This window comes from Amblyomma mixtum, chromosome 8 (assembly GCF_055824585.1).
Source record: "Amblyomma mixtum isolate Tamu chromosome 8, ASM5582458v1, whole genome shotgun sequence".
NCBI classification, from domain to species: Eukaryota; Metazoa; Arthropoda; class Arachnida; order Ixodida; family Ixodidae; genus Amblyomma; species Amblyomma mixtum.
Window position 1 is genome coordinate 82,633,401 of NC_143019.1, and position 72,089 is coordinate 82,705,489.

The following is a 72,089-nucleotide window of genomic DNA, read 5'->3' on the forward strand; positions in this document are numbered from 1 at the left end:
TTATTGTGGCAAAGATTTCGGCAGTTCCACTGCACAATTTCGAGGTCCTCGCCAAACGCCATTATGATAGTGGAGAGGAACGCGATGGTACGCGTTCCTTCTTTTTTGCCGGGGGCAGTCCATATAGCATGCCCTGCTTGCCAATGTGCATCTCTTGCTAGTGATTTCAGCTATGATATCATTAACCCGCGTTTCTTTTATTAGCCGATTCTGCTCTCATACTGCCTGTTAACATTACCCCTACTATTTTTCTCTCATGATCTCACTGGGTTACCTATAACTTAATTTGAAGCTTTTTCTTTACCCTCTAAGTTTATCCCCCATTTGTCAGTATTGAAAATTTCTATTACAGGATTTTCTCTTGAGGGATATATTTAAGCTGCTATTTTGGACGAGAGGACCTGCCAATCGCACACTCCCTTATTCATATTCTCCTACATATTTCACTCTCATGGTACGTACCTGCGGTCACTATTTACCCAGTACGTAGTTAGTGCGCCAAAAGTTTCCAGGCCAAACATTGTTCTTTTAATCAGTATATTTTGGCACATTAGACACCTATGAAGCTATCAAGGTCTTCAGAGGTGTGGTTGATCCTCCCCGTTGAGACGTTGAGGTTCGGCGGTGTCATAAATAGTGCAAAACATGCCTCAAAACCAGACCCTCCGGTCTGAGAAATTTCACACACTCTTTACACGCCTTTGCTTGCCTTTCCCTGTACCTCGCCGCCTGTGATAAACTGTTCGTCCCTTTCCACAAATTTGAACAATGATCTTTTTCGTATCATGTTACTTATTCTGTTCTACTTTGCATTTGTAACTGCTAAGTCATGAGCTTGAATTACTGCCCTTAGTTTCTTAACAGGGCAAAACAATCAACAAATGTAGATATTAGGTGGTTGATCATACGGTCACTCTTATTTGCAGCATTTCCCAAACTTTACCCTTAGAGTGCCTCGGTAAACACACGTTGTGCTTTTCTGTGCTTGTATATTCTTTTCTGCACTCAGAACCTTCTGCACCTGTGCAGCACTTTTTATGTTGACCTGCATTATACTCGAATTAACGTCCCTTGTAAGCGTGCGTGACTCCGACACGTCTTGCGATTGTCCAATTTGAGTCCCTATTCTTGCCTAAACAATGCCACGTGGGTGTCCCAGCTGCCACAACAAAGACGGAGAAACTTACTACCAATACTCTACTTCGAGCGATTTCGCTTCAGGAGAAACGGTAAAAGGCACCAATGGCGCGCTGCAAAACATACCCATTGATGCCATGTTAACTACATTAGTGTATGCCCCGTTTTTATAGGGAAAGCAATACTACTACCAAGAACAGCCTTTCGCGTAGCGGCGGCCACTCACCACGTTTGACCTTTAGAATGACCCCTGACGTCATACCAGGAGCGAGAGACGGGCTACCAACTCGGCTCGTCAGTTAACGGTGGCCGCTTGTCACGGCGCGCCGCGCTCTTTCCACTAGAGGCGCTGCATATGCAGTGTAAAACACCTGCTTTCGCAACCTACCAGGCTTAACCAAAGCTAAGCCACCGCCAATTTTTTACAGCGAAAGTTCCTAAGCGCACGTTCCTGTCTGTCGCTTCGTAGTAGTGATAGTAGTCGTCGTAGTAATCGGCGTAACCGTTGGGTGCGTCGCCATGACAACCACTCGGATGGTGGCAAGTGTGAAAGGAGAAGGGTCAGCCGTGACCACCCTGGTAGATGTAAGAGGAGTAGGAATACCCACGAAGGGTGGTTACCATGGAAGGAGGAAGACGGCATGATGAGAGCGTAGGGAGGCGTAACCGGCAGATGGTTGCCACGGGAACCGTGCAGAACGTTGGCACTGAGGAAGGAGGCTGAGGGTGTGGCGAAAGCGGAGGAATCGGCAGCCGGAGGATGGTTAACCTGAAAAGAGGAGGGTATGGCGAAGGCATAGGAAACCTGAGCCGGAGCGAGAAACGCCCAGAGGTTGGTTGCTGTGGAAGGAGGCCGGTATACAGAGAGCATAAGGCCCAAGCGGAGGTGGGTTGCCAGGGTAACTATTCAGAGGGTGATGACCTAGGAGGATGAGAAGGAGGGTTGTGGTGGAAGGATAGGGTATGGGGAGAGCGTAGCAATGCGTAACCGCTGAGTGTTTACTGTGGAAGGAAGGAGGGACAGTACGGCTAGAGAGAGAAGGAATGTGGCACGGTCTATCTGCTGCCTCTGCGGCGAAATGCTCTGCCGGAGGAGATAGTCATACGTATTCTCGCGGGCTCAGAGCGGGGGACTGGACAGGAGAGCTAGTCGAAAACGAGTATGACTGATAAACTAAAAGCATTCTAGTGCTGCACAGATATGAAGTAGTTCTCACGTTATAAGCCTCACAATAACTTAAAATATAAATACCGTTGTTACTTACTGTCGCTGTGCGAATGGCACGTACTATATAATTGCAGTGCAAAGACACATTAGGCTCATTTCCTTTGCAAGCCGTTAATTTCATTTAAACTTGAAAGGCTATCTCCTCGGCCGTCTTTTGAAGCCGGTGAAATACGAAAGCGCTCATGGGAATAGAGTGAGTAGCAAGTAAAATAAATATAGATGGCCGAATTTAACCAGAAGCTCTCGTAGCCGAGATGAATCCTTGCCATGGAGACAAACTTGATAAGTTGGTTCTACTTCCTGTGATTATCAGCGACTAAGCAACCTATAAAGCTCCCCGCTTCAATTCCCGTGTTTCGAAAACAAGCGTTATGCGCTCTCAACCTCAGTGTAATTACAACATTGAGGACATCAGAACCTTGGCATCCCCCTTCGCTAATCCAGGTGTAAAGCGCATCTGAGTCGGCCGCAACGAGTAAAGAAGAACGACATTGTTGTGCTTTGGTACAGAGACAGTAGCCTCTTTTTAAGAAACATAGCGGAATAGTACATGGCCAGAGGAAACACATAAAGCCACCGGGAAGAGCCTGGCGCATGCGGCCCACAGTGGTCTTCCACCATTTCAGCATTTCTTCCCTTTCATGGCGAGGAAGCCACTTCTAAGTAGTTTGGGGTCGAGAATTGGGTAGGTGAGACGCTGTTGGCGTGATGATAGGTTTTGTGGGCAACCACGTCATACATGGTGTTTCACATAAGACTTTACATCATTTTTAAAAACAGGCTTTTTGAGTTAGAAGAGCGCTTATTTCGGTATGGCATTGCCAGCAGTGTAGTGCATCAGAATACCGCTAAGACGTGCTAACTTGTAGGCTGGTTAACTAATATTCGATAGTGAACTTTTTAACTATTCCTGTTAGGTTAATTAAATACGGAGGGGCGTGTAGCTCACCGTAAGAAAGATCCATAGCAGTTTTTACAAATTCGAAAACGCGGTTACGCTCAGCACTGCGGAACAACAAATTTTCGCTACATCGCGCCAAAATAATCGGCTTTCGAGAAGCTTGCAGGCAAAGCAACCTCTCCAATGCACGAACCTTGTCGAAATATGCAAAATTTGTTGGTCCACAGCGCCTAGGCTAATCGCGTTTCCGACATTCTAAAACCTGATATGGATATTATTTAAAGTGGGGTACACGGCTGTCAATAGTTAAGGAGCTAACTGCAATAGTTAAAAAGTTATCTATTCAATAGTAGTTACCAGCTTGCTAGTTACCTCGTCGTTGCTGTGTTCTGATGTACTACACCTCTGACAATGCTATGCCGGAAAAAGCGCTCTTCTAACTCAAAAAAGCCTATTATCAAAGGTTGTGCAAAGTCTAAGGTGAAACACCCTGTATGTGTGGTCTGTCATGGTATCCCGAGCAGTGAATGCATGGGGGGTAAGAGTGGCGTCCGGTCATGTAGCGGAAGAATGGAGAAATAGGGAGGTTTTGTGTGTGTGCTTATCATGCAGGTGGGTGTCTTGGAGGAGCATGAATTTCGGTGAGTGATAGTGGAAAGGTGGAGAAAATGAGGACCGCCTGTCTTACTGTCTCGTTATTGACGGGTTATGGCCTTGGATGGTTGTGGGCGGCCCAGGGAGCGCTGGAGTTTCCCGAGAGCAGGTGCGGCACATACGAGCTAATCAGACGACTCTTCCCAGTACTCCAGCACTGTCTGGAGCCCCGTCGAGTGCGCATGTGTTGTCGGGTGCAGGCATATGCGGTGTGAGATCTCTTGGAGAATGGGAGAGGGAAGTTCATGTTCATAGAAGGCATGAAGCACGTCCGGAGAGAGTGTCATATGTGAGTCAGAAAAGGTGTGGCAGGGGATTATGGAGGCTGGAGCTTCCAGAGAGTAGATGGTCGGAGCATAGACGACGACCACCGTTTCCTTTTTGGGTTTCAGCATGATAAGGAGCGCCTTCAATCTGTGTCGGACTGAGCTGATTATGCAGAATCCAGGTTTCATGCTGCGAATGTGTGTCGCTGTGCCCGCGTTTTATCTGGGTTACTCTAATATTTCCAACGATTGGATTAAGGTATTTGTACAAAGGTAAATGACTGGACAGCACTGCCACGAGTTCATGTTTACATTCAGATGCTTACATCATCTGTGTAAATCTCATAGGAAAGATGCGGCACCCTGTTGAAGCGAAAGCGAAGAGCCCGTACGTACAAGTAAAGGATGCAAAGAGAAATGTTGCCCTGTGTTCTTTTTTTAATGATATGAATGACGCAATTAAAAGAAACAGAACTTAAAATTTGCCTTCGTCAGGTACATAGGTAAAAGTTGAATTGCTACTATGACATTATTTCAAAACAGATTTCAACCACCAATCGGTAGAAATTACGTCAAAGTTGTCTTCCGATTCCGCGATACATTCAAAAACACCAGTTTCATAGGTGTCTGTTTGTCATTGCAATTCTGATTCCTCAAGCAGGCATGTATGCTATTTCTAGCGAATTAAAACGTTGAAGTCGTGAATATATCGGGTTGTTGTATTCATTATGCGACCAGAAATATGGTTTGGGTTAAAGGGTTTAACGTCCCAAAGCGACTCAGGCTATGAGGGATGCTGTAGTGAAAACGTCCGGAGATTTCGACCACTTGGGGTTCTTTAACTTGCGCTGACATCGCAGAGTACACGGGCCTCTAGCATTTCGCCTCCATCAAAATGCGACCGCCGCGGCCGGTATCACACCCGCGTCCTTCGGGTCAGCAGCCGAGCACCATAACCACTGTGCTACCGCGGCGGTACGAGCAGAAATATGTTTCAACATCAGATGATACCATTGGCATGGTTAAGCCGCAACTGAAGCAATGCGATCAAGAGATGTTCAATAAGAAAATATTTTCAGCGCTAGGCGAATTCAACCTTGTGATTTTTGCACACTGTATTGCTCACTGTTTCAAATAAAAGAGGACACAACTTTAAACAGGGTGCTCGTACTGCATTAAAACGTAGGAAACAAAGTAACTTTGGGGGTCTCCGCGACAAGATGTCCAGAAGGGTTGATTACCGTTGGTTAGTTGGATTACTGAGAACCAGAGATTGCGCTCCTTTGGGATACACTTTAAGAATGCGCCCATATTGGTGTAAAAAGGGAGTCGTGTGACCTCTAGCGCAATTATTTTTATAAAGGAAGAGCACTAGAGGGTAGTTTAATTCCTTTTTATTTCTTTCTGTTTAGACTGTAGGGAGTGGCACTGACATCGGCAGATTGTGTGTTTACCTCGAAGTTGTTAAAGGTTAATGGTTTCAGCCGCCATGGGAGCTTCGGTTCATTAGACAAATATGAAATGAAGTGCTTTGTGTGCACCTTAGTGGTCAAGACGAGGGATCATCAGTAGCGTTAACAGTCGCAGCTTCTGGGAGCCCAAAAATATAAAGCGCCACAATGTCCGGGCAAAACGAACTATTATTTTTTGTCTGAAACTATCTCCCGCTCTAAGCGCGCATTTCTGAGCCGATTTAGTTTTTAACAGTGTTTAGCGAGACATAGCAGAGTTTAAGGCAACCCTGCGGATTAACACGCCATCATCGTACTTCTTGAACGTTTCTTGTTTTAGCCATGCGGTCGTCCATTATGTAACCTTCGATGCTAATAAACTCAAAATCTAAACTAATATAAAAAATTCGCTGTTCTAACTGCGGCCGAGTGAATAAATTATAATAAAAAATTAGCTATGCAGGACATATTAATCATACCTTGCCAGGTTCTTTTTATAAATTTCTGTTTATTCATTACGAACATAATAATAAATTATAAATTTCTGTTTCTTTTTATAAATGTTATAAATGTTGAGTCCTGAGGAGTCATCCGTTACAGTTTCACGCTAAAGGTCCAACATCCTCGCGTAACTCTGCATGCCAATCATTCCAGGCTGGGTTCGATCAAACAGAAAACATATAGTAGTCACTTCTCACGTCGTCACAATTTTTATCACGGGGATTTTTTTCCCCCCAACACATATGCATGAAGAATAGTTTTCTCTCTCAAGTCCATTCAGAATTCTTTAAGTGAGCCTGAAGATTCAAAGAAGGGCCAGTTTGCGGGCTCTCCTGGACATTATTTATGTCGGGGAGCACGTCCAGGTGGGAGTTTTCGGCGATGACATTCGAAAGTTGCACCGCTCATCATTGTGAAATCAACTCGTACAGTTATCACTGTGAACAAAAAGAAATTTTCGGGTGGTGTAGCGTTGCTAAGCATGAATTATTGTGCGAAAGCACACTAGTAGTAGTAGTAGTAGTAGTAGTAGTAGTAGTAGTAGTAGTAGTAGTAGTAGCAGCAGCACTAGCCGCAGCAGTAGTAGGGTGGTGTCCGCCGGAGCGTTGAGGATTGGTCCATTTAATTGTAATTGTCCGGGGCTCGAGTACAGCAATCGACGTATCTGCATAAAGGGTATACGCGGGAAGAGCATGAGTTCTGCCACGTCATTTAGCGGAGGCAAATCGGGAGGCATCGGCGGGTACTTGTAGCCGTTGTTCACGTTACAGAGCGCCATCTTCTGCTTACGTAGAGAAACTTTACATGTTTTGTACGCCACATGTTGGCTACGTGTATCTCGAGGAAAGTAAGCCGCAATATCGGATGCTGGCTGCGTCCAGATCTATGAGACGCGACAATCGATCGCATACGTGGCACGGATAGCCGAACGGATTTTGAACAATACTCGCTAAAACTTGGTGGCACAGCAGACGCGGCAATGGCCAACCGCAATTCAGGAATTACCTGACGTTTTTCAGTTCTGCGATGAGACATTGGTGGTACTATTGACGCAGTAACCCTTGTCTTGCCCGCTTTCGATTTTGCTGTTCCTGAAGGCGAATGGTTTGCTGTTCCGGTGTTTTGGCCGCTAACGTGGCCTGTTGCTTCAGTCGCTTATTCGCAAGTTCTTCATTGCGTTTATCCACGTTCTCGGGATTTGTAGACTCAGGTTCACACCGTCTTCTTTCTCGTCGTACATCAATGCTTCGTTGTCGCCGCAGCTCTTCCTCCGATGTGACAGACGGATCCGGCTCGCTTTCCATCATGGTGTGCTTTGCTTGACCTTGTTTGTTCGCGCCAAAGATAGAAAACTGATGAAGGCGTTATTGTGCAATGCGAAGCGCGAGGGGGGTCAAGCTTGGCACAAACTCGATTAGCCGGTTGGACCTCGTCAAGTACAAGGAAGACGTGAATGCTTCAGTTTTTTACTTTTACCTTAAGTGCCAGTGCTTCTAGCTGCTAGCCCTTCCTAAAGTGCCCTACACAGTTATTACTACAAAAAAAAAAAACGTGGAAACAATGAATTCTCAAATTCCTCAGTCTTTTCCCCTTACCTCTAAGTTCCAGTCTTTCGGTCCTTCGATGCAAGCACCACAGGTTATGCGCTGAATCAGGTTTGTGAGTATCTTCAAGATTTGGTCCCGGCAACCGGCTGTTTCCCTTGCTAACTGAACTCATTAATTGTGGAAACTATGTGAACGTCAATTATTTAAAATTTGTGTTGCGGTTCTCTATAAGTTCTCTATTCATCTCGTTCACATATGTTTGCAGCCTCCATTTAGCCTCAAATATCTGTAATAGTTTATTGGGCGTACGTAATCAAACACTGGCCGATCCTTCCATGTGGGCGCGTGTAATTCTAGAAGAGGACAGCAACAAAAATTACAACCTCTTACTTGTTTTCGCATTTCCTGCCAGAGCCTCGTCCCTCCTTTCAGTTGCTGCTAAAATACCAATCTCGCAAGTGATATGAAAATCAACCGGTTCTCTTAAGGTTTCTTGATGAAGAAGGAAACAGTTTATTTTACCTCACTGGATTTGCGACCCTTACCATTATCTTGTTTCGTTGGCTTGCAAGATAGGCAACCATAGGTGAGGGCTGATAGTATAAACCGCTTATATACTTTCCTTTTTAGGGAGGCTGTTAAGCTGCTGTTTATAACTTCGCAGTGCTTGCTAAAGCACTCCAATCCACCTTTATGCATTCAGTAATTTCTTTCTTGTGGGCTTGATAAACATTCTTTGTTACTGGCTTAATTTATTGCCTTGTTAATTTCTGTGTCATACAGGCCTGCCACGACTTTTTGACCAACATGCAATTTCCCATTACTTCTAGTTCCTTCCTAGCTACTGTAAATTTTTGCAGCCTGGGGAAATCGCTACGTTTTGCTTTGCATTCTTCATATTAGGTTTAAAGCCCATAAAGCACATTTACGGATCCATCTTGATGCCATTCTTACGCAATGAATTCTTGGCTGGTAATGTTTCCACTGAATCAATCCATCTGCTATGCAAAGGCTTCCTAAACATCTTCTTATTTTTCACACATCTCTACAATGTGGCACATGACCTAATGTCCAAGTACACTTTCCCAGAGCAAGCCCACTCTTCGGTCTAATTGCGTACCTAATATTTCTCTTATTTGGTTAGAAACATTTGTGGCAGCATTACACTGAAAGAACAGGGAGCTTAGCGTTCTATATTTCTTAGTTTTTAGCCACCACATATCTATAGAATAAGTGTGATGTTAGCGCCTCTGGTACCCTAAAGGTTACAAGCTTTTATTTACATTTTGCATAAGAAATGTATTCACGGGTCCATCTTGTTGCCATGCTTACGCAATGAATTCTAGGCTGGTGGTATTTCCACTGAATCAACCCGTCTAATATACAACGGCTTCACCAACATCTTTTTATTTCTCGCACATCTCTACAACGTGGCGCATGGCACAATGTCAGAGTACACTTTCCCCAGAGCAAGACCCATCTTTGGTCTAATGGCTATCTAATATCCCTCTTATTTGTTTAGGAACAACATTCATAACGACCTCACACTGAATGGACAGGAAGCTACACGTTCCATATTTTTCAGTTTTTTGCGACCACTCGTTTGTAGATACGATAGGAAAACTTTTAATGTCCAACAGAAAGAGGATAATTAGTATGATGTTAGCGCCTCTGGTACCCTACAAGTTGCGAAACACAACATAAAGTAAGTTTGCAAACATCCACAGCCTGCAATTCCCGCCACCTTCATTCGCCATATTGGCAGTCATTCGACCGAACGCGGCCACTTTCCTTTCGAAATTATCTCTGTTACTTCACCGCCTTCCAGAGATAATCGCAAGTGCCATTTCATCGGAGCCCATTTCGCAGCCAGTTAACTCCTTCAATAAACGCTCTGGCACTAGCTGCACGGCTCGCGCACTCAGCGTGTCTTTTTCTGCGGCACTATAGTAGCGGATGGCTCAAGTGGAAGCATTTCGACCAGTGAGTACTGTCGAGATCAGGGGCTGTATTCTATAAGCTGCTCACTTTACGTTGTTTTTTTCGGATCCATTGGGTCTTTTTCTCAGTGGTCACTCAGATAAACCCGCCGCTTTCGAGCGTCTGTACCCTGACCTGCTCTTAGCGACCGGATTTGACCACTGGCGGCTATTGGCTGCGACATGCAGCCAATGGTAAAGTCCGGTCGCCAATCGCCCATTGGCTGGGTCACTTGCCAGAGACACTTGAAATCCACGTGTATATCAGAGTGACAACTGACAGAGGACCGAATGACCCGAAGTGGACAACGGAAAATGGGCTGCTTATAGAATGGGCCCCAGCTCTATTGGGACGCAGGAACATCGAGGACATCAGTGCTCACGCACACTTAGTGAACACCAGCAGAAATTGTGTGAAACGAAACGTTTTCCTACACATTCATCTTTGCGACGCTGATGATCGGCGGTACAAAATGACCCAGTCTTCTTTATTCTTCGTAGACACATATGACGACGCACACTCTACTTCCTATGAGCGTGCTATGTGCGTCAAGCTGCAACTCTGAAACGCAGCGCATATGCGCGTCCCATCGTCCTTCCGTTCAAGGCTTCCGCAACGACGTCTGCAGTGCGCCAGTGTCGGTATGGCGAAGCCATACGTCTAAGATGAAATAGGTCGACCTATCCAGGCAGGTCCATGACTGTTTGCCTCTGAACGTGGCCGCTAGTTCTCTGTCTTAAAGAGCTTCGAGATTCGAGTGCGCGGAAAAAGATTTTGTTCTTCTCGATCATGCTGGGCCTTCCTCTGAGAGCCCTGGAAGCACCTGACGGCATGAATTTTCTATCTGCTGGAAAGAATACCAGCGTAGTGCGTAACAAGGTAATGGAGGAATATTTTGTTTCCCTGCCACCAAACATTTTGTTCATGACTGTAAAATCTTCTCCAGAAGTAACCAGAATGCATAATCTGCTTCTCAGTTTCAATAGCGGAGCAGTTACGCCACCCCTCAAGTTTTAAATCTCTTTAGTGCAAGACAAGAAAAATTGAACCCACCTTTCAAATTGTTTTGACTTTTAGGGAAGCAGTATTGGCTCTACTATAAGAGTGAGCGAAGCACTGTTACGTTCGGCAAAGCCGGTACATTCATTCCATTTTCAATCGCTTTAAAACCCTCCCTGCCTCCCTTCCGGCCTGTTGAGGTATTCTTTGCGCACGAGACAACCAGCCTTTCTTCTCAAGACCTTCTTTATAACCTCTCACGGGGCATGCACGAAGCAACCATGAAAGGTTGCCGGGGCAGCGCAGTCGGTGAAGAACTCGACGAAAGCTAGCTGGCGGAACGTGGTCGCATCGACAACCACCAGAGCTCGCCGGCATTCGTCGCTGGCGTGGACGAGCGGACTGAGGAGGACACCGTCGTCTTCAACCTCGGAGCCGGGTCTTGGCACCATTACGGGTTCCGAAGGCACCCAGTCTGTGCATTGCCAGCGTAGCCACCGGCCAGAGTCCAGGTCCAGTTTGCTAAGGAATATATCGTCCTCCCGGTGGTCGTCGGCTTGGCTCACCAGGTACGCGTACCGGTAGGGGCGACCATTGAAGAGCTCATTGATTCGCGGCATATCTCCGCGCAGGCCGCCTTCGCAGAAGCAGTGCGTTGGCCGGATGAGCTGCGGTGACTCCGAAGAGGGCCCTTGCTGCAGATGGAGCACGAAACGCCGCACCTGGAAAAACAAGATGCATTTCACTGGAAGTGTTGAAGACGACCAGAATAATTAGTGCCCACATGGGGAAGTAAGTTGCGCGTACTGAACGGCATTGCGATTAATGACACAAAGTGCTGCTCATTGCCCAGGAATGTAATGCGATCAGTGAACTGCATCGTCGCGCTTTCGTGCGCATTCCTTAGAACTTTGTGTCACCTCCAGGGATGTTTGGTGATCCCTGTTTCCGGCATCATAAAAGCTGCAAGAATCGTCATCATTTTCAGCCAGCGATCATCTATTTTAGTCAAACATTTCTTTTCCTGATAAACACTCTTTGGGGGCCTAAAAAGGTTACTAACTTCTGTTGCAACATAGAAAGTCTAGTTTCCTGTTTTCACAGGCCTTTCAGCAGCTCTGTACGGAGCGTCAAGTAGTAGTATGCTTCTTACTAGAGAAGAACGTAGAAACCTCTGTTTCATCTTACTGATCAGCTAATTTCATGGAATAACTTGCTTTAAGTTTCGCAGCACGCAATGGTTGCTTAGATTTACTATGATCACTTCTTGAAGTTTGTAGTGAATAGGCTGCGTTGTAGAGGACACATCAGCGCCTAGCTGGTGCAGGCACTGGTTCTTTCCGCGAAAAGGCGTGCTCAATCTAGCAGAGGCTCCTAAACATGCAGCAGTACCGTGCTTCTAAGACACCTCCGTAAAGCGTTATCGATAGTGAAATCTCTGCAGGCAGCTCGGGTGTGAGTCGGGCGTCGCGACTCACGGTTGTGGTGCGACAAATTGCTCATGTTCTTTTGTATATCCACACTGTTTCACGGTGCTCATTGTTACCTATAATACACATAATGCCTGCTATCCACTCAGTGTATCGAGTAGCCGGCCATAGAATCATTACTCAGGCCTACCTCTCTGCCTTCCCATGTGAATAAACCGCTTCATTTCTTTCCTTTTTCATTCTATCCATTTCTTCTTCAATGCCAACCGGAAAATTGACAGAAGTACCGTAGCGCCAGGAAACACATCCTTGACACTTCGTTTGATGTTCGCATGGTCAGTTGTAGGGCTAGCTGGAATTTTTACCTTGCCTTTTTAATAAAGTCTTTGGCAGTATTCCTGTTATCCTCCTCATCTGTAACCATTGCCCCAGGCTTTAGCCACTCTCTCTCTAGCTAACCGAGCCGCTTACGGTACCTTTTGTCCCCCTGGGCTGCCAACGTACTCAGCATCATATCTTTAGGCATTTTTGTGACGCTCTAATTGTTCAGGTGTAGTTGTAACTGGATGCATTTAAACAGTTGTATATATTTAAACAGCATATATTTAAACTGCTGTATATTTAAACAGTCGACAGCATTCTTTTCATAGCCTTCCTTCTTAGGCCTTACAAAACTTTCTGTGTGTGTTTCAGAAATGCTTTCTTAGTGCTGAATATCAGTTGCAATTTTTCTTGACCTCTAATCAGCGCATCTTATATATCAACACTGATATCATTTCTCGAAACCTTATACAAACATGAAATATATACTGTTGTATTGTCGTGCCAGTTTTAGGTAGGCTAGCAGAGTTGTACATTACGTGCCGGTTCTTTGCACTGTAAACTTCGGTTCTGTGCCAGCTAAATCTTGCTATAATTTTGCAAAATATTCGAAAAAAACAAGTTTTGATTGCGTATTTCAAGCCATGTTTTGACTAGTTTTAATGTTTTAATACTCAATGATGCAGAATGCGTACTACAGACCCAGAATGGGCCCGTACGCGTACACACCTTACAGAGCGACACAGGAATGCACCAATACTGCCGACACATCATATGACCACTACAAGAGTACACCTCATACAGGAATAGAATGGCAGAAGCTGCATCGTTGTACAAGTCTATCTCTTCACAAGAAAATATAGAAAAATCCATACTAATATCCGTGTTTTTGTTCACCTGTCGAAATTTAAGCTGGGGCACTTTAGTTGTTATAAGTTTTCCACACACTCATTGTATTTAAAAAAATTGCACGAATTAGATTTAGAACCGGTTCCTCACCCTCTAGTCTATCCCAAAGCGACATCTTCTCTTTATTTGACTACCCCTGATATGCTGTGGTTCGAAAATTGAAAATCAGTTTCGGTTGGAAGAAATCCTCTTCCCACGAAAGGGGAATTTTTCTCCTGCATTCGCCCGCTTTTGATAACGTCCACTTGCCTGACGGGATAACAAAACGAAACTGTTGGACAAGCTGTGCCGCCTTGAGTGGAGATCATGCATCCACTTAACAAAGCGAGGCAGAAATAAGTTCCACAGTTCCACATGCCACGAGCGGTAAAACCACCACAAGAATCGAAGCACGCGTTATGTTGAGAGGATATAGCGACGGAACGCTGCTGCCATCTAGTGATATTTCGCAAAACGTGACATTGTCGTTCCATCCTATGTCGTGAGGTGCCGCTGTAATACGTAACAGTGTCGCCGTCTATTACAGGGGACAAGATAAGAAAGAAAAAACAGATAAGAATAAATTTTTTTGTTGCACTTTTGAAGTCAGATACAGTAGATTCTTTTCTACGCATTTTATACAAAGGGACTTAATAGCGCTCAGTGCATTTCCCTTAAGTATTAGTTTTTAAATGGAGGAAGCGAGCAGCCAGGGCTCCTTTCTAGTTGAAAAAGTGTTTTACCTTTTCACCACAGTTCCGCAATGTGAATTGAAAGTTTCTAAGTTCAGTAGGTGTAAAAACTTATCTGGCAGCAATGTTAGCGCTCTTAACCTCCATTTTTTTAAACTTTATTTGTTTCTTAGAACGTGTCTTAGCCTCTTGATCCTTCAGTCACATCATCTGGGAGCAAGCTCCAAAAACTCCTTCTCATACGTGAGGCAAAAAGGACGCCATAGATGCTCTTAACACTCAACTACTGCAACACAGCAAGAGGCATGGTTTAGAGGCCTTTGGGCTAACCTGAAGCAGTAACACAGTTCTCTGGCTAAAAGAAGTTGACCGGCGTCGAGTTTGCTTTGGGGGCCGACCAATACAACAGGTGAAAACAATCACAGGGTGTAAACGTATGGTAAAGAGACACAAAGGCTAGTTGAATGATGAGTACACAGTTTCTGGCTATGAAATAAATCGGTGGACAGGTTTTAAGAGACAGTGAAGCTTCGCAGTAAAACCTGAAATCTTGAAAGCAATTCTCTAAAACGGTTTGTTTCTTAAACGGTGCCATTATTCGCAAAACGAGACGAACGACAAGGCCGATTTTTGGCCTGAACTTTAAATAATCGTGTGGAAATGCCTCTACTGTACCGGATGCATGCCAGTGCAAGGAACTTTTTTCTAGTCGTAATGAAAAACATTATCATACACAATTACTGTTCTAATTGTGCTACGTAGTTTTGGCTCAGTAGAAAATCACAATTCACTGATGAAAACGATATATGTAGATAGTCAGTGTCGCTATTCGCTTTTGAGATATGTGTACCGGTACATTATATAAAATACATGGGAAGAATAGGACTTAGCTCGATCGCCTTAATCGAGTGGCAGATTTCACTGCGGATGTGAAGGGCTGGAGGGGAGTAAAGTGTAGTGAGGGAGTTGTGCTAACCCTATGCTCCGAGACAGTGGTGATGAGGGATGCCATCCTCAGCCAGGCATCTCTCCAGGATCGAACGATCTAGGGGTCATACATGTTGCTATAGGGGCTAGCCTCTGTAATATTGCCGCCGCCCGCTTTCAGGCTGGATCAGGGTGGGGAAATCTCATTCCATGGTTGCCTCACGAGCCTCGGACGGCCGTCAAGCATGGCGGGTCGCGATATATGCGCCTAGCTTAAGAGATGCTAGCTGTTTATATATGCAGATCCAAGATTAGGTAACAGGAGAATTTGGTGTTATTACCTAATTAAGAAGGTGAAATTTCTTCCAACAAGGCGGCAAGTATGCTGTGAAACAAAAAGAGCATTTTACTTACGGGAACGTCTTTGGGTAGCGCATTTTCTTTGTTACGTGGGGTGGAAAGGTCTTGCATGCTACTCGCAATGTATGAAGTAAACATAGGAGCCGCAGACAGTACGGCGCCTAAAATTCGTCAGGGGACTTCCTCCGCAAACATAAAATAGAGTAGCACAGTGAAGCTCATTTATAACGAACCTGACAGTCACGAAATGCGTTCGTCATATCCGAAGTTCGTAGTAAGTGGGCTTCCCATACTGAATTCGACAATTCAAAGTCTGTGACAAGTGGAGTTTATTAATTGGTTGCCTTTGCGAAGAGCGCAATGTCTCACAGTGCGATAATGTGGCGCTTATTGTTACGAGAACAACAATAGAAATAATACGCTGAGGCACGTTTCACACGAAGAGCGAAGAGCTCGACAATTTCGCCTCTGAGCGCCAGGGGAGCTACAGGGTGCTGCTCTTGCACCGTCAAGCTTTAGTTGCAACGCGATAGCGTTGAGGAGCTCGTGTAGCAGAAAATCCGCCGCGTCGGCGTCGTCGACGTTGTTGGGCGTGATCGAAAAATTTGCGAAAAATCCACTGAAAGCAACCTAGGAGGCAGGTGGGGCACCTAGGTCACGTGACCTTGTGGCGCCATCACAACCTGCCCACCTGACAGTGAGCAAACTGCCCCCCGTAGCAGGTAGCAGATAAATTAATGACTTGTCACTCGCAAAGAGCAACCTGGGTCGCACAAGGCCCACAACTGGGAGCACATGCCATCGCAGGGCAGTGGCGCATCGCTTTACTGCTGCACATACCCAAAAATGTTGGTCAAAAGCATTTGACAAGGTGTTTATGGGCGCAATGTTTGTATATATAGTAAGATTTGGCTATAACAATGAATCTTTCATAAAAATGCCAAGTTATAATTTTGTTTGTTTCTGTATATATCTGTACATTTTGTTCTGTACATTTGTTTCTGGATTGTGTTGCTTCGTTGCTGTCAATGCCAGGGGGGACCAAGATTTTTTTTCAAGCCGTAAAGGAACGGCTTTTCTTCTTGGCCCCTTTCACAATGTGTACGTCATGTTGTGAAAAACAAATAAAATGAATGAATGAATATATCCGGAGATCTGCCGCAGGCCGGCTTGAGTTTTTTGCTTTGAACGTTTTTGCTATCTTCAAAAGCACTTCGCTGTCGTAAAAATGGCCATAACAAGAGTAGCGCAAAACCAGGAGGACGGACACAAGGGGAGAGAACACACACCAACAACACATAGCGCCTGTTTTGTTGGTGTGTGTTCTCTCCCCTTGTGTCCGTCGTCCTGGTTTTGCGCTACTCTTGTTATGGATCAATACCGACTTGCCCAAATTTCCACCCTAGTAAAAATGGCAGTCCTGATTGCTCGATGCGAGCGATGGAAACACTATAAAAGAAGTATTTTTTTACATACCGGAAGAATAGGTCGTTACTTTCGATATTTCTGTATCAGCACTTTACGTTTTCGAGATTTTCAAAATTTTGTCCAAGAATCCTGTACCTGGTAACGCCAGAAGGGGTATAAGCAGTCCTAGGGATGTATGATTGTAATGTAGAGTATGACCATCAGCATATATGGGAATTGAATAAAACCATTACTCTATCGCGTCGTTCCCTTAAGAGCAGCTTATGTGTGCCCTTCAATTCTTAATCTCCTAATCTGTAAATTGTTTCTAAAATTTCTTTAGCGGCAGCATGGGGCAGGTGCCATTTGGGCAACACTTTTTTTTATTGTTTTCAGTCTAAAGAAAAGCAGGTCAGTGCTTTTTTGTGCATAAAATTAAATTCTCGGTCCTGTGATACGGGCTGCCCTCGTTTTTAATCCGCCCCTCAATATGAATCCTTGAAATCATGCATTCAGACAACCGTTTATATTCTAGGACGGCGGAGGGCTGTTTCGAAGGGTTGCATTGTAGCCGGAATCTACAGAGGAAGCACTGCTAACGAAATGCATAAGAAGTCGTTTAGTAGCAGGAATCACAACGAATATTGTAACGTTTATGCGATAACGAGTTTAGTTAAACAGCATAGAGTTTATTTCGTTAGAAAAGCGTGCACGAGCTGGAAATCGAGGTTCGATAACTACTCGTTGAAGAATGCTGAGTGGTATAGACAGCGAGGCTACGGAGAATTTTAAATCATAGAAAACGACGATAAATGTACGTGATTTGTAATGTGTTGCAATGTCCTGATAAGTTAAAGAGACAGTTAAAGGGCAACTGAAGCGGTTTTAGAATTCCATGAGTTTAAGGTTGCCGAATGTGCGAAATGTTCTGGTAAAGACTGCGAAATCGTTTTGCTCTAGCATTTGAAATGGTGGCGTAATCGCCGAATAAAGTCGTCGTCGGCGTTCAGGCTTCTCTGGAGTGCACAGCGACGGGCGGAGGCCCCGATAATGACGTCACGCATGACGGCACTACGTTTACAGCGAAGAAAGGTTTATTTCATGGAAGAAAACCGACGTCATCGAAGGTGAAGCTCACGATTCATTGTTTGCCGCCACCTGACGACGCACAGCAGCATGCAGGCGTAAGCAGCGGACATCCGAAGTTTCGGCGATAATGACGTCACTGCCGAGTTTCCTCACACTTCTCCAACGTATTTAGGAGAAGCCTCAACATCTTCGCGGTTTTAATCGACGATTATGTCACCATTTTAAATGCTAGTTCAAAAATACTTTGCAGGGTTTGTCTAGAAGCTTGATAGATTCGAATTCTTGAATAACCTCGAATTCTCAAAAAACCGTTTCAGCTTCCCTTTAAACAGCTTTACTCCGAAAGCAGGGCTGCACCCCCCCCCCCCTTTCCACCCCTATTTCTCCGGAAATCTTATGTCGACTGAAGTGGAGCCTCGAGACCGAACGAGGATCCTCATCTCCCCTCCACAGGCATCAACCCAAGTAGTTTCTTACTATTACCTAGAGGGAAAGCTGGCGGCCCGTCTATGGGAGTTTGCTTGGAGGCCCCTCGAGACCACTTCAGCCACCATGGGCGCTCAAAGCATCATGGGGCGGCGAGCTACCGTCTGCAGAACTACAACTTTTGGCCAAAGAATAATAGAAAAATAAAGCTGTTCGATAACTACCAATGTCCTAACATTCAATATCTTGTCTAATGATTGCAACAAAGGAGCAGAAAAGCATTTAAGTGCAAAGTTTGCCCAAAATATGAGATGACTAGCTTTCCTATTGGCCAAGTGATGAACACTACAAAAACTAATATTTCATAATTAACAGGCGCACTTTTAAAAGTAAATATGTTTTAAAAAAAATGTTGTTGCTTAGATACTTTGAGAGGTTTTTTAATGGCATTTCGGAAAAGTAAAACCTTTTATTGGCGTCGTTTGTCGTCGCGTTTTCACTACTATAGCTTTTGCACACTGCGTTCGCGCGAAAGTCGTCTGCGCATACCCGAACAGCGTTTTTGGAATGAAGCATCTTAGTAATGACACTCCGTGTTCCTGAAAAACTACGACTATCTCGCAACAAGTAGCTCACCGCCCCATGATGCTTTGAGCGTCCATGGTAGCTGAAGTCCAGCGCCGCCAGCTTTACCTCTAGGTAATAGTAAGAAACTCTAAGCATCAACCACCTGCCCGTTCCCCGTTACGCACCCTAGCTAAGCGGCTGCCCATCCGCCCACCGTCAGCCTCGACGCAGTGGGACAAAGAAGCCAGGTCGCAGTACTTCGATACCGTGAGTGAGTATGCTTCCAAATTGCTCAACATAGTCCACCTTATTATTGAGTTGAATGTGGTGGACAGTGGTGCATTATATAGGGTGCTTGGTTTGGTTTAGTTTATGGGGTTTAAGGCGGGGGTACCACGGCGGCCATCTTGGACAAGACGTTAGTTGAACCACCAGGGCGGCTCCACTTGTCCGTGGAAGCGAAAAAGCGCTCCTTCGAGACGGTCTGGTCCTCCTCTCTGCGTTACCTTGACCTCCTCTCCCTCGCGTTGTGGCAGAAGGAGGCGGTTAGTCACGGAGGGGGATAAACGCCATGACAATGACGACCGCGCTCGAACGTGTTTGGCACACGGGTACTGCTTCTTTCGTCCCTACCCACCCCTTGGCGGCCCTGCCGTGGTACCTGGCGATTCTTTTTTAGGAGGCACTATTTCGAATGTGACCTTTTGCGGGGCTAGTTGATGTGACATTGTGTTCAGTTGGAGTCAGCGCCCGTCCTGTCCGTCTTTCTGTGTGTTTTGTGTAGAATTTAGCGCTGTTTTTACTTTCCTGAACACGAAGTCTCTATATCTGTGACATTTACAGAAATTATATTTTGTTTCCATTTTTTCCAGAGTTGTACACGTTGTTTTATAGTTATTCTTTTCTCACGACCCTGACAAATATTTTGATGACTAGCAGCGGCAGCCACGGCAAGCAATATTACAAAATAAAGCTTCGTAGGTTCCACTGGCATCCATAACAAAGGGCCACAAGACATCTATGGGCTATGGCCTTCGTAAAACTATGGATGATGTCGAAATGGATGCAGCGGAATAGTAGATGACCTCTTGGTTTCAAAGGGTTGTTGCCATGCGTGTTGTCACAGCCTTTTCTGCGGTCAAAGGCGCGTGGCGCGTAGCTTGTGTGCTATTGATTCCCGTTCACCATACAAACGTTTATTTCGCAATTACAGGAAAAACACCAGCAGTGAAACATCAACCCGAGATTTCGAAGCATGGCGAGTGTTTTTATTTTTTACTCACACACTGCCAGTGCTATGTAGAATTCTAAGAGACAGCTGATATGGTAACAGTAAATAAGAGAAAATGGGCAGAATAAGGCATATCAGAATGGTACAAACATATTGCGTTCAAGTCGTTGGGTCAGTAGCTGCGGAGAGGTAGTCTGTGACGTTGAGATACGTTGCAAGTAATGCTGATTTTCTTTTTTTCCGCCCGCGCATCCGTGTATGATAACAAAAATCCCGAAAGCGCTTAGGGCCGCAGCCGGCAACATTCTTTTCGTTCACTTTTTATTGTCAAATAAACTACTACCACCACCAAGGTTCGAAAAACGAAAAGGAAACACTGGCTGCGAAACTTCCACTGGAGACTGCGGGACATAGCTGGCAAGAGCTAATAAGTACTCATTACAATCGCGTCAGGTTTCTCCCTACTGTGGCCTTAGCATAGCATTTCCATCCATTCATTGGAACTGCATTTTGTTGCCACACGAGGCAACGTTCCTGCTTTTGTGATATCGTTTTGTGATATCGGCGAGTGTGTAGTCTCAGCAGCCGTGCTCCGCTGTAAATAAAGTTTTATTTTTTATTCTGGTTCTTAGTGCGAACTTTTTTTTTGGTAATGAGCAACTAAATATAATGTACATACCTGAATAGAGCTACTCTCGCTCTGCCAGTGACGACGACCCCTTTCCGCGATAGGTCTAACGATTCCGCAGGTTTCGTGTGTGCAATTTCCGCAACCGTCGAACGCGAATTCACGTTTTGGGGAATGCAAATGGCCAACAAATGAAGTTTTCACAACGGTGACCTAATATCGACTATTTTCACAGTGCAGGATGCACATGCAATGAAAGGAAAGCTCTGGTCGGACCCAGACTGCCGCGCTCTTGGGCAGCCAGCAGCAGTCACCGGCGTCGCTTGTGGATTAGGAATAAGGACGTTTTATTTCGCCATCGAACGTACTTCAGGATAAAGCGATTCAAAATTGAATATCACATCGGAGAAAGCAGGGACAATTAGAAGCGTCGGTCCTACGCGATGTCAGCAATCCGGCCACCGAATGTTTCCGAGGCGCGCGATCACATCGGTGGTTTCTACAAAGTTGTCGCGCTGCATAAACAAGCAAAGGAACAACAGGTACACAAATAGGATTAATAAAACAAAAGCGTAGCTCTCGTTTTACCTCACGCGAACAAACATAGCTGTTTGCATACAGCGCTGTAAAAAGGAGTACTGGTGTGCACTCGCCCTCTGTTATTGGCGGAGCGAAGGGATGGCGACGTCAGTGCGGGCCGTGTTCGTGACTCGAGGGCATTCCAAAATCTCGAATGCCTTCGCGGAGCTCCATTGACTTGATAGTATGTCAGCCAAATGCCATTGAATAGTTCGTGCAGCTGCACAAGGCGACATCCGACTCGAATGACACTCGGTTGGAAGGTATTTGAAACGCCCGTGTAGCAGAGATATTGCTAATCTCAGGCTCGTGATGTTTTCTTAGATAACAGCATGCGATCAGACGCGAAAGCAATTACATCTGCTATGACATATTTTGCAAATATTTGCGAAAACAAACTAATTTTCACAATGTGCTGCAGCACCGATCGTCACTACCTGCAACACCCATCGTCACTATCATCATTTCCAAATAGCACCTCTTTTTGCCATGTGACAACGCAATGAAAGTGCCATTCGTTCATGGGGAGTGCGCTTCGTGAAAGTATCACTAAAGTTGCCGTGTGACAGGGGTATAAATCCCCCCACGCACGCGCACAAACACATTCAAACACGGAAAATGGTACGGTTTCAAAAATATCTTTGCCGTGTACGATCATACACAGTAAACCATTTTTGAAAAGTCACTAAATTGCGTTTGAAAACTATCAAAATGTAGCAGTTACAACTCAAACATGATGCCACTTCATTTTCAGAAATTATAACTTTTTATCGTCACGTGTATACAAGTACGCTGGACGAAGTTCCTACGGTAAACTCAGATTTCTAGATTTCCTGCAGCGCATACAGACCCCCCACCCCGGCGGCGCAACATGTAGGCTCTCAGCCCTGATTTCTCTTCACTGCTGCCGAAAAAAAAAAATCGACTACACGTCTTTCCGGGTGGACGGTCGCTTTTAGATAATGGGACTCTGTCAGCTAGGGGGATAGGGGAAATGAACAATAACGCCCCTGCACACTGCTTTGTTTTCTTTCTCCACATGGACTCAACAAACGCACTCGCGCAAGGCCTCGCGTATTTGTGTGTGTGTAGCTATTTTCGTCTTGTTATATGTCCGCAGCTGTATCCATGAGCAGGCAGAGAAAAAAAAAAGCTGCTGTGTTGGTACTATCATGTCAGCAGTTCGGATACTCGAGCCAGTACTAACGGCTTACTGTATTGCATTATGCCAAGTTTTCGATTAGCGTACCCTCCTAGCGGCCGCCAGGCGGAGCACGTTTTATGTTAGTGGTACAACAGCGATACCAGACACTCACAGAGAAAAAGACGACGTACAAGGAGGCTCCTTCTGTGTGTCTCATCTTATTCTGTGTCAGTGTCTGGCAGGGCTGTTGTCCACTCAATCCCTATGTATCAACTCCAAGTAGCCCAATCTGCCGTTCTTCAGAAACGCGTTTGCAGGGTTGCCTGAACGCCCTTGAATGTTTTCTGCCAAAAAGCATTTATAATTGTGGGTGCAGGTGGTCTCCAGAGCAGTAACGGGCAGTGCTGGCTTCAATAGGCAGAAATGAAAGGGGTGAGTCATCTGTGGACACGCCTTCCCCAGTGCACTTTACAAGGCTACGCTGGCGAACCTGACCGCGTCTTGTCGCTCGAGTCTGTTGACTGTCAGGACCACGCATGTAACTGCGAGCGCATAAAGGCTACTGGCAGTGTACGTTCCCCCCACCCCCCGCAGTTGTTGACGGAGCAAGCGTCGTTCCTGGAAAGAAGCGCGCAACGCACCGCTTCACCACGACGGTGAGAGCAAGGGTTGGGTGCCGCGCTAAAAATTTTTATTACAAACCCCACTGCGCCCAGGGCGGGTGCGCCCTGACAAGTTGTACCCACTCCCCGCAGCAGAGGCACACAGGTCTGTCTCCTCTTTCTAGCCTGGCCTTGGCTGCAGAAGAAGCTTGGATTGGAACGGCCGCATTTCAATCGCCTTCGCAAAACATCAGCTTCGCAGAATTGTGAAACCCCCTCCCTATTGTAAACAGCGTGACGTCAAAAAGTTGTGGTCCGGTTGGCAGAAGTGACAACTTTTGGTTCTGAGCCGGTGTTGTTGGTCCCGAGGGCTCCTTCACCGCCTTTTTAGCCCGATTCGAGACGCCTCGCCGGCCCTCACAGGATAGAAGAGGGGAAACGCTTGCGCTGAATGACTTAGGCCGGGTGGCAGGAGCGCGCTCCAGGCGCCAGTGAATCCGGCCGGTGCCTCATAATAGACCTCTCCCTGATGTAAACAGTGTGACGTCAAAAAGGTGTGCCCCGATGGGCAAAATCGTCGAATTTCGGTTCTGAACCGGTTTTTCAGGTGCCGAGCACTCCCCCACCAGCTTTGTTCCCTGATTCCAAACGCCTGGCAGCCTCCTTCTCCCAGTGTGAGCCTTCTCGGTACGGCGCATGTTTTGCCCTTCGGACCAGAAGCACGTGCGTTGATGACGTGTGTCTTGAAGGAAGCCAGTTTTCTTTGCACGTGTTGGCCTGCCTGCAAATCTGTATGCGCAGTCGCGTTTTTTTTTCTTTTTCAGGTGAGAAAAATGTAGAGCCTAAGATGTGTGTCCCAGAAAATAGTGAAAACATTTTTTTTTCTGTCAACTTGAAGGAGCGAAAATTGCTAATTGATCACGTGCACTCAGTGGAGCAGATTGTCAATGAAAACTACCTCCATGGGGAAGTGACAGAAAGTGTGTGTCCTAAGTGAATCAACTTGAAATTCGAGGCCAATACAATGGGGTTTTGTTACGTTTTGCGCTAATAATAATAAACACAATCTTTATGCGAGCATAAAGTGCCTCTAAACAGATATGCGAAGCTGAAGAGATTACCGCGCATGCGGGAACACTTTATTTGCAGAGCCATCGCTATATGTGCTCATTCATGTGCAAGCAAACATTTTGACTTAGAAGTTACATTCAGCCAGAGCAATGCCTACTCCCAATATCTTAGAATGTCATGAAATATTGAGGAAAATAGATGTGTGTGTAAATGATGGCAGATTTTTTTCACGTTTCATGACCATGCACACAAAAGCAACCGCTGTGGCAAATGCTATTTCAAGGCCGGAATGCGAAGACAATGCAAGCATGCTGCTGCGGTATGCTTTTTTGTAAACAAGCATGAGGAACCGTCCTGGGCAAGAGGCTGAAGCGTTCGTCAGATCTGGTAAAATGTAGAGTTCCGGACCCTTCCAATTAGGGTTTTTTCATAACCACGCTAATGAAAATCTGGTCGTAAATGTTTATCAGGTAGACGAGCACCATTTTGAAAATATTTATGGTCTTTCTTCTAATTTGTGAATACGGATCGACACTAACGTCATATTATGTTCCCCGCTTTGTAAACCAGGTCAAAAAACAATTCGCGATGTAAAACCTGCTTCCCACATAACCTTGCTGAATTATCCTGAAGTCCTTGATGGTGTTGCTGAGAGGGCTTCGAAATCTGCTGAAAAATAGCTCTTAGACAAAATGTTTTCACCAATGTCATCCACAGACCACCCAGCCAAAGGACTTCATACCGGTTTCCAATAAATTTCACCAGAAGCTCTCGGCCCCTCGTGTTCACGGAACTATCCTGAGTAGTAGTAGTAAGTGGTTTTTATTGTAAATGAAAAAGAAGGTAAAAGGATTCTTGCCAGCGCCGGCATCTGCTATCATGTCTAGAAGCACCTGAGCTGGGGGATGGAAATGGAAAGCGAGATGACAGTGAAGGGAAAAAAAACGGTAGAGAGAGAGGGAAAACCTTCCCACCTGCTTGTATTTCCATACGCGAGGCGATACAGCCAGTGGGAAGGACCGCGAAAGTTGCCGGCGACCTGACACGTGAGGCGCGCACTTCGGGAGAGGGCGACCGCGCTCTCTCTCTCTCACACACACATACACTACGCTCGCCCGCTCCCAAAGCTCCCCTATCACTCACATACACCAAGCTGCCCCGCACGCCCGCAGCACAATTTTCTCCATTCTTGACCGGAGCGGAATTCCAGCCATGACTAACAATGAGGGACACCACCGCTTTTGAGCACCCGCGAGCAGATTGGCACTTGCGCTGGCACGTGGCAAGTGCCAGCGGTGCGAGCAGCAAGCCCACCATAGCAGACTTCCATATTTATGCAACTCACCTACTCCTATCTAGACACTACACGCGCATTCGTGCAGCGCCATGCGCAGCAAATGTCGCTGTACTATTGTGGAGCAGCTCTTCCGGAAACCGCCATTTACAAGAGCTAGTTTTGAATCATAATACCCTGTAGCCGAGACTGACAACTGATTGCATTTCTAACGATTTCGGTATCCGTGGTTTGCACACCGCTGAGGGAAAGTACTGGTATTTCATGCAGTGCAAACAATGGCAAGAGATGCTGGCATTGTTTTTGCTGCATTGCGCGCATGCATATCACCAGCTACGCTCCCATATACCTTTCAAGAATGTTATCCGTGCATTCTTTTTTTCTTGCAGTGTGTGATTGACATATAATTTTGGGGGCATGTTTTGCCACTACAATGCTAGTGAAATCACACTGTCCACACATGCACTTCGCCACTGGTAGAGGCAGAAGCAGAAGGCTTCATTCACTTCCATTGATGTGCATTTTCAAAAGACAAACGCATGTTCCTTATAAAAACAGGACCATTTTATTGCAACATCTGCTAAGCACGTTCAGATGCCTTGCACAACTCCCCCACACATCATGGTGGCAGCCTGCAAGCAAACAAGTCCATACCAATGTCATATGTGAGTCTATTTTCAGGAAGTGACAGGAAATGTCAGTGCTCAAAAGTGGGTATTATACCCGTGCCACACGCGCACAAGAAATGGCAGTAAATGCTTAAGGCCTTAAGTTTGTTAATGCCATTATTTTCGGAGTTGGTGCTACACGTCCATTTTTAATGCCATTATCGAAAGTGACGATGACGATAACGCTTTCAAGTTAGTCAAAAGTTTCATCTTAATATAAACATTCCTATGAGCAGAATATATCGTGAATGATGTTCAAATGTAATGTAAAAACGATTCTCCAGAAAATACTGCTGTTCCTGCTTTACAAGTCGAAAAAGTAGCCATAAACTCGCATGTCAGCACATAAGTCGAGAGTACCAGTCAATAAGGCTGGTTAAAATGGCGCTCTTCGCATCGAAAATGCGGTTTAGGTGCCTCATCTGGCTGAAAGTTAAGAATTAACCATTTTATAGTGGGCTAGGCAGTTGTAACTGACAAAGCTGCATGCTTTTCTGCGTGTGGAATGGGAACGAGAGTACACATTGCACGGGCGAATGAGTTGTGGCGAACTCAGTAGGTCGCGAATGGCAGTAAGGCTAATGCCATTAAATTTATGCGTGTGGCACCACACGAATGCCATTAAAACTTAAGGCAGTAAGCACTTAATGGCATTAAATCTGTCCGTGTGGCACGGGTATTAGCTTGCTCTTTACTGCTCAACCATTGCAGTTACTTTCCATTGACTTAGTGTTTCAGTAACACACAAACACATATGCTTACCTCCCGTCATACAAAAATGTGAGGGCAGTAACGGAAAAGGAAAGAAAATATGTGCATAAACATAGCAAGTGGACTGAAAAGTCCTTACATACATCTAAGTCATTTGCTGCCACTGTAACAATGAGAGCAGATAAGTTAGGATAAAAGCCTGCTGAGCACGATAGAAACATATTCTGCTTACGCCATACAGGGTGATAAAAAGCTGCTGGAACAATGATACACTGCTTGTTTTGATGTCACCAGCAGTTCACGAAGAAAAAGCTTACCAGCAGAAGGCTGTATCCATTACACACAAGCAGAAAAATGTGAGCTGTGAGGTTGAATATCCCTTGAAAGTGTATATTGATACTGTGCTTCCAAGGAAAGTGAACGCCACAAGCGGGCTAGTAGCAAAAGAAAAGACACAGCTATAGAACAGAAGAAAGGAGCAGGCATAAGAAGTACAGCATGTCCAACTAAGCTATACTTGGGGAAAAAGAAACAACTCAACAGTGCCGTTGCAACGGACATATAAAAGCCCCACATTTTTGAAAATATAAAGCGGAAAGAAATGAAAACACACTGTTTCATGTTTCATATAGCAGGGATCTCAACGGTTACATTTGAAAATCAATTACAAGCATATTTAGAGTGCATTCATCCACAAATGTGCTTCAGCGCCTTTTCAGCTAAGGAAAACACCCAACTCAAGGAGGGCTGTGTAGCTTTCAAGCATTTGTATGTAACAAGTGATAAGTTTATAGCAAAAATACCCTCTATAATGATTTTACCTCACATATACTCACCTACGAGGCCATAACAGGAGGGCGGAAAGAAAAACTATATTGTTGCAAAAGAGCAAACGACTAGGCGAGGTCTGATGGTCTGCAGCGGCAAGTCTTCAGGGAGTGCAGACATGTTGCATGCCATTTTCAAAATACAGTACCAGCATTTTTTCCAGCGCTAGATGTGGTGCGTATAAAAATTAGGCTCCCCGTGATTTGAACAGGACAGGAATAGAGGTCACAACTGGCTGTGGTCCTCCACTGGATGTGACCTGGCTGGTGATGGGAACACAAGAAAGATATCAACATAGGTTACAATAACTTATAGTTCATAGTTGCTCAACCATGAGCTAATCACACAGGACAACCCATGAGATAGAGGTGTTTCTGACAGTCATCGTAGTGGTTACACAGTTCTCCCTGGTTGAACCGACTACTGATTGTCAAGCAGGATGTGCCGTGAGAAAGAGGTGTGTCCTGACAGTCATAGTAGTGGTTACACAGTTCTCCCTGGTTGAACCGACTACTGACTGTGAAGCAGGATGTGCCATGAGACAGAGGTGCGTCCTGACAGTCATCGTAGTGGTTACACAGTTCTCGCTGGTTGAACCGACTACTGATTGTCAAGCAGGATGTGCTATGAGACAGAGGTGTGTCTTGAGAGTCATTGTAGTGGTTACACAGTTCTCGCTGGTTGAACCGACTACTGATTGTCAAGCAGGATGTGCCATGAGACAGAGGTGCGTCCTGACAGTCATAGTAGTGGTTACACAGTTCTCGCTGGTTGAACCGACTACTGATTGTCAAGCAGGATGTGCTATGAGACAGAGGTGTGTCCTGAGAGTCATCGTAGTGGTTACGCAGTTCTCGCTGGTTGAACCGACTACTGATTGTGAAGCAGGATGTGCCATGAGACAGAGGTGCGTCCTGACAGTCATCGTAGTGGTTACGCAGTTCTTGCTGGTTGAACCGACTACTGATTGTCAAGCAGGATGTGCTATGAGACAGAGGTGTGTCCTGAGAGTCATCGTAGTGGTTACGCAGTTCTCGCTGGTTGAACCGACTACTGATTGTGAAGCAGGATGTGCCATGAGACAGAGGTGCGTCCTGACAGTCATCGTAGTGGTTACGCAGTTCTTGCTGGTTGAACCGACTACTGATTGTCAAGGGAATGTGCCATGAGATGGAGGTGCATTCTGACAGTCATTATAGTGGTTGCACAGTTCGGGCTGTTTGACAGACTACTGTATTTTCAGGTGTACAGGTCGCATTTCTTTCTGAAATTTTCGTCGGTGCGACTTATAAACGGAATAAATGCGGGTCGCACCAGCTGCTCCCGAAAAGGTGCTTGTGTGCTGGTATGGATGTGCTGCGCGATGCCTAACTGAGCCGACCACTACCGCGTCCCTTATAGTCCATGTCACTTTGTTATGTTTAACCCAGCAACTTACAATTTTGAGATTTGAAAATATCGGTGCGCGCTGTCTCTTGAGCGAGCGGATAACTGTCTCCAACATACTGTTATCTTGTGCATCCGGCAGTCGGCGGCGGCAGCTAAAATGAGTGCACGCCATTTTCATAATGCAGTACGATGATTTTTTCCGGTGCTAGCTGCGGTGTGTATAAAGATTGGTTCGCCCAGTTAGATAGGAGTCAGCAACTACCGTGCATGGCCTCTGGTATAGCCAGTAGGGAGCGCATGCATGGTGACACCAGACAAACTTCAGGGTTTGGCCATACAGTGCTGCTATTACGCCGTGTCACTAACATAACGTGCACACATTTTAGCCGACGATGACGAGCGCCAGACGCGCAAAATAAGGGTATGATGGATGCAGTTTTCCATTTGTGCATTTTATTTACTTTTGACTGCGCCTTTGCGTGCCTTCCGTATGTATCTCAATAAACATTTTTAAAAGTCCTATCTAGTTTTTAGATTGTATATGAGCTGCCACAATTGTCGGCGCAATTTTTTTACAGGTGATCCTCAACGACCCCAGTGGACAGGTGCGTCTTGTACATCGGTGCGGCTTATGTACGTTTTTTGGATAAACAGCCATCTGAAGGGGGATACGACTTATACACCACAAAACACGGTACTGATTGTCAAGGGGGATGTGCCATGAGATAGAGGTGCTTCTGACAGTCATTGTAGTGGTTACACAGTTCTCGCTGGTTGAACCGACTACTGATTGTCAAGGAGGATATGCCACGAGACAGAGGTGCTTCTGACAGTCATTGTAGTGGTGACACAGTTCTGGCTGGTTGAACCGACTACTGTTTGTCAAGCAGGATGTGCCATGAGAAAGAGGTGCATACTTATAGTCATCGTAGTGGTTACACAGTTCTCGCTGGTTGAACCGACTACTCGTACGGGAAGTGACATGATTGTTTTCAGACAGTGGCATTGCTTTTCTGCTTCAAACATACATAGTTCACTCCTTTTGGGCACACGCTTCTTTCTTCCGTTTGGAAGAAGCTGTTTTTTTTAGTTGGCTTTTCTCTATGGCAAGCCTATTCCATTCTGGTCGGCGGATTTCCATTGAGCGGGTAGTTCTGGGGTCAATAATTTCTGGAAGAATGCAGTCTCTGTAGAATCGAATAAGACTTTCCTCCATTTTGTTCCTCCAGAACTCATCATCTCGCAGCAGCTGCTGCACATGAATTCCTTTTGTGGTGTACACAACAAAGTCACAGTACGACCTCCCAGTAATGTGAAGCTGGCCCTGAATTTGATAAAAGTATTGGTGAGACTGCGGAAGCGTAGGAGCAGTACTGCTATCTGTTTTCGCACAGATCTTTCGAGCAGCTTCCAGTGGGTCCTGGTCTTTTGTTGTGTACGGACATTTGACCTCCACAATACCATCAGTACCAACCAGACCATCAGGTGAAGCAGCCAAAAAACCATGCTCTATATCTACAAAAAGCCCGCACTGCTGCACCTCATTTTGCTTCAAAGTTTCATACAAGCTCAAGGCTTCTTTCTCATGGTGCCTTCCATGTTCCAGGGCTGCTGTAGTGAAGCTCTTTCTGTGCACAAGGCTTTTGACAAGTACGTCACATGGAGTAGAGTCCTTCCGTGTACAAACGGAATGGAAGTATGATGCTGTAAGGCGATGCTGCCTCTCAGCATGCCAGGCTGGATTATCAGCCTGACCTCGTGTTGCGTTTTCAATTTCCTCCTGCTGCTTGCGATCAACTTGCAAACACTGAAGCATTTCTCTAGTCTTTCCAGAGAACTGTTCAGGTGGCATATCTGGCTGTTCACAGTTAGGCCCATAGTGACGAAAAGATTCGCAGGCCATAGGATCTTTGTGTCTAGGCTTCTGCTGACCACAGTCATCAAAGAGCCGTTTCCTCTGCAGCCTTTTATGCACTCGTTCGTCATTTTTTTTTGCTACATACTTTTTCAGGACAGGTGCTGGACTCTTGTTAGTTGCAGCTTTAGCAGCTATGGCATGCCACTGAGGCCCAAGCTGAAAACTCAGTCCAGCACCTTGGCACCGATGCTCATAAGAGCCTTTTTGGCACCGGTTGATCTGTTTGCCACCTGAAAACTTGGCAGCAAGAGACATGTAGTTCTCTGCAAGGTTGCTTGTATCCCCTGTCACCAGGCGGGCAGCCTTGTCAGCAATAATATTTGCTGCAGTCATTATCTTGACTTTCAGCATTTGAGGAATGCACCCCCAGGAATTTTCACTCTTCGTTCCATCACAAAAATACCTTTTGCATTTCTCATGGCAGCCAAATACATGACTTGGCCCATTCAAGAGATCAGCAGTCAGATCTTGTGCGCTGCGCTTTATCAGCTCTTGCCTCTCCTCTGAGGAGCCCTGAAACTCCCGCAGGGTGCGGGCATAGTGGCTGATTGCTTTGCGGGCACCATTTTTGATGCGTTTTATTCTAGGGCCACTTAGGATGCTGGCACTCCCTTTGCATTCTTTCACAACACCGTAGAGGCGAGTGGTATAACATTTGACTGCATGATTGGCACACTCGCTCTTCTTTATGAAACGACCGTAGTCTACCTTCGTGCTGATTTGATGGTAGACAGATGAATCACCATCCCCTATGAAGGTACGGTATTCCAGGCCATGCATCTCTGTACTCATTTTGAACCCTTCCACAATAATGTCAGCCTCCATAGCACCAGAGCTTGCACTCCAGTTTTTGTAGCACGCATGCTCTTTCACCTGCTTCTGTTCTCTTGTGTAGTACTCACAGGTACTGCACAGTTTGTTCCTCACACCCAGGTAAAGCAGCTTCTGCGTGCGTGCTCCAATGATTACCGCAACTCCAGAATTTGCTGAATACCTGTGGCCGTGGCTTCTGTGTGACCAGCCGCCGTCAACCACCACCGTGATGTGTGGAGTGCTCTGGTCCTCACAGAACTCCCCTGCTTCAGCCGCCAACCTTCGCTCCTCTTGGCCAGCTTTGAGCATATGCTCTATGAGCACATGCTTCCAATGCTGAAAAACATAATGGTTGTTCCACATGAGTACAGAAATTACCACCCACAACGAATCACAACACACAAACGTGGGTATGAGCGCATGCTGGTTGGTTCTTCATGCTTTTGAAGTGCAAAAGATAAGGACAATGAGAGAGGCTGAAAAGGGAGGGCGTGATGCATAGCTGCAAGCCCTGAGCTTCCTGACCACCCATTTTGCATGTGGTGGACTTCCACAAAGACCAATCCGTGTGTGTTGTCCCTGTGGACAATGACGGTGTGTGCAGTTTTGCCTTGTCACTCGCAATATGCCGCTGCATAGGTGCTTAAACTTTATGCACACCGTGATGTCACAGTCATGTCTGTGGACACCTATGTACTCACAGTTATGAGGTAAAACATGAAATAACAGTGCACAAAAGACCGAAAAATGAATAGTGTTCTTGTTGTGCTTCCTGCTAGCGTGGCACACAAGCTTGGGTTTAACATTTTCCAATCCTCTCCACAAGTTCAGGCTTAGTTTTCTTTGTTGCTATTTGAAAAAAAGCCACAATTACTACACTGCTGCCTGGTATTAGTTTCCAAGAACACTGCCAGTGAGAAAACACACAAACTACATTTGCACCTTTTGCAAGATAAGTGGACAGTTAGTAAGACACGCAAAGCTACCTAGCCAAGTGTGCACAGAATACTAAGCATAATATGTCCCTGTCTTTTTTTGCGCTTCATGCTTCGCCATTATGACCATACTAAGCATGTTTTGCCCCTTGACGTGGCCAATCCCCATATGTTGGTGCTTGCAAATCATGCAAATACACCAGAGCAGGTGCCAAAACCAATACTCTGAAATACAAGAAAAATATTGCAATGGTAGGTACACCGTCCTACCTTTCCAACACAGTCTTCCCGGCGCATAAATGCTCCTTTGCTCATGACTGGGACCTGCATAACTGACATCACCTCCTCCAGGTGAGAATGGCCACACCCTATACTCATAAATGCCCAGACAGCAGCATCATTGACGCCAAGCTCAAGGCTGTTTCCGAGGGATGCCGGTTCCGGAACCGGGTCTGTGGTGACCTTTCTGACCTCATTACAGCCACTGCATTGAAAGATCAGCTCAGACCACAGCCCTATTTTTCGCTCCTTTTGAAATACAAAGTGGCCCTCTTTCGACTGAGGGCAACTATGAGTGTCAAGATGCCGTATGGCAGCTATGAAGTGTGTCAGTGACACCACCCTCCTCCCCGAAATAGCCTTAGGCTGTGGCGTCTCCACTGCATCTGTGACTCTTTCAAAGGAAAGGTCTGGTAAGGGTTCGTCACCGCCGAGTCCCAGACCATTCCAATAGTCAGGTCCTCCAGCATCTGTAAGGCCCATACTGGGTTCCACATGTGGGGGAGTGGACATTTCTGCACCTCTGCTGCTTTCTGGCAGGGTTTCTTTCTGCCTGAAATATGTGGTGAAATGAATATACTCTTAAGAACAGAATCATTGTAAATAAGTCCATCATTGTAAAATAAAGCTTCAAAATACAGCAGACAATGCTCTCCATACGAAATTGTGATGTATCCAACAGACAATGGTAGCAATTTGGTTGCATCATGATGAAGCAATAAAACCATAAATGGTTGCTCATGCTCAGAAGTGTGCAGTCTCATCGACTGCAGAATAAGCATGTCTGGCCGTTTATCAGAAATACTGCAGAAGATGTGCAGTGAAGCTGCTTCACACAAGTCCTTGCTGTGTGCTATACTAGTGCACGCAACCTCCAAGAAATAGCTATATTTCAGTTTTCATTTCCATTGTTTTATAATTTCAGTCATGTTGAAGACATGATTGTGCGCTAAAATGCGGTACAACTGGCAATACTAAAAGCATATTATGTAATACAACCACAATGCGTAATGTGAAACATGAACTACTAAGAGCAGGTTACATGCTTTTCATTGTCTTTTATTTTCCTTCAGTAAATGTTTCAACAAGAACAGTTATAGTACACCATATCTAATAATCTTGATTTTTATTTTGTAATCCTGCATTGTGGAATGGAAATGATGTTTTTGCCCGATAGCCTAGGTACTTCACATGCCTGCACAGGATCGCAAGACTACATTAGTGCAGCCTGGTGATAACTTTATACCGTGACTGCCAAGAGTGGGCTGTTTGAAGTTTGCTTCAGGCTTTTGATACAGAATCCTAATTTGATTGGTTTGATTTGAATGATTGAAGTCTTTATTCAGACGAGTTTGGTGTGAGGGACAGGACAAAAGGCAATTCACTTTTGCCTGACGAGTCCCTGTCACTCATTACACTGCTAACACTTCCTGTTTTCTAGAACCACACACAACATACACTCAAGGCAGACCGACGTCTTGATAACATGGTTGGCATGGTTCTCACTGTGTCAAAGGAAGTACACTGGATAGTGCACAGAGCACAGTTGTCATCTGGGGCACTTGAACATCCATCACTTTCATCACAAGTTTTGCTCTCTGGCCCCTTTTTCAACACTACAGGCAATAAAAAATGAGAAGTGGGGCTTCTTCGACATCCCTAAATTGTACTTCACAATTTATTCTTGCAGCGAAGTAGGAGAAGAAAAATTTACTTGCAGTGAATACGAAACAGAAGCATGCACTGACTAGCGCGTTTCTCTAGCCAGAGTTATGCAGTGAATTTCACGAGCACAATTATATTTCTTTGAAAGCACCGGCCTCATAGCACGAAACTAGAAGATAATCAGCATCATAGGCGCGAGCTAGGTGCATGAATGAAGAAAATTGAACCTCCTCAGCAAAAAATTTCAAGTGCTAAGAACTAGTTTATCACCGGTACTAAGGTATCTGCAGTAGCTACGGCTCGCAGTGCGCTTGTACGATTTTTTATCACGCTTTGCCCCTCCCTCATCATAATCTACACATAAGCTGCCAAATGCCACTCGCATAGAAAGGTGTCCATCCCCCCACAACGTAAACTGCCGCTTCCACGCACTGCACTGCGAGGAATGCAAAACGCAAACGCGAAATGTTTTGCGCAATGCAGAATCAGCAGGTGATTTTATCGCCCTGTATAAGCTGTAGTATACTTTTTTAGAAATGCCAACAGTTTATAGACTTACTTCAGAGCGGAGTGAAGAAAAAAATTCCATCTGCCACATCTGGGATCCAACCCGCGACGTGCGCATGCTCAGGACGAGAGTCGTCATATACATAAAATATCCCTCAATGCCCTCTGTGACTTTTAAAACTCATCGCTTATTTCTAAACACAAGCCCCTCAACTCTCCAATTTAGAGCCACTTCTACAGGACCCCAGCTAAGGAACAAAGAATTATGCAGCAGATTTCTGCTCTCGCCTTACGAAATGTCACAGTGCCGTGACACTGGTAATCTTGCACACGCGTTCATGAAAAACCGCACTCGATAACACACACTACGAGGTAGCTCACGCACGCGACACAGGTACAGTTGGGACTTCAATGCACATACTAATAACAAAATTGCGGTCCGAATGGCTCACCTGCGTTTGGCCCTGACATCAGCCATGCGCGTACGACGCTTTGTGATCGTCGACCTTTTGCTTTGAAGGTATCGCCGCCGATTCCCCATTTGACACTTTTACACACAAAAAAACTGGCAAGATAACGTGATAAAAAACGGCGCTGCACATAAATAGAAAAGCACAGTAAAAAAAAACACCAACAAGCAAAACAGCACGATACGCCGATGACAGCCTGCGGAGCAGCCGAAGAAGCGACCGAAAGGCAGGACAGGCTTCAGCGTAGTCAGCCGTTCGTACCGGGGCGAGAGTTGCGGGCGTCACACACACATGGGAGGCGCTGCGCACACGTTTCAGTAAACCCCAATAGTTACTGTCTCGTACGTCTTGCTTCAAAATGTTTGACAGCGCCACTGTCGTTGACCGGCGGAACTCCATTGTTGAGTCAAAACGCCCGCGAGATTCAAATGCAGCAGCCCCGTCGACCAACAAACGGGGCGAGTGCGAGCTAACATGAGCCGTTTATCATACCCAAATTTACATCACTGGTAGTTTAAGACCAGCGACTTCAGTTCCTGTCAAAAAAGCCTGGAATATAACAGTGATCTTTCGCGCTGGATGTATTTTGCGGAGGTTACGGCGCACCAAAAAATAGCGCAATTGAATGGCGCAGTAATACCGTTCTGTTCGTCATAGCGAAATACGGCCTTTATCAGGTCCTTGAATATTTCCTAAATATTTCGCGTGCAAAATTTGTTCCCTATACGACGTTTACTTGCTTCTAAAACTTAGATCAAAAAAGCGCAGTTTCTAGGTTACGACCAACTTTGAACAATGAAAACTAAAAAATTATGACATGTAGCTCAATGAAATTTTCAAGAATTAACAACATGGGTACTATCTACAATCCTGCTAAATATGTTTGTGATTTATGAACTGGACTAGGAGTTATTAATGCGCCATTCTTTTAAATTTCACACTTTTTTATGGCACCAGTTCTAAATAACTACCCAATATAACTCAATAAATTGCCTGTAAGGTCCTCGAGTCACACTTAATCTAAAAGCTGCAGAAGCAGTTTTCTTTTCGGAGCAGTAGTTTTCGTAAACAGCAAATCCAACGCAGGCAAGTCGAGCAAAAATATCGTTTTATGCCCCTCGCTCTTTTGCTCACTGCTATCATACTAACGTGAATAGCTTTTAGCGACACATACCATCGCAAAGAAGATACAATTATCTTTACAATGCGCTCAATATCATTTCTCTAGCGCAAACGGATGAGCCACACCGCTCACACAAACATGACGAAAAACGGCTGCTGACCGCCGCTAGCGTGGTCCCAAAGCGTGGTCCCAACGTCCCAAAGCGACTAAGGCTACGAGAGACGCCGTAGTGGAGGGCTCCGGAAATTTCGACCACCTGGGGTTCTTTAACGTGCACTGACATCGCACAGTACACGGGCCTCGAATTTCTCCTCCAAAGAAATTCAACCGCCACGGCCGGGATCGAGCCCGCGTCTTTCGGGACAGCAGCCGAGCACCATAGCCACTGAGCCACCGCGGCGGCCTCATTATATAGGGTGTGAATATGCTACTAAAATAAGGGGTACAGTGTGAAAGCTTCTGCGTCACATTGAGTTTCCTTGTGAATTAATCGTGCTCTTAAAACAACATTTTCAAACATTTCATCAAGTTTTTTGGTTGCAGTTCAGCACGTGAACATCTGATTGCTGCGTAATGGGTCAAAATGGGCTACTACATCAATATCACCCTATATGCATGGAAGGAGCTAGCTGGGCAAGCCAGCGAAGAAGAGAATTTTATTAATTGCAAGAGGCCCTCTCTCCAGGGGCATCCAACAAAAAAGCCTTAGTCTGAGAGAAGCAGCAAGAACATCTCGAAAAGCTCGTCGTGCTACTAACACCTCGTGTGCGCGGCGGCATTGCCGTTTCTATACGGTGGGAGAGGAGTGGCCTATGCCTGTCTGGAAGGTGATCCACTATTCTAGAAAGTTTCGTCCGGGTCGGAGTGTCCACCGAAGGGAGACTGGGAGGGCGTCTGTGATATCAAGGCTATGCTTGTTCTCATTTTGTATTGAAAGAACTAACATAAGTTATGCTTAAATAAAAAAAAAGGTGGTTGAGGCCTCTGCTTGAGTGTGTACTCCTGTGGGAGTCTTGGTAGTATCAGTTTGAAATCACCCCTGAGGCGCGCGTCAGAACTCTCCTTCTCGTTTTATTAATCTGTTCTTTTACTCTTCTCTCCTCACCCGGCATTGATGGCGGTCATGTCGATGCCAGTTAATATCCCAGTATATATTAGCTTCAGTTTTTTCGTGGCCACTGAATGCTACTGCAGAAATGGAACTGCTGCAATTAGATTGCGCAATAATCACGTGCGTCGAGGCGAGGGCACCTCCCGCGGCGAACTGGAGAACCGACGGAATATTCGCCGGCCAGCCAAGTTCGGTGATTGCTACCGGAAACGCGACCGACCTGAATGGTCCGCCTTGAAAGGGGATCAACTACTGGCACACTAATGCCGTATCAACATAGCCCCTCTTAGCGAGTCCCACTATACTGATCGCGTCCATGCCATTCGGAAAGTCACACAAGCGCGCTCGAGTTGACGGATCATCGTCCGAAAAGTACTTCCTGGGATGTTGCATAGCATACACCTGTAGTGGATCAGTTTAGGTCTTGTTATGAGGATCCTTCTGTGGAAAGTACTTCTCTGCTGTCCGCAGTTAGGCTTGAACGTGGGCTTGTCTGCTCCTTATAACATTTTTTTCTGCGTTGAAGAAACGACTTGTAACACAACCGGCTCCCATGAAGAACTCAACGGTTACCTGTTCTTAGTGCAGCAGGATACCTTTAAAAAGTAAATAAAGAAATATCGTTGGCATCAAAAGCGAATGGCCGGAGTGTGCTCTACTATAATTCATACAGCAAACGAAATGTACGCTTCAGTTTTAAATTTTCAACCTCTTAAACAAAACATATGAATCAACATTCTTTCTCTTATGTTATCACCTTGGTTATAGCATTTTTTTGTGTAACAAGGAAAACTTTAGGAATGGACTCTTCATATCACGAATAAATAACGGGAGGTGGCCGTGGGTAAGAGATCAACTTCAGTGCATCTCTGAGCTGTTGTCTGCTCGAAGTAGAAGTGTTAGGCGGAAGCTGTCACGTTTCACCGATGCCTGTTGCTGTGTGCATGATAGAGAACATACAATACGTAATCACCGCGCTCAGGTGTCGGGTTGTGTGACAGCTACAAGTTGTACCTGGCAGCTACAACTGGGACAGCTGCAAGCCCTCTTAAACCCTGAGGGCTGTGTCTTTCTGCCTCATGAGCATCTGTTCTTGTTGCCACTCCACCATGCTTCTAAAAAGCACGTTATGAATACCTTTTCACTGTACGAGTGTCTTTTTTTCCTGTCTGAAATGCTGATCACGAAAAAAAAAATGAAGTGGGAAAGCATGACACTAGTACGGCGATTCCTATAAGGAAGAGTTCGAAAATAGCTTAAAATGCAAAGAAAAGCATCTCCCAGCTGAAAAATCCGAAAAAAAAAGTGTAAAGGTTTCATCGCTTTCGGGCAGCAAAACTTTTTAAGGAGCATCATTTAAGGCTATTGAGTGCAGTGGATGTATGAAAAAAAAGAAAAACAAATACCGCGCTATCCTTAAGGTAGTATATGCAACAATGCCATTTGAAGGGAAGGATTATAGATATAATGCATTTTTGGGTAAACATGCTGCCAGTTATACGTGCTTAATAAGCGGAAATTAGCAAAGTGTTTTTCCTTTTAGTTGATTCCGCGAGATGGCTGCAAAGAAAAAGGTTATGAGGATGTTCATCATGTGGTGTTTTGTATCATGCCAGGTGCTTCAAGGAACAATTTCAAGAGTAAAAAATATTTTGGCAGAAAAAGAAAACCTCTTCATGAACAGGCTGTCGGCAGTAGCGGATATCACTATTTTTTAAAAGGCATGCCACTTATCTCGGTAATTAACTTATATTTCCTAATCGACTTTTAATTTGCAGTTATGACAGAAGCCAACAGCCACAGAAACCAAGTGGCACAGGGGATTTTTTATTAATTTATTTATTTTGTGGTGTTGATCAATTTAGAATATTACTGAATATGTCATCGCTTAAAGATAATTGATTAGAAAAGCAGAAGAAAAAAATTAATTTGCAGTGTTAGTTAGTGCTAATGGCGAATTCTCAACAGTAGACAGCCGCCGCGGTGGCTCAGTGGTTAAGACGCTCGGCTGGTGACCCGAATGACGCGGGTTGGATCCCGGCCGCGGCGGTCGAATTTCGATGGAGGCTAAATTCTAGAGGCCCGTGTACTGTGCGATGTCAGTGCGCGTTAAAGAACCACAGGTGGTGGAAATTTATGGTGACCTCCAATACGGCATCCCTTATAGCCTGAGTCCCTTTGGGACGTTAAACCCTCATAAACCATCGGCCAAACCTTAGCAATGGACCAGAAGATGCCATATCCCTTTTTTAAAAACACGAATGTAGCCGTGGGAATCATACTAAACATTTCTGGCAAAATCTTTTTTAAACAGGGAACAGTTTATGAACGCTGGTTTCTCGTATCCTGAAAGATAATAATCCGTATATGGGCAGATCGCCCGTCGGCAAGCTTACATTTTATTTTCTATTAACGTTGTTGCTATTGTCTAAAGCGTTCCCATTTGGTTTGATATGACTTTATCAACGGCTCGATGCGAGTGAAAGAAAAATTTTAAAAGAAAGATTTTGCTACACTTCGGAAGAATGGACGGTTACAATCGATATTTACATAACAGTGCCTTACAATTTTCTAATATTCAAAAGTTTTGTCTCAGAATGTTGCACACTTCCTGCAGAGTAAAGAATACATAAAATAATAAGAGGACGCACAAGTCGGGAGGGAACTTTAGAGCAAACGCAAGAGCCACTGATGATGAATGTTTTTGGGGAAGTCCCCAAGGTGGAGTAAATTTGTAGTAAGTGAGCAAATTACTCAATGGCATCAACCCAAGCGCAGCCATACGGCTACAGAGGAAAGCTATAAAGCGTAAACTTCGTAGTTAAAGAAAAATTCATCCTAGTCTGGGGTTCGAACCTGAGGCCACCGCTTCACCGGAGCAGTTGCTGTACTAACTAACTGAGCTAACTGGGACGGTTCGCATACGGTAAGGCGAGATCGAATTGATGAATAACTCGAAGTGGGAACCGTGTTGTTAAAATGTTTGTCTCCCCTAAAACATTTCCTCTAAAATATTTAGCCAAAACTGTTCCTACTTCGAGTTATAGAACAATTCACTCTCGCCCAATCATATGCTCGGCGTCGCGGTTTGCTCAGTTGGTATAGCGACTGCTCCGGTGAAGCGGTGTCCCAGAATCGAACCCCGGACCAGGACGAATCTTTCATTAACTACGAAGTTTCTGGGCAGCCAGTTATCTTTCCTGTGTAACCGTATAGCTGCGCTTGGGTGAATGCCATTGTGTAATTTGTTGCCTTGTTAGCGACTGCTGAAGTTTTGTTGCATTGCCTGTACGCTGTCTATTTCCAACCGTCTCCGCTAATGAACAGTGGACAGCACTTTCTCTTGCATTCTGACACAAGAAAAATGAGTCATCGCAAACTAAGTGGCGGACGTTTTTGTCTTAGGCGAAGCAAAACAAAGCTCATGCCTGAGTAAAACAAGACGGTTCGAAAGCGTCATATAGGCCTCACAAGCATACTTGTCACCATAGACGTCACCAGCATACTTGCGTTTGGCCTAAACTTCCCGATAGACTCATGCACGGTGTTTCGGATATGTGGGAGGAAGAAAAAACAGACACAACTAGATTTTCCCGCGCTGCAGGGCTTTCTAGGACGACATTTTGTTTTGTCTCGAAAACAGTTTTGACGTATCTTTGTCGGTGATTATGAATGCGCCAATGGCCCTAATAACCAGACCGCTAATTAAATAAACAAATGAATATGTGAGCTCCAGCTTATTAGCTAACCAATTAGCATGGCTTTCAAAATTACGGACGCGGACCGCGGCTGACAGCTTGTTCCTGAAAAGGCTTTTTTTTTTTTTCGACTGCCATGCTTTTAGAAACAGGAACATCGGCGTAACCGGGGCCGCCACAGAGGTAGGTAGAGTGATGAGATTGGGAAATTGGCTGGGACAGGGCCAGTTTGGTTGAAACCAGGCAGGAACGATTGGACATGAAAGGGAATGGTCTTTACAGTGAACGCATATTAGCTGGCGGGGTGTTGGTGGCTCCTTAGCAATATTAATTTGTTTGCAAACATAGTCTCACAAATATTCCGCCATTTCAGCCAGTATGGAGCTCTACGCTCTTATCGTTGTTCTGGTATGCCTTACCAATTCGCCCATAGTGTTATAGTTCTGCCTGATGACGTTGCAGCTTTAGTGCCAGACGGCGGCCCATCTTGGTTAGCCTACAACGTAATACGCCGTAAGTAAGTATAACGCAAAGGAAAAAATGGATTACTACTCGTGCTGCTAACGTATCCGTTCCCATCTGTATTCCAGGGTCAGGGAATAATTTATTTTTTCATAAGTCCCGGCATGCACTTCAAGGAGATAATGAATATGCAACTGCCCCCACTCTGCGCAGGAAGAAGAAAAAAGAGAAAGAAAAAACTTTGGGCACTGCAGTTAAAAAACCGGTGTTGACGTTGACGAGCATGCGGTATAGTCTCCGAAAGTAGTGAACGATACTGGTCAAGCAGGTTTAAGAACTTGTCTTTAGTTTTAGCGGTAGTCGACGAATATGTCACATTTTTTCTTGTTTTCGTGGGATTAGGAATGTTTTACTGTAATTTACAGCTTTCTCGCTGTTACGCATTCAAAAAATGTTATATTTTGTAGGTGATCATTTTGCAGTGGATGCTCAGTGAATAAAATGTCGGAACAACTTTTGTGGATACCATGTGGAAGTTTTCAGTGCCACACGTACTCGTTCCAGCTCCCATTCATTATTGTTGGCGGCTCATGGAGCACAGCGTCACGTCGCAGGCTATTCTTTTTCCTGAAAAGCTTGATGTATATTTGTTTATTTTTCAGTGCATTTCACTTTGAGAGAACAGAGCGCTTAGCCTTAGAACGAGCAATGAAAAGTTAGGTTTCACAAAGACGGCCGATTGCACATTAAGGTAAGCACTGTTACAATCTACACTCAAGGTGTTAGCTGGGGCCATTGCTGAAAGCTGACAAACGCTTCTAAGCTCTTCCCAGCCTGCTCATTCAAACCGCTAGCTGCATTACGTCGCAGTCATCCTCCAATGCATGCGAGGCACCAGAGGCTTTAAAAACTAGAAATGCATGAGATATGTAAAAGCGCCATAGGAACTAATGCCCATAAATGTCTCTTCCGTGCTTTGAATACCATGAGAGAAAGCGCTGGGTACTTCTCCTCAGTCAGAAATGTTTTACACGGAGCATATAAGCGAAGTAACGAGTGGAGCGAACTGGGCGATCTCCTTCCAGTTAAATAGTGAGGTAGGGATATCAGTGGTGGTTGCGCTTAATTAGGTAAAAAATTGTTTACTTTAATTCCATAAACAGAACTACGTTTAAATACCTAAAACATTTCTCTAGCAATGCTACATTCTACGTGCTTTAATTGTCTCTTCTATCACTTGCGTCTGCAGCCCCACTGTTTCTAGATATTAAGATCACCAATCTTACATCTCACTACGGCATTCCTGAAAGCCTGAGTCGCTTTGGGACGTTAAACCCCCCCCCTAACTTAAACCAATCCTACAAGTGAAAGGAACGAAATTTCTCTTTTACTTCAGTTTTAGACCGCAGCCTATGGCATAATCCTTCGGTTCTGATAGCGCTCTGCTAAAATAATTCAAGTACATCAGAGTACGATGCCGGAGACCTTTTACCTGTGCAAAGCGTGTCTTTGGCGTCCGGCCATCCAAGTCGACGTACATGGAGCGGATGAAAGCGTCGTCGTCATATGCACACACGTCAATCACTACTTCCCGGCTATCCAGCTGCTCGAAGGCGTTGACATGGTGGAACACGAACAGTGGTTCAGTCTCGATGTTGGCTGAGTGAAGGGCACCCGTCTTGCGATCGACGACATGGAAACGAGCTTTTCTCTTGGAATCGAAGTTCATGCAGCTCACAAAACCTTGCGCTCCCATTGGCTTCGACAAAAGCAGCCTTGGAAGGCTGATAATGAGGGACTGTTCTAGAAGTACTATCCAGTTCTCGGTGACAGCAAAGCTGTGTATGTAGCTGGGATAGAGTCGCGATCTCATGGGGATCTCGGCCATCACTTGAGCGCTCTCCAAGAAGCTCTTGCAGCTGTTCATTTCTTCCGATTTCGGGAAGCGAAGTAGTACGTACTTGGGCCGTGGCGGCGTAAATCGGGTTCCCACTAGGTACGTGTACCCGTCGTAGGAGTGCGGATGGGCAGCTATGATGTGTAAGGATGCAGCGTTTCTAAGGTCACTTCGGCCCATGGTATCCAAGGTGCTAGCGTCGATGCGATGCAGGAACGGCGACTCGGTCAAGGCGTAGAGCTGGTCTCCTATAGGAGTCACGTTCACCAGGGCGTTGTCCGTGAAGTCCCCGACCAAGGAGAAACGTGACATGAAGCGCTGGAGAACACCTCCGCAGGGGTTCGCGGAGGCAGCCGTGCCGAACTCGGAGACAACGATGCGACCAGCGCGCTGGTTGCGCTGGAAGGTCTCGCTCCTCAAGAACCGGTGCTGGTACCACGCGCGCCCGTCGCTCAGTATGAACTCGCGTAGCAGGGCGAGTCCGTCGAAGGCATGCCGGTACCGATCCGGGCCGACGGATGCCTGTCCCGGGCCGTTGACGATGAAGCTGCCTCTCAGCCATCGAGGAATCTCTCCTTTCACAATGCCTTCCACGGGGTATTTGATCTCCCTGGCCGCTGTACGAGCATACAGTTGGCTGTAAGCGAAAGCAGTTGTGCGAATGGTCTGGGTGGCGTCCTTCATCTGTATGCCAGAGCGCTGTGACGTCTGCGCTTGCCGCAAGTAGAGAATAGAAGGGGCTCGCGTGGTGCAATCTCTCATTAGCCGTCAGTATCAGGAAGTGCCGGCGCTCCTCCCTGTGGTGGCGTTACTAGTAATACGTACCTCACCTTGCGATTCTACTCACAACAGTTGCTGTTGGCACGTTTCCAGCCGGGAAAGAGACTGCTGAAACGCAGCTTCAATTAAGCGCACCGTCAAACGTACCCATCCTAGCGCGGACAAAAGGGATTTAGCCTTGTAGCGAAGTGGTGCCCTGTGTTTACGCTCCCCGTTCAACCACGTCAGTAGCCAGATGTGATACTTCCATTTGATACTATTTCAGACCTTCCGAATACGTGGAACAGAGCGGGTTGCCGGCATGGTTCATGCAAGCAGGTGGGATGTACAGGGTCAAAAAATATTGTGGCAGCGTTTGTGAGGGAAATACCTCGAACTAGCTCTACGAAGAAGCGTAGCTGACGCATTTAATTGCGCTTCTCTAACGCTTACATTTTCGACCGTTTAAGACGCTCCTTCCTATCACATATTTGATCTCGTTGTACGCTGTGTATAAATAGATAAGCTTTCGTTAACCGCGCGCCTTTTTCACTGACATTTCAGCACAAGACTCCAGCTACCATAGTAGTTGCTGTCATTACCTAATCGATGCGTTAAATTGTTTCCATTGGCCTGTTTTGAACTTGCGGTTTTCTTTGCGGCCCATGATAAATGTTTTTCTTTGTGTACCACTTTTATGCGCGTGAACGTAATGTTTCCTTTCGCAATGCTGACACGGAAAGTTAGTAGAGCTATGTTTCAGCAGTTTCCTTTCCATTCATGACACTCCTGACAGGGGATCATTTTTTTTTTTGGAGCGATAGTGGTTTAGAAAGCTGTGCGTAAGAAAAACTGATTGGAATGATTTCAGGCGTCTTAGAAAAGCGTGGTTTGACGCCGAGTGTGCAGAACAAATGGTTGGTTATGTGTGCGTGAAAAATTAGGCTAGCTAAAACACGCGATTGAATGGGTCATGGTGAAGCATCGAACGATGGTGTTTTTAGAGGCTGAAAGTGTTGGCGCGTAAAAGTATATATGTGGGCTATAAATAACTGCGTGACCTGCCTGAAGAGTCTGGGATCTTTTATTGGCAGGGGTGCTAGATGCTATGAAAATTATGGCTTATGGCTTGTGTGTGTTTAACGTTGCAAAGCGACTCAGGCTATGTGGGACGCCGTAGATGAAGGTCTCCTAAAATTTCTAACACCTCGGAATCTTTGACGTGCTCTTACATTGCACAGTGCACGGGTCTCTAGAATTTTGCCTCCATCGAAATTCGAGTGCCGCGGCGAGGGTCGAACCCGTGTCTTTCGGGTCAGCAGCCGAGCGCCGTAACCACTGAGCTACAGCTTCGGCGCTACAAAAACAAAAATTAAAAAAAAATGCATGCCAAAAGCAGTAGCTTCGACACCTTGCACAGGGTTTTTATTGGCGGCCAGGGGAAAACAAAAGGGCCTTGAAGATTAACGCGCCCCAAAAAATAAGAAACTGCAAACAAATTTAGTGTAGTAAAGAGACGGACGGGCTACATACCACTATACACTAATAAACACACACAAAAGGAGGGAAAATCAACAAACTACTTGCGTGCGGTGCCGTATTGCAGCGCTCAGGTCTACGCATGAGTCTACGGCGCAATTTTATACACATAGTGCTGACAGAATCCACTCTGTTGACCTAAGAAGCATATTGACATCGAACACTGTAAAGGTCTGCACTCTTTCTCTGAATAGATATCTTAAATGGAAGAATGAATGATATAAAGTAGGAGCGAAGAAAATTTGCCACAGTTCCTCAGACTTCTAAGGAGCGCGTAAATGGCAGGTATTTTTATTAATTTCAGGTAAAAGTGGCGACCATCAGTGTCGCATGTTACCGACACCTGTAGCATTTCTCACTGTGCATGTCAGTAATAAATACGTTATCATTATGCTGCTTCTATTTGTCTCCACATCTTTTCGGCAGCTTGCAGCCGCCTACGGCTCAACGCGTGTTAATTGCTTGGGTAGCCTTGAATTTCTTTTATTTTTGAAGAAACCGCTTTAACTCGAGACCTTGTGCAGAGAAAGGAGAAGACATTGCCTGCAAGAACGCAGCTTTACGCGAAGCAAGGAGCTAAAAAAAAACTATAAACGTGATACAAAGAGAAGGGCTTACAAGCGTGGAAAGATAAGACGATACCAGGGCCTACTTATGCTCAGCACATTTACTGCGGCCTCCAAACTCAAACAACAAAATGAAAGGCAACACAAATTTTGGCAACAATATGGAAGCAAAAAAAAAAAATTGGCGACGATTACGATACTTCCTAATGCGAAATTTGAGCGCAGCACATCAGCTGTACCAGCTTTTCGATAGACTGATGAAAAGAATTATAGCAAGACATTGTACAATTAAAAAGAACTTATTTTTTACATATTTTTCTTCTTTAACAAACACTCCACTAAGAGTTCTTGATTGTCATGAAGGAAGCTTCGTGGTCGGAGAAATAGATGGATATATGCTCGACTTGCTGCACAAATACCCACCCTGCCACCCTGGCAGATGGCAGTTAATGTTTGATCGTGAGAGTTCGCTCACCGTTGTCAGCGCTCACGCATGCAGCCCACATCTCCCTGTCATCACCCTACGGACGTTGTGGGATATACAGATATCCCTCGCCGCCCCGCGCTGAGTCACGCGACGAAGCGCCGCCGCCGGGCGTGGGGAGAGGGGGGCCACGCGGCCACTCTCCTCACCCCCCAGCTCGGACGTGACGTCACGCCTACGCTCTGGCGTCTTAAGGCCGTTGTACGATCGCTTTTGAGCGGATCCGCCAGGCAGGCGGACTGGCGGACCGAACGACCAGACAATAGGCATTCGCCCCGTTCGGCAGGCGAAAGGAAAGTTGGTGAACTTCAACTTTGGGGCGGACGAGCGAACCGCCCGGCGACCGAATTGCAGCGATTGGCTGCTTTTTACGTGACGTAGGCATCCGCTCCTGCCGGGGCAAGATGGCCGTCCGTCGACTGAACTGGGGAGCGAGGCATAGGTCGTGGCTGTAGTGGTGGCACCTATGCCGCGAGCCATACTATATTGGCCACATGTTGATATTACGAGTGTTCAGAGCGACTGCGAACTTCTCCGCGTGCAGCAGCGGCGAGCGGCGACAGTTTCCCGAGTTGAAATCGACGCTGATGTAGTTGACAGAGCGCCTCTTCAAACCGACGCAAGACCTACGCGTTGGCGGTGTCACGAAGTGTTTATATGGAGCTGTTTGTGGTTGCTGCAAGCGTTCCTAATTCCTGCGAGGATCATCACGCACAGCGGCGAACAACAGCTGCTCACGGTGAACTTTTGTGAGTGCATGAGCTGCGTAGCACAGTGTCTAGTGTCCGCGTAGTGAAAGTGATTGCGACCGAAGCGAGTGCTTTTACGTCAAGGCAGTGAAATGTGCGCCTTCGAGAGCTCACTACGCACGCCGTGCTTTCCGAATGCTGAAATGAACGTGGCGTTGTGCAGCTAGTCGCATTCGTTTCGATGGTTGCAGTCATCGCGACCGAAGCGTGCACATGACGTTATTGCTGGCTACGCATTCGTTACCATTTTGTTCGGGATTCGTGTTGGCACTGTGCTTGAGAATTGCCGTGTGTATGACGTGACGCGACGCGAGCTTGGCTGCACGGCCGTAGGACTGTTTTGCGGCGACAACAGCGATGTCGCCATCCTTCTGCGCTTTGGTGCTCCATTCAGTACGTTTTGTGATGATGGGTGCTCGGTTTACGATTCGCCGGAGAAACTGTGTAACCTGTGTGAAAACATCGGTGCAGTGCAAATGTATCTTCGGGAGCGTCATTTATTTTTATTTCCTGCCGGCTGTGCGCACATTTGCCTGCAATAAACATATCGGCGTGATGAATGGGTGACTGAACACTTCCGCTAGCCATTTCGGTTTAGGTTGTAACAACATGGTATCCCGCGATTACAAACAAGAATCATTGCTGCTTTTGAATCACGACTGATTGAGAGTGTACAAATCTCTAATATGTGCCAACTCATAAGTCTGTTTTTCATGAATGTAGTGCAGAAAAAAAAAGTGTGGCAGCAGCTTATGCAATCAAAACTGACCACAGAGCAGCGAGGCGCTGCACAGAGCAAGTTGAGCATAACGCGTCTTGATGAAAAAGAAGAAAAAATATTGAGAAAACCTTTGCCATTGCTTTTTTTCTCTTTTTGCTTAGCAGTGTTAAGTCAATATTGACAAATGCTTGGCAGTATTCAGTTTAAGTGGGATGTTGGTTTCCACTGCAATCAGAAAAATACAGTGGACTTGAAGCACCTCATAGGCAATGACAGTGTCTGTTGTTGATTTTGCTCATGGTCCTTTTCGATCCGGGGATCAGTGGTACGAAACTGGATGTGTTCGCAGTGCTATTGTTGCAGAGCTGCTCGCGAAATCGGCCTTATTGGTGCTAAGCGGTTGTTCAGCGGCGCTTCCTGGGTCAGCCGCAGCACTTTGTTTAACAAGCCATTCTCGAAGCTTTGAGAAGATCTCGTCGATGCACTTGCATATGTCTGTCTGCTACCACCTTCATTTGCCTGTGACTGCTTGCTACAGACATGACTACTTGCAGACTGCAAAATAAGCCCTGTGGAGCTGGTAAAGCTACGCTAGGAACAAAGACGATGGTAACAACATCACTGCACAGGGTAGCAATTCTTGCTCTGTTGTCGTCCCTTAGCACAGTTTCGACATGCCAACTTGCCACCGGTGCACCCCACAGTACGCTATGATCAAGTTCTGTGAAATTTATAGAAAGCAACAACGGGAGAGGAAGTAAGTTGTATAGGCATATCTATTGCATGCTGTACAGATAGCTTCCTGCCTTATTATAGCCTGGCCCCTCTGTTTTTAATCCTTCATCACCCAGCACCTATGGCCCTATTTGTGTTATTGGCATGTGCTGCAAATCACCAAACACATTTCATACTCTTGACCCTGCTAGATTGTTTTGGCCCATTAAGTTGTTTGATTCAAATCGGCAAGCTTTTAGAAGACATTTCTGCAATAGCCAACTTTTTCTTGTTCTTCACGACATGCACCTTGACTGCAACATCCCCCTATGATGCTTTTGTTCTTTGCTTTGAAAAAGCATGCGATTCCCCTATTTATGTGAGGCTGGTTTTCTTGTGCTTTAACTTGCATCCAATAGCTCTAAACTGGATCCAAGCTTAAACAGCCAGCCTGCCAATTCTTATGTATCTTGCCTTTTCCTGCAATCTCGGACGTCCGCCAAGGCACTCCTTTGGGCCTCAGCTTTTCATTACTTGCATTATTACCGTCCCTTCAGTGTTTTGTCATATGCCTTCACTGACAGCCATATGGGATGTGCCATATTGCAATCAATACCAGCATTTCAGTTGTTCAAAACAACAATTAGCATGCCCTGGATTGTCCTGTTTGCTAATGTTACTAAGAATGCAGTAATATTGTTTTTTATTGTCAGCATTACATTTTGCCAACTTATAAGGACTTCTGATAAAGGTATATTCACTGTATACTGGTTCAAATACCTAATAATCCTCATACACCCACCCACAACCTAGGATATTTACACCATGACGTGTTGCTAGTATCACCGTCTTCCAAGTTACTTGCATTCAATTCCCCTGTGTGTCATCAGCTTGGGTATTCTAATGGCACATGGCACAAATCTAATTTAACTAGAATCCTTGAATTAGTTCAGTCCTGAGCCACTTGTTTTATTTTCTCAGGCCATTTTTGAAGGTCCAGTGTGACAGCACTAAAAGTGCATATTTGAATGTCTTCATCTTATGCAGGTTTTTTTTGCTCCTTACCAACACGTCCCCAACTAATCAGTCCCAACTTGTAGTCTCTCGTGCACTAGGTGCACTAACACTCTTGTGCCTCATTTAGCTCATATGCCACTGAATTTCAAGATTCGTTTTTCTTCGTGCCACAGAAGGCTGTAACGGTCTTGCATCCCACAAGGCTGTGTATCTTACTGTCCTTCGAAGTGGTTACTACAGAAATCATGCTATAAATTACGAACTCACTGAGCTCCTACCTGGCACACCATTTTAAAGCTCGCTACTAAACTAACGTCATTTAGGACCACTGAGGTGTGATAAATATGAAAACAAATAGATCTGATATAGTGCTCAGTCACTCGGTCACCTCGGCAAACCAGTACAATGCTCTCTATGCATAACGTGTTCATTGAGGACTTTGTTCATAATTTATTTCAAACTATATCGGGGCAGATTTACACAATAGTAGCATTTGGGCTAACTTTGCACAAGCTAGCTCTAGCTACCTACATTCGCTCACTGCAAAGCTAAACATGCATTAGTGCACCCACCTGTTGTTGACCAGGCTTCTCTTTGTGCTTGTCTGTTCTGCTCAGCTGAGCAACACACTGACTTCATGATGTGGCTCAGTGAGAATTCTACATGTGTATGGTTACGCATGTAACTTGTATATAGTCACATGTACTGAGGATAGTATTAACTGGGCAATTGGTTGAGCTTAAAAGCTCTCATCATCAGATTGCAGTAAAGAGATAGCAATAAAAGACAAAAGTCATCACTGCCTTTCTGTTTTTCTTCGTCATCCTTCGGCCTGACTTCAACTTGGTTTTTTTCCAACTTCCTTATGACTACTGATGGCTCAGTTAATTCGTTTCCTTGCAACCCAGACTGGCAGTGGAATAAGGATATTTTGCTAAGAAATTGGTAATTAGTAACTAGTACGACATTATTCTATATATAACAAGTGGTGCGGATATCGATTAACAAATACAGATTCTCTCTTTTGCTTGCTGCTTTGGGAATCAGAGTTGCCCTTAAAATTTCTCATATTATTTTTTACTGCTAAGAAAGGACGTACCTTCAAGATTGCTGTAGAGCTTTACTGGAGAACTTAAGCATCTATGGCCCACACATACTTCAATGGCTTATTTTTCAATTCATTCTGTCCTGAGACATCATAGCTCTTATTTCTGAAAATTAACTTTTTCGCATTCTGCTTCATACGATTGTGTTTGTTTGAGGTAACTGCAAAATATGAAGCAGGTCCCGTTCCCTTGACTATACAAAGCATTCTATCCTAGTCTACGCCAATATTTGCTATGTAAACTTTCCAAATCGGTTCTTGCATTTCCTTAACCTCTAGGCCAGTGTACTTACTCCCTTATCTAACTATGTATGGATTAATGAGGATGGCACATGTATACTTTTCTGTAATACGGAGCAACCACTTTGTTTTAAATTCATGGGACAGTTAAGAATGCTTTGTGGTCATACGCACAATACGCCACCTTGTTTCTGTGCATGTCAACATTGATTGGCTCTCAACAGAACTTTCGACACTTGTTTGCTATGCTGCATACTGGTTTGCACAATGTTCACTGCAATGTCACCTCAGGAAGCAATGGTAAAAGGAAGCGGCCTGCCCACTGTCACTGCAGAACAAAAGCGTGCACTTTAGTACAGTGATGCTCACCATATCCGCTTTGAAGCCTCTGAGTGGTATTTCTATTCGATTTTCAGAATGGTGTGAAAAACATGACGAAAAAAATCAGAAAAGAAATCAGTATTATTGCGTCGTCATTTTTCTGTGCTATTGTAAACACCTGCAGTTAACACTGATCTTCCATATTAGTAAAGGTTGGGAACATTGTAATTTCCTCATGTATAGATGCATTCATATCTGATGGTAACATGCTAAAATATGCTGATTTTTTCATGCATGCATAATACACACATACACATACACCTTTTCTTTGATGAGAGACAGTGGCGTGTTTGACGTCATTTGACCACACATACTATGATGTGGATAGAGTTGAAGTGCGGCGGGAGTGAACAGGGACACAAGAAGAATGATATACAGGTGATGCTGGATTTCCCACAGCTGAAGAACCAAGCTGGGCAAAAATGATCTGGTTTGGTTTGGTTTATGGGGTTTAACGTCCCAAAGGGACTAAGGCTATGAGAGACGCCGTAGTGGAGGGCTCCGGAAATTTCGACCACCTGGGGTTCTTTAACGTGCTATGACAGAGCATTGTTAAAGGCTGTGAACAAGCAGTCCACATCAGCAGCAGCAGATGCCCTCTCTACAGATGCAACAACCAATCTTGTCAAGGTCACCTTGACGTCAGAAGCAGTAGCATGGACTAAGCCTCGGTACTACTCCCTTTTATCTAAGAGCACATAGAGGCATCTGCTCCACGTCACCTCTTGTGTAGGACAGTCCAGCATACACTGTTCGTGATATCGCTTTGGACAGTTGGCAGTATCAGTGAGGTGTTTGTTGCGGGTTGTCTCTTTTTGTTTCATGTTAACTATGCGTATCTTCCTACAACAAATATTTTTGTTTGCATTGAATTGGCATCTAAGCTCAGCCAACAACCAATGTTCAGTTTTGGTTTTTGGTTGTCAGAACATGTTATCACCGAACACTATAGTCAGATTCAATTTAAGTCTGCAGTAAAGCTCTGCCATCTGGACCGCCGCACAGAATTCTTCCGCGCCAAAAAAAGTAGTCCACTGTTAAAACTTTTATTGTATACTACCATAAGAAGCTTATTACAAGAAAAAATGATAAGCTCTAGAATTCTAATACCTGGATAGATTAATAAAGTCAAACATCGAACAACTTATTTTGTTTACTGTTATTGGTTAGTGGAGTAATACAGGATGCCTCGGGCCATGACCGAGTGCTAACAACTGCTGTTTCTTTTAAGTTTTATCCTACTATACATGAGGTACGCGGTATGTGAACCAGAATCATAAAATTTCAGTCACAGCAATTTCATCTTGTTCAGATGTTTGATGTGTGTTCCACAAGGTCACCATCCTCAAATCTAGCAAACCATTGTCATGAAATGCACCATTATTTTTTTACTTGCAGTTATGTTGTAGGTAGGCAGCCAACGTCTGTGTTAAAGTACTCCACTCAGGTTGTCGGTTTGCTTCTGCAAACAATGGAAACTCACTAAAAGCATGTGTTTGATTGCGCAGACGGTTACCAGTTGAAAATAATAACAGTCATATTCACCCGACATCACTGCTATCATTCAGCAGCACAGAGAACCCTACGCAACGTCGTATAGGCTTGCGCCTACGCTTACGCTGCTGCTCAATGACTGCGTCGGCAGCGACGAACTGCGCGACTAATGGCCAGTTCACCCTGTTTGTGTTGCCCATGTAAGCAGTCAAAACCTCTACAGCCGAGCTACTCATCTGGTAGCTGACGAGAGCCGCGTACAGGAGCAAGAACTTCAAAAACCACGCCATGGCTATGCCGAAGTTCAGCCTAAGTGCCGGTCGCCCAGGAGCAAAAGAAGACCACGTTTTCGCGCCGTCTAGGTTGCCAACAGGAGCATGCTACTGGACAGACGGCAATCCCGGGCGCGCCAATCGGAACGCTTTAAACCATCCGCCTCGTCCGCCAGCTCCAAAATGATCGTACAACACCCATTCCGCCCCACGCCCGAGCGAAGGCCGAAAGCGAGCGGTTCGCTCGCTGGCGGATCCGCCCAAAAACGATCGTACAACGGCCTTTAGGAACGGGGTGAACGACCCCTCTTGGTTGCAACCGGTTGCTCAAGGGGGTGCAATGTTGTAGGGGTTTAAGGAGAGCTCACGCGGGAACAAAGGCTGTCGAGTCTCTCCTCTCGCCGCGGTGGCTGCCCTATTGCCCCGCCGACCCCGTCTCCTGCCCGCGCCCTCCCGGATTATCCAACGCCAGTCGACGACGACTTGGTAAGCTGCTGAACCATCTATTATCGGATAGAACATTCTTCCGCAGTGTGCTTTGCCTTGCGCTAGGTAAATAAACGGTTTCCTAGCGTACTCTGTTCGTTGCCTACTTCGTCCGAACCCGCCGTGGCTGTGACTTTGCGCCACGGGTTGGGGACACGAGAACGCCCGCTCATAGCTGGCACGGAAGCGCGCCTTCCCGGCCGGCTGCTCGCGGGTGACCCCATATCTTGGCACCCGAACGTGGGGCGAACTAGGCATTGAGCAGTGTACTTTGTTGGAGCGAACGACTGTCGACGCGCTAACAAAGGATGGCAGCTGATAGGCCTGACTTCCAGTCTTTGTTCATGCTGTCAGAGCTAGCGGCGCAGAGCCAGGGCTCCCTACTTGACTTGCCTTTGGAAGGCGTAAATCTTGAGTGTTCCACGCGGAATAGCCGAGTTGTATTCCCGGCGCGTCGGCAGGACTTAAGGCCGGGATACATGCGACGTTTTTTCCGACGACATTCGCGCGGCAGAAAACGACGCGGCGGCGCGACGCCTGGCTGGAGATACATGAAGCGTTGAAGCGGCGGCGCGCCGCCGCGTATCCCTCGACGCGAAAGCAAATGTGATCAACAAGTGGCAAACACCACTGTGCAAGGAGGTCTGTGAGAACAGCGACGCTGACCATTCTGTTAAAATCAGGAAAGTTTCACTTCGACACAATTGTACAAATTTTAGTACGCGCGCTTAAGTATCTATAAAGATTTGCGTGCTCGAACGCATGCCGTCGCATACCTTTGGACGCCCGCTCAGCTGCGGACACCAGCGGCTGCGGTTTTCTTCGACACATTCGCTTCAGGGAGGGTGCGCAGGCATTCCGATCCAAGATTCGGCCGTGTACTCCAAAAAAAGCGACATTTCTAGTCTGATGAAGCGTTTATTTTCACGACAATAACATTTCCGTGCCAAAAACACTGCGTAGCTCGACGGCCGTGGCGGCCATGTTGGCGGCGGCAGGCAGAGGACCGGAAGAGCGGGCTTGCTGTGCTGCTATTGGTTCGCTTCAGCCGCCGCTTCCGGTCTCACCGGACGCCGCGCGTCAAAATCTATCCGGTCCTGATCGGCGGCGGCGGGCGTTTTTTTCGACGCCGGGCGTCAAATCTGCGCCGTCGGGCGAAAATCGACGACTCGCCGCGGTAAAAACGCTCCATGTATTCCGGCCTTTAGGCCTGGTACGGAGGGCACCACATCGGGCACCTCGCCGCTCCGTGGTGCGAACAATAGGGCGCCTAGGCCTCATTGTTCGACACCATCAGCGGCTGCGCCCAACTCCGGGGGCGTTAGTCCGCAGTCATCCGAGGTGCTCTTGCAGAACGCGATGCAAGTTATGCAGAGCTTAGCGGGTATGTTGCAAAACAATTTGCAAGCCCCGGCCCAGGCACCCCGTCTTAGGATAGACGTACCTACCTACACGGGGTACCATGACAGAACAGGGGCTAATGAGTACCTCGACCGTCTGCTGCATTATCAGCAAGCGACAGGAATTGCACACGCCGAACTGCTCGCGCGTGTTGTGCCTGTCTCTTTGACGGAGCAAGCGGCCCGCTGGTACCGACTAACCGGCAACCGAGCGAGGACAATGGAGGAGTTTAGCGCAAGCTTCCGCGACGAATTCCTCCCCGCAAACTACGAGTGGCGTTTGAGGAGGGAGCTGGAACTCCGCACCCAGCACCCTGACGAGTCTTTGTTAGAGTACGTCCGAGCGATGGACGAACTGTATCGCCTCGCTGACCCTCGCGCCACAAACATGGAGAAAGTTGAGCGTGTCACACGACAAGCGCACCCGACTTTCGCGGCCTACCTGAGAGGAGGCAGGTTTAGAGACCTGGACGAGCTAGCAGCTGAGGCGAAGCGCATTCAGGGAGACATCCTCTCTGCGCGAGCGTATCGGCCACCGCCACCTGCATCGCAGTCACTTGAGCCGCGCTGCGCGTGGAATGGCAGCTCAGCGCGTAGTCCATCTAGAGCTGAAGCGACAGCACAGTTTGCTGACGAGCGTGTCCCGAGGGGTTGGGAATTGTCCGACCGCGCTTTGGACCCATTCAGCTACGCGCTGCGAACAGCACACGCTGCCGCAGAGCGGAACACCTGTAGCCGAGATCGCGAGGCCGACACGCGGCCGCACGAGCGGCCCCCACCGTCCGCACCGCGAGATCGAGACGACCGACCGGAACGTGGCGACCAGCGCCCAGCCCGTCGGAGCCCGAGCAACCGTTGCTACCGGTGCGACCAGCCGGGGCACTTCGCCCGCGACTGTGGCCGCCTCCCCGCCCGTGACCAAACACGGTCGGGAAACGGCTACAGCCGCCGGTGATCGACCTTCGATCCCGCGCGGCTTACACAGAGAACCCCGGTTTATTAGCGCCTTTGGCATGTCGCGTAGGAAGTTCTGTTGACTTGCCAGCGCCGTTGATCGAGCTAACGATAGCTCGAAAGAAATTCACCGCGTTACTCGACACAGGGGCAAGCGCTTCTTTGTTCGGTGACGAAGTGCTAAACCATCTCCGCCAGAACAAAATCCGGTTGAGAGAGTGCGATACCACTTTTCGCCTCGCGAGCGGCACAGCGCAATCCAGCGGTGCAGCTAGGATAGTGGTTCGCTGGGAAAGACGCGTGCGGCGACAACGCCTCGTTCATCTTCCCTGTTTATCCGTTCCTGTAATTCTTGGGCGAGACTTCCTAGCCAAGACAGGCATTGTGATAGACATAGCCAGCGGAGGCTATCGAGAGCGCACCACCGGCGCCTTGAAGCTTTTTGCAAAAGCGCCCGCGACCTCGCAGTCAATTACGGCTCCGAACGCGGAGCTAGCGGGGAGTGACCGTGGAAAATCACCCCCGCCGGCCCGGAAACAAGCATGCGAGCGGACAGTCGCCGCTGAGAGAGGGCCCACAGAGAATGTTGTCGCGGTAGAAAGCTGTTCTACCGCGCCAGTGAGGGCAATGCACCCTTTGTTGTCGGAGGTGAACAGCGTATCGGAAAGGGAGAAGGCACGTTTGTCATCTCTCCTCTACGAATTCAACGCGACATTCACAGACCGGCCTGGCCTCACTACACTAGTAAGGCACAGAATAGACACGGGTGATGCACTGCCTTGGAAGTGCAATCCTAGACCAATCAGCTTGGCTAAGAGAAAAGCACTAGACGGCGCCTCAGACCAACTTATCGACACTGGCGTTGTTGAGAGGTCTGACAGCCCTTGGGGCTTCCCGGTAGTCTTAGTTCCCAAGAAAGACGATACATATCGGCTTTGCGTGGACTACCGCAGACTGAATGAGGTTACAAGAAAGGATGCCTACCCTCTACCAACCATTTCTTCCCTAGTGTCCAACCTAGGTGGGGCGAAGTAATTTACTACGCTCGATGCTAGCCGCGGATACTTTCAGGTTGAAATGGATGAGCGTGATAAGGAGAAGACTGCTTTCACTTGTCACAGAGGTCTTTTCCAATTCAAGAGAATGTCTTTTGGCTTGGTAGGAGCACCCGCTACTTATCAGCGCCTAATGGACCGTGTTCTGGGAGATGCGAAGTGGCACCACGCGCTCGCATACCTAGACGACATCGTGGTGTACTCGAAAACGTTCGAGGAACACCTGCGCCACTTGAGGGACATCCTAGAGAGGCTGAGGTCCGCGGGAATCACTTTGAACCCGAAGAAGGCGCAGATCGCCGCGACCCGAATAACACTGTTGGGGTTCACGATCGACAAAGGCCGCATTCTGCCGTGCGAGGATAAACTCGAAGCTTTGCTTAAGTTTCCGTCGCCGTCAGATCTAGCTGGTCTCAGACGCTTCCTGGGAATGGCGAACTTTTATCGCCAGTTCATCCCAGATTGCGCAGCGCTGCAGGCACCTTTGACAAAGCTTTTGAAGAAGGGAGAGCGCTGGAGTTGGGGTCCCGAGCAAGAGGCTGCACTGCGCAACCTCGTTAAGGTGCTCGCGGACACGGCTGAGTTGCAGCTACCCGACCTAAACAGGGAGTTTGTGATTCAAACCGACGCAAGCGACCTGGGCTTAGGAGCAGTGTTGCTTCAGGAGCACGAAGGCGTCCTCCGACCGGTAGCATTCGCGAGCCGTTCACTGACGCCGGCAGAGAGGAACTACTCGGTGACAGAGAAGGAATGTCTCGCGATAGTTTTTGCTCTGCGGAAGTTCGACTACTACGTCGACGGGGTGGCATTTGTGATCGAGACGGATCACATGGCGCTCACCTGGCTGAGACGCCTCAGCGAGCCGAGCGGCCGCCTGGCGCGTTGGGCCCTGTTGCTGCAGCGCTACGACTTTACCGTGCGCTACCGCAGAGGGAAGAACAACGCCGTGGCTGACGCACTCTCGCGAGCGCCTGTCCAGGGCGAGGAAGGTCACGCGACCGACCACCCGACAGAGGGAGAGAGTGCGGGACTGTCGCCAGCCGTAGCCGATGTAAGGGACACGGACCGACCGTTGACCCCAGGCGAGAGCGTGAACCACGTGGACTACGCGAGTTCCGTGGGGATCGTGTTTAGCAGAAAGGAGTTGCTCGAAGCTCAGCAGATGGATTCATTTTGACGAAAAGTGTTCGACGGGCTCCGGGAGCCGGGCGGCCGGTGGCCGCGCACACGGGGACAGCTGGTTTTGCTGTCGGTGCGGAGCGCTTGGAAACAGCTGGTAATGCTGTGAGCGCGCTGGATTCTTATCTGCTGGATTCCGACGCGGTCCTGCTGAGGTATATCCCCTCCGAGAACGACACAAGTGAGGCGTTCAAGGTGGTGATATCGCGGGTGTTGAGAGCGGCACTGTTACGCTACTTTCATGAATCGTGCATCGCTGGGCATGCAAGCGGCCCCAAGACTTACATTAAGTTGTGTCGCTTTGCTACCTGGCTTGGCATGAAAAGGGACGTAACACGCTACGCCCGCTCATGTCATGTGTGCCAAGTGTGAAGCCCCGGTGTGGACGACCGCCCGGCCTCATGCAGCCGATTAACAGCCAGACTCCCTGGCAAATCGCGGCGTGTGACATCATGGGACCGTATCCCACGACACCGAGTAGAAACAAGTTCCTGCTGGTGGTCACGGATCACTTCAGCAAGTGGGTTGAACTTTTCCCCCTTAGAAAGCTGACGGCACGAGTGATCATGGAGAAGCTGATGGACGTATTCACCAGGTTCGGTTTCCCAGAGCAGCTGATAACGGACAACGCGTCCTACTTCACTGCGAAGGTGTTCGTAGATTCGTGCGCTGCACTCGGCATTAAGCACAAGAAAACGACCACCTATCATGCTCAGTCGAACCCCACGGAACGAGTCAGCCGCAACATTAAGCACATGCTTGTCGCGTACTCTGAGAGGCACAAAGATTGGGACTCCTATCTGCCGGAGATCGCGTTCGCTTTGCGTTCGACCGTTAACCGCTCGACTGGGTATGCACCGTCTTCTCTCAATCTGGGTAGAGAGCTGCTAAATCCGATGGACCGGGTTCTAACGGACAGCAGGAAGACGCCAGTCGCTTCGTCAGCACGAGCTGAATACGCGACGCAGGTGCGCGCTAAGATGACGGAGGCCTTACACAAGGCTCGCCGCAACCTGAGCACCGCTAGAGCGCAGCAGAAAGCACAGTACGACCGCTCGCACCGGGATGTTCACTACGAAGTGGGCGATCTGGTGCTTCGGCGCCAACACGTTCTGAGCGATGCTAGCAGACAGTTCGCGGCCTCGTTGGCGCCGAAATGGATCGGGCCGCTTCGCGTGCGAGAGAAGCTTTCCTCGCTCGTTTACAGGCTCGAGTACTTGCGGTCGAAACCGACAGGCGGATCGGTGCACGTATGCGACCTGAAACGTTACGTGCAGCGAGATGAGTGGGTCCAGGACACAGCCCGACCCGCGCCGCAGTCAGAGAACGAGCGCTGCGATCAGCCGGCGAACTCCGCGTCCCGCTATAACTTGCGCCGTAGGCAGAAATAAAATCTGCCTGCGCGGACTAGAGCGAGGGCGCAGGCCGACACGCAGTCTCGTTAGATGCATGAACGTGCGGGCCGCTCATGCCGATCAATGTTACGTAAGACTTACTTGCGTTAACCCTCATGACTCTCGTGAGGGCCGAACAGCTACGTAGCACGCGCTGCGGCAGTTGGTTACATCTGTGTTGACCTTTTTCAGCGCAGATGGAAAAGAAGCAGGGCGCATCAGAACGACATCGTTCGCCACTACCACCAACCATCTAGAGCCACCATCCAGCTTCGGCAACGCGCCGCGCCCATGGCCCGCCGCTACGCCCAGCCCGCGACCTGAAGCCGCCTCCCTGCTGCAGCCAGGCGTCCCTGCCACCTGCCACACCGCACCGGAGCTAACCGCCTGTACGCCGCCGCACCAACCCACTCAGGAGCAAGCTAGCCAAACACAGATGAGCAGCCGTGGCCTCATTACCACCTCAACCCTGGGCCCTCACCAGCTGATCAAGTATGCCAGGGCGGCCCAACCGCGGCCTCTACCATGAAAGCGCCGCGGCCCTCGCCTCTGAAGCCACCTGACCCAGTCTCTCAGAGCGGCGCAGCCACGGACCTGGCCTCCAAGCAGTCGAAGCCGGTGCCACGGAGGCGGTCAACCACCTTCACCGGAGCGGCGCAGCCGCGCGCGCTCGGAAGACTTGCAACCGGCAGCAAGTTGCCTTTCAACGTCATCATCTCGCGGGTGGTCAAGCCTTCGGACCAGCTGATCGGTGCGGACGTGGCGCGGACATCAACAAGTGTACCAGCGGGAGCCGAAGAACTTCGATCCCTGGATGACGGAGAAGATTAAGTAACGTGGCGCCTGCTTCTCTGTCCGGGAGGCTTCTTAAAGGGGTGGAGACACCAAATTTTGAAGCTATAAAAAGCCTGCTATGGGATTCCTATGTATGCAAGGACACTCACAGCCAGGTGTTGGACGCAACAAACGTTTAAAAAATATTTTAATTCGGTTCCAAAGATTACCTAAATGCTCACTCTCACGATCTAGACCCATCGCTAGCGCCATCAACCATGACGTCACAAGGGGTGTAGAAAAATTAAAGTTTTAGTGACGTCATACCAAAATACAGTGACGTACGATGAGCGGGGCACAGCCGCGTGAGCGCAGTCGACGCACCAGCGAGCCGAGTTTGTTGCTAACCGCCACTCGCTCGGTTTGCGGCGCGCCGTTGCGAACAGCGTCGCAACGTCTGATTGCAGCTCGTTGCCTGCGTCCGGCCAGCTAGATGTCAACGGCGGGCCGCTCGCGGCAACAACGACGGGAAGCGGCAGCGTCATGATGACATAGGGCGCACTCCTTGGAGCCGGGCGGTCTGCGCCAGAACGCCGGCATCTGAAGAACGCGATAGTATTGTTTGTTCACGTTCATAGCAAACCCTGGGATATATGAATATCAAAAATGCATCGTTTCTGACGATCGTTGGCAAATACTGAGTTCCTGGTAGAAGTGATGACTGCGATGCAAGCAAATTTCATCAGCCGGTTTTGTGCTGCTGCTACCTGGTGCGGTTCGCCTGCCGTCTGCTAGCTCTGTTGCTGAAGACGTCGTGGAAATCGAACATATCTTTTATTATGGGACGAGTTCACAGTAAAGGGGTGCCGAGCGGAGCACGTTTCTGAGCGCTGGCCAGTCCCGAAGCGCCCTCAGCTGCGGAGTCGATATGCGAAAGCAGCTAGGCCTAGCGACGACTAGGGCAGTCTGGGACCAGCCCGCAGGTCGTCGGCCGGCGTTGCCGCAGGCAGTGTCGCTGCCGAAAGATCCACTTTTAGCACAGTCATGCTGTCGTATCTCGAATCTAGAAAGCATCCTTTCTGGTAGTATGGCTGTTTTGTATTTTCTTGTGCGGATGTGAAGTACGCCGAGTCTGCCGGCCGGTAGGTCAGCCTGGATACCGTCTGCCGACGTCATAAAAGCGAGCTATAGAGTGTTCTTGACGTAAATAATAAACCATGGGACAAGAAATGTGAAAAAGTGTCATTTTTGAGGATCGCTGACCAATACTGAGCTGCTAGTAGAGGTAACAACTGTGATATGAGCAAATTTCTCACAACCGCGCCTAGCAGCTGCCGCTGGCGCGAGGTCCGGCTCGCCTGGCGCCCGCTAGCTCCGCTGCCGAAGGCGTCGAGGAGATTGACCATACTATTATATTATTGTGAGATGATTCTGTTAACACTACAGCTATTTGTGAAAAGTAGGCCTTTTATTATAGCGCAGGCGACTTCCGAAGCGCCGGCCGCTTGCTAAACAGGCTATAGGCCTAGCGACGACCACGGTAGCCAGGCAGCAGCAGAGCTCGTCGCCCGGAGCGACCGCGAGCGGTGCCGTTGCCGAAAGCTCCCAACATAAGCAGACATGCTTTGTCGCTGCTCGAGTATAGCTGGCAGTTCTGATAACAAGGCGATCTTGTCTTTTCTTGTGATATTTGTACACCATCCCAAGCAGCGCTCAGGTACTGCTGCACGGCAGCGAAGTGTGACACCGATTGTGGGCGCAGCTTCGGTAGAGCGGCGCAGCGATGCTTACTGGCATTTTGCAAAGTGTTTCGCATCCTCACGCGAACCCGCGAAGGCGATATTAGCGTGCGAACAAAAAAAAGTCGATGTCCTCACTCATTGGAATCAGATCTGTCAGAATCCGAGCTGCTGGGACTAGACGTGCAGTTGTTTGTTTTCATGCGCTAGTCAGCACGTGTGTGGGAAAGCAGACGATGCAGCAGTAGGTGCGTCACAACTTTTGTGGGCCCACGTGACCAAGAGAAGCAGTTGATCTTCCCCCTCTGTGACGTCACTGTACAACTCAGCGTTCCGAAACCGAAACCGAAAATCGTTCACCTAAAAATGCTATAATAAATTATTCACTGTGAATATATGAATCTTTGGGTGTGTATCATGCTTCCTGGAGCCATAAGAAACGTTTAAAACTAAGAACGCGCGAACGACAAATTTGGTGTCTCCACCCCTTTAAGGAGGGGAGGATGTCTCGCCGCCCCGCGCTGAGTCACGCGACGAAGCGCCGCCGCCGGGCGTGGGGAGAGGGGGGCCACGCGGCCACTCTCCTCACCCCCCAGCTCGGACGTGACGTCACGCCTACGCTCTGGCGTCTTAGGAACGGGGTGAACGACCCCTCTTGGTTGCAACCGGTTGCTCAAGGGGGTGCAATGTCGTAGGGGTTTAAGGAGAGCTCACGCGGGAACAAAGGCTGTCGAGTCTCTCCTCTCGCCGCGGTGGCTGCCCTATTGCCCCGCCGACCCCGTCTCCTGCCCGCGCCCTCCCGGATTATCTAACGCCAGTCGACGACGACTTGGTAAGCTGCTGAACCATCTATTATCGGATAGAACATTCTTCCGCAGTGTGCTTTGCCTTGCGCTAGGTAAATTAACGGTTTCCTAGCGTACTCTGTTCGTTGCCTACTTCGTCCGAACCCGCCGTGGCTGTGACTTTGCGCCACGGGTTGGGGACACGAGAACGCCCGCGCATAGCTGGCACGGAAGCGCGCCTTCCCGGCCGGCTGCTCGCGGGTGACCCCATAACGTATAAGCGCTATTCAGGCGACAACTGACCAAGGGAGCCAGTTATGCGCACTTGCTTTCCTTAAAATGATCGCAGTGTAAAACGTTGTCAACGCCAACGCCAATCAACTCAATGAACGCCGACGGCCTAGGGCTTCAGTGCCGCGTTTCTGGCACAACATTGCCAATGCCTGCAGCCCACATCTCTCTCTCATCACCCCACGTACTTATAAGAGCGATTAAGGCGTCCACTGACCCAGGGAGCCAGCTAAGCACACTTCCGTTGCTTAAAATGTCAAAACGTTGTCAATGCCAACGTATGCAACGCACATCTGTCATTACCCCCACGTAGCTTAAAGCAGGATTGAGGTGTACACTGTTCCAAGAGGGCAGTTATGCGCCTTACCTTTGCTTTCCAAGCTCCCACTCCATTGGTTTCGCAGCTCAAAGCCCGACTAAGGTGTCCACTGTTGGTTACAACAGACAACGGCAACGCCGTGAAACGCAGAAACGGGGGCCAAAGAGTTGCGCTCTAAAATACACCTGCATCTGAAGGAAGAAGTCTCACTCCTAAACAGTTCGCTATCGGCCACTCCCCTCCCCCGTAGTGGGTATGTGCCATGTTATTTGAGGCCAACCAACCAACCAACCAACCAACCAACCAACCAACCAACCAACCAACCAACCAACATCATCTTTTTTCTGCGAGTCTGCAGGAAAAAATGTGACATTACGCCATATTTTTTCGAATATATATACGCCACCACTCGTGTACTGCTCACTTTAAACAAACGTATGTGGACTTCGAAGATTTTTATTTTTATTTTATTTTTTCGATAACGGGCAGTGAGTGCTGCTTCATTTCATCGGAGATTCTTGCGTAGCGCGAACATGAAACATACTGTCAGGTGTTACTGCACCCACGTTTGTGTTTTGCGTGTATCGTCGTTGGCTCGATTGCCCTTTTCGGCAAATTGGTAAATTGGCGTTTTGAGGAAAAAATATGGCGCAGTATATGTCTCACATATCTCGGCGGACACCTGAACCGTCCGTAAGGGAAGGGAGGAAGGTGGGAGTGAAAGAAGAGAGAAGAGGTGCCGTAGTGGAGGTCTCCGGCATAATTTCGACCACCTGGGGATCTTTAACGTGCACTGACATCGCACAGCACACGGGCGTCTCCTGCGTTTCGCCTCCATCGAAACGCGGCCGCCGCGGTCGGGTTCGAACCCGAGAACTCCGGCTCGGTAGACGAGCGCCTTACCCCTGAGCCACAGCGGCGGGTATCCTTTTCGGCACTTTTACCTACAAATTGTGCGCCCAGTTCACCGAACAATGTCTGGTTTGGTTTGGTTTATGGGGTTTAACGTCCCAAAGCTACTCAGGCTATGAGAGACTGAGTCGCTTTTGGATGTCTGTCAAGCGAAAGAGGAAAAGAAAGAAAGCGAATAAGACAACACGAGAAGATGAATCGGCGGTTTGCTGACTGCATACATTGCCGACGTTGATGAGCTCCTACCAACAAAAATATACAGCAGGAAATCATGGCTTGTCAACGGATACGACCATCCCCTACTTTGACCTTCGCCTTGACCTTCGCCGACTCAAGGCTAAGTCAAGCTTGATCACTACTTGTTTTCGGCTAGGTGCGTATCGCGGCTCGTGCAATGACGAGGAAGTGAGCAGCTGATTGTTAGGGGGGCGGGGGGATGGGGGGGGGGTCGATCAAACGCGACTTCTTGTTACTTAGTGCCCCTTTACTTTCTAATATGCAGTCATACTAACAGAAAATTAACTTCGTATGTTCCACCACAGGTTTATACAATTGGTTATGAACCTGTTGAAATTATTCGCCTCTGAGCAGGAAACAAAAATTGCGATTTGAGCCTTGATGAGGAAAAAGCGGTCAAAAAGGCTCCAAATTCTGCACATTACATTTTTGAAAGCTGCGCACCAGAATCAGCCTGGTGTCCACGGGTTTTTAAATGACAATTATTGCAGCAGTAGGCTACGTGCAGGGCAGCCGCGACGTTGTGATGTTTTAGACAGACTGAATTAAACGTAACGCCTTTATTGCTTGCTTTAAACCTCTAACCTCCACCAGTGGTTTTCGGCTGTCTAGTATATATGGTACGACCGTCGATGTAATGCCTTGGTTGCTTGTTTTAAACCTCTACCCGTGCTTTCCGGTTCTGTTGTGTGGTGTTACTGTAGAAAAGGTAAACAGCGTATGCCGGCTAGTGCGCAGTAGTCACGATGAAAGCTCTGGAGAGATGCAAGCAATGCCGCTGCTATCAAGCACAAGGGCTCCCACCACAGAGCAGTAAACAAAATGAGAGAGTATGGAAGGCAGGAACTGTATCAAATGCACTGTGACCATGAGCGTCGCACTCTGTCTGGCGGGCATGAAGGGCTATTTATGGAACACATTGTGACAACGCAGCAAGCTTTGTTCAGTGCGGACAGCATCACGTTCAACACCTCATGTCGTCGCTCTACGAATGGAACAAATTGCAGGTCAACTGAGCGCAACTGAGCGAAAGAGCAACCGCTGTGAAGCCAAAAAGAAAAAGATTTCGATGAAGGTAGGAAACTCGGAAACATTGCACAGCCAGGCTACACGCAGAGCCGGCCGGTAAAACGCTGTGGGGCTTGGATCAAAAGGTTCCGGGTTCGGTGCTTGCACACCCTTATATAAATGGTCTATACACTTTCTATAGATTTCTTATAGACGGCATCGCCTTCCTATAGATATTTCCTTTTGTCTATTCATAGTCTATAGACTATATATCGACAAAAGTGTGCTAAATGTGTGTGGCCACAAATCCATAGATTGTCTACAGACTTTCTACAAAATTTTTATTGTCCGCAGACCAGTATACAGAATTTCTCGGTTGAAAATTTACAGACTTCATAGACAAAAGTCTATAGACAGTCTACAGACTGTCTAAAGATATTTTCGCAAGGAAAGTGTGCGCCATTTCAGTAGGCTCGTAAAGATTGTCTCTATGTGCATGGAGGCCACTTTTTGTCCATACAGTGTAGGGATGAGTACTATGCAGACTCTGGCGAGGCATCTCTATTCGCCCTGTGTGCTGTCTCACTCTGTCTTGCGGGGTGGGCAAACTGCAGCGTTTTGAAGTTTTAAACTTCATGAGATTTTTTGGCCTCCTATTGGGCTGGTCTTGTTTTATCACGGCCACATTTAGTGACCGTGATGGCAGAACGGCACTAAATAATTCGGCAGTAACTGTTTTATGACATAAGTGAATAATAAATAATGCCGGCGATTTGCGCATCACTTTCATGTTTTCTCCATTCCCCTAAATAACTGTGCGCGTTTTATATTGCCTCTGTGCAGAAAAAAGGTGGTATATGGTACTTTTCCTTCAAAATGCCGAAAACTGACGCATTTAGCCTGGCAATTGGAACTCTTTTTGGAAAACTCAAAACTCTGCGTTTGAATCACAGAGCTTCTGAAAACGTGCAGCCTTTTATGAACAGCAACAAGGAGCTTGCGCCACTTGACTCAAGCGGCACAAGCGACGTGATGCTTGCCGTTCGAAGTTGAGAAACGGTGGGAAAAGGCACCAGTCTCCTCCAGACCACGACATTAGCGCTACATCTGAGTGCGTGCTTGACTCGTGACTTAAGCTTGATTTTTGCTGCTAAATAAAATAATTCTCTCAGTCGTGTTCTTAAGTGCGCCATGCGGTTTGGAAGGCCAAAGAGAGGAGAAGGCTATGCGCATACACGGGTTTATCTATATTCCTGCGGCAAAAAGAAGCGAACGTTAATACAGCTATCTATTTATTAAACGATCCTAAAACTGCTCTAACGTTGAATGAAACAGAGTACTTGCTGGGCTTCGAGCGAAAAATTCACGTCTGCAGTTTAACAAGATTGGTTGGTTGGTTTATGGGGTTTAACGTCCCAAAGCGACTAAGGCTATGAGAGACGCCGTACTGAAGGGCTCCGGAAATTTCGACCCCCTGGGGTTCTTTTACGTGCACTGACATCGCACAGTACACGGGCCTCTAGAATTTCTCCTCCAAAGAAATTCCAGCCGCCGCGGCCGGGATCGAACCCGCGTCTTTTGGGTCAGCAGCCGAGCACCATAACCACTGAGCCACCGCGGCAAGATCAGTAAAATGAATGAAAAGCATAGTATATTCCCAAAAGGCAGTGGGAAAGGAAAATAGCTCTAGTGCAAGGGAGTAAGAGACTATTCGAACGCCAAGAGGTCAACAGTCTTCGTAGTTTTGAAACATGAATTTTGCTTTGCAACAAACGTGAGTATTGTCTGCAAAAAGAGAATAATCTGAGAACCGCCATTAGAAGTCTTGGCCTCCGTACAAAGACACTCTGGCATTTATCTTACGAATTCGATTCTTTCACAATAAATATGAGGCTTAGGAAAAAACCGTTGCGGTGTAAACAGCAAGCTGCATGCTTCTATAGCCATAGATGAGATCAGGCAGGTAACAAGGAATTTTTCCCATCTAGAGCCTTTTCTTCTATCTGGCGGGGGGGGGGGTCGCAGCTTTCTCGACCCCCCCCCCCCCCCCCTTGGAGACGTGCCTGGATGAGATGAGATTATGAAATGCCTTCAATGCGAACGCACAGCACAATTACAGGCTCAGGTGCTGGCTGATCATGAGAGCAAGCACCACAATGTAAGTCTAACTTCGCTTCAAACGAATGAAAAACACGGTGGGCAATAACGAAACGCAGTTCGTAGTTGGATAGAGGCGAACTTAGATACATAATCAATTCTATAAATTAGCCGACTGAAACTTTTCAGACGCAAAAAAATCACATTCCTTCCAGTCACTCTTCGACGATTGAGCTTTAGAAGTATGTCAAATACGGCAGGTTTTCTATTTGTTCAGTGACAGCTGTTAAAGACACGTTTTACAGCTCTCTGGCGTCGGCGTTTGGCGTGGTGAGTGTAACACTGCGCCACAATTATTGACCAACGTGAAATAAGCGCAACTCATGACGTCCCCCGAACGCGCCATGCTGATTCGTCGGCATGCACGGACGTCTCACACGACGTTGCTGCAAAGAATCGCTGTTAGTTTTCTGAAGAAGTTAACGTCCGTAGTCGCAGCTTAATGACGTCAAGCGGAATTTGCCGAAGCGAACGCAAATCAAGAATAAAAGATATTATATGCATCCCCTGAAACACATCTCTCTTAACCTCGCGTTGCACCCTGGTCACCATCCTGTAACAATATTTAGCTACATTTTTCTACTAAGTGTTTCGTGCAGCCGGCCTCTCATGTTTCATGATGACAACCAGGCGGTTTAATTTTTGTGCACTGAAGCCTTTTTCGGTCTATGACGCCAGTTGGCATGATATTAATTTTTGTTTTCTTTCCTGTTTGATAACGGTGGCTTCGTGGTATGAGCATCCACATCGTATGTGCGGAGTTCGATCCTGAGTGCCGCGGGATGCCCACCGGTGATATAATGGGCACAATATTGCCCATGATTGGTGCTTAGCTCTTTTGGGGTGAAATGCCAGGAAAATATGCCTTTGAGCCTGCCCTTTGCAGACAAGAAATACAATGATGAATGGCGGTACTTCGCCAAACCGTGCTGAAAGTTTGTGCTCGACGAGTCCTATAATTCGACGTTTTCCCTATGAATTATATTTATTCTGTATAGAGGGTATAGGGTAGAGTCGACACAGACTACATAGGCAGCTGCTATTAAAACTTGGGAACTCCTCATGATGCTATGCCCAACGAAAAAATATATGAAAATTGTATAAAAGGCTTCTACAATATACGAAAAACATACATAGGAAACAAGGGCCTCCATATATATTTCCTTAACTCATAGACTCTAACCCATAATTCTATATGAGCGGCTCATATGGAACGGTTCAGCTGGACAACTGCTCTTGCGCCATAAAAATTCGCCATCATAATGAAGCAAAAAGAGAGGATGTCTATAGCAGCAGGAAACAAGTAACAGGAGAAATAGCCATGCAAATACCGGGCAGCAAGGCCAAATGAATGCACCTGTAACAAAGTCTGCCGCAAAATGCTTCTACAAAAGGACCTGATTGAGAAATAGCCAAGTGCAACGCCTCAGCAGGAGCGGCTTTCACTGGCTACCTACCCGGCGCCGTCATCTCTTTCCTTTTCATGTCATGTTTATTGATGACAGTGGCACTGCCCTTTTGTAGTTGCGAAACACACACATGCGCTGCATAGAAGCAAGTAAATGTCGAGAAAAAACGAAAAGCATGCTGAGACGCTGCTGATTGCAAGCAGTTACGCTAAGAACATTGCCCAAGTGCTGCTCAACTGTCGAGTGCGGTGCTTGGACGGCGGAGGACCAGAAACTGGTCATCGTGGAAGTTGACGGCACACGTATGCAACAACTCAACGTCACTGGCAATTTCCATCGACATGGTGGTCTGTCGTAGTAACGACAAAATTAAAGAATGTCACATAGATAGAGGAAGGAAGGTGCCTTTTGTTCATTTTGTTCATGCCACTATCCAGCCCTGGTGGTGATGCGTCCAACTAGTGGCGATGCTTTCGGGATTTCAGAAAGGACGACGGACACTTGCCTCGAGGAAGTCGCTTCGTGAGTTTCATGCACGTGCCCTCCACGGTGGCTCAGGGGAATTGGCGTTAAGCTTCTGAACAAAGGTTGGTATGATCGCTTACTGGTACCGGCGGTCGCGCTTCGAAAAAATGAAATGTAAACTTCTCCACGTGCTAGGCGATGTCCGCGCTCGTTGTGAGACCCCTGATGGTTTCAATGTATCCGTAGCCCTTGACAATATGTGGTTTAAGTTTACGAAGCTTTGCGAGAGCTATCAAAAACGCCGTAGTCCTCGACTACGGTGTTTTTCATAGCTCTGCAAAGCTAAGTCAACTTAAACCATATATACCACATCTCATTAAACAATCAATGAGAAAAGAAGGAGAACTTGCTACATTTCTATTGCCCTGATGAAAGCCGAGGTTTTCATTCTTCAATGACTGAATCGTAATAAGCATGAAATAAGATCATGACATAATGTGAAAGCGTCAAGTTATGTATGCAGATAAAGCGTCGTAACGCGCACGTCTGCTCACTTTAAAAACTGAAAATTTCGCTCATTCGCTGTCAACGACCTCTTTATCGTTCACACAGTGAGCGAGGTTTTCATGAATTAAGGAAAAAGTTATTTGTTTTCCTACCCACTTCTGCTTCGCTCTGCGCGAGTGCTGTGAAACATTCATGCGCTTTTTGTGTGCACACAATATCCTTGCTGCGCAATCGCTTCCTGTTTCACGTTTTTACGCCCGCACTTTCACCACGTTTATAGCTGACACCACATCGCAGTATGGTTAAATTTCCCACGTTTTAACTATTTGCTCTCTCTTTCTGTACCTGACACAAAGCGCATTAAAGGCTCCTTTGGAGCAAAATTATGTACGTTAAACATGCGTTTTCTATTTTTTTTTAAACGGAAGAGTTTAGAAGGCAGTTTCCTTGACGCCGTACAGCTCTGCTGTCCTGAAGAGACGTGCAGGCGAAAAGAAAACATTTAGTATGTGGAGAACGCATAAAGGCCCCAGGAAACAGTCTCCTGAGAAGTTCAGCCATAGGTGAAAATCTAAGTGCCTTAAATTATTCCTCAGCTAAATAGGTCCCGGTAGCTCGCAGTAGCGCAGTCTTGGCATGCGGCTCCATGCACTCGCACTTGCTACAAGCTGCTTGATCTTTAGAGGCGAGAGTGTCCACGGAGGAAAGGCGGGAGCCAGTAATTTCAGTGGCCAAGTAACAGTAGGAAGGTGCAGGAGTACTGAAAAAACTAACTGCAGCGTTTAAAAAGAAACGGCTTCCTAAGGTAACCTACCTGGCACCGTAGTCCATTATCGCTTTTCTTTTCACGTCAGCCCTGATTCCACCGCTGTTTGGACCTTGCGCAACTGAGAAACACACACGGAGGAAAATTAGAAAAAGAAAGCGCGAGAAGAGAAAGCGGAATGTTGGCGTGCTGTACAGCGTATGCAGTCATTATAAGGCAGTGTTGCTCAACAGTCAAGACGCAGCGTCCAGAGGGCGGAGGACCAGTCACCGGTCGTTGGGGAACATTACCTTACTCTTCATAACAGCCGCGGGCTGCTCGGGTCTCTTACCACGCAACGGTTTGCCGCAGTAGCTTCAAAATAAAAGGATATAATGCAAGGTCGGACGGAAAGTGATTATATGTTCCTGACGCTGT

The 72,089-nt window shown here is 47.1% G+C and overlaps 2 protein-coding genes across 2 annotated transcripts; both read right to left on the reverse strand.

Moving 5' to 3' along the window:
• Positions 1-6,704: 6,704 nt before the first annotated feature.
• On the reverse strand, positions 6,705-44,686 carry LOC149333225 (carotenoid isomerooxygenase-like). Its single transcript, XM_089558602.1, has 2 exons — positions 43,390-44,686; positions 6,705-11,386 (listed from the first exon to the last, which is right to left on the reverse strand). The coding sequence occupies exons 1-2, from the start codon at positions 44,554-44,556 to the stop codon at positions 10,922-10,924; spliced, it is 1,632 nt and encodes a 543-aa protein (XP_089414728.1). The 5' UTR covers positions 44,557-44,686; the 3' UTR covers positions 6,705-10,921.
• On the reverse strand, positions 25,863-36,855 carry LOC149333226 (uncharacterized). The gene is made up of 3 exons (XM_089558601.1): positions 35,486-36,855; positions 32,853-33,414; positions 25,863-31,983 (listed from the first exon to the last, which is right to left on the reverse strand). Exons 1-3 carry the CDS (start codon positions 35,572-35,574, stop codon positions 29,950-29,952), a joined length of 2,685 nt encoding a protein of 894 aa, XP_089414727.1. The 5' UTR covers positions 35,575-36,855; the 3' UTR covers positions 25,863-29,949.
• Positions 44,687-72,089: the final 27,403 nt, after the last annotated feature.

What these genes read in the sequence shown, in the direction of transcription:
- LOC149333226 (XM_089558601.1), bottom strand. Translation starts at nt 35,574, where the DNA reads ATGGGGAATCGGCGGCGATACCTTCAAAGCAAAAGGTCGACGATCACA. An exon ending in GATGTCAGGGCCAAACGCAG is followed by an intron (nt 33,415 to 35,485) that starts GTGAGCCATTCG and finishes CACATATTTCAG; the next exon opens with GCAGAAAGAAACCCTGCCAG. An exon ending in GGGAAGACTGTGTTGGAAAG is followed by an intron (nt 31,984 to 32,852) that starts GTAGGACGGTGT and finishes TATGTTTTTCAG; the next exon opens with CATTGGAAGCATGTGCTCAT.
- LOC149333225 (XM_089558602.1), bottom strand. Translation starts at nt 44,556, where the DNA reads ATGAGAGATTGCACCACGCGAGCCCCTTCTATTCTCTACTTGCGGCAA. An exon ending in CAAAGACACGCTTTGCACAG is followed by an intron (nt 11,387 to 43,389) that starts GTAAAAGGTCTC and finishes TTGTTTTTCCAG; the next exon opens with GTGCGGCGTTTCGTGCTCCA.